Genomic DNA, 72,089 nt, shown 5'->3' on the forward strand with positions numbered 1-72,089 from the left:
ACTGTCACACACTATCACACACTTTCACACACTGTCACTGTCTCACACTGTCACACACTGTCACTGTCTCACACTCTCACACACTGTCACTGTCTCACACACTGTCAGTGTCTCACACTGTCACTGTTTCACACTGTCACACACTGACACTGTCTCACACTGTCTTACACGGTCTCACACTGTCACACATTGTCACACACTGTCACTGTCTCACACTGTCACACACACACACACACACACACACACACACACACACACACACACACACACACACACACACACACACACACACACACACACACACACACACACACACACACACACACACACACACACACACACACACACACACACACACACACACACACACACACTCACACACTGTCACTCTCACACTGTTACTCTCACACTGTCACCCTCCCACTGTCACTCACACACTGTCACTCACACATTGTCACTCACACACTGTCACTCACACACACACACTCACCTGCATGGCAGGGGGGTCTCCGCATGGCAGGGGGTGCTTCCGCAAGGCAGTGGGGTCACTGCACAGCAGTGGGGCCTCCGCAATGCAAGGGGGGCCTTCGCAAGGCAGATGGGATCGCCTTACTGCAGCGGGTCCACCACATCACAGGGGGGCCTCTGCAAGGCAGGGGGAGTCGCCACATGGCAGCAGGGGACTCTGCATGGCAGGGGGGCATATGCAAGGCAGGGGGGTCACCACATAGCAGCGGGGGATCCGCATGGCAGGGGGGCCTCTGCAAGGCAAGGGGGTTGCTGCATGGCAGCACGGCCTTCCGCACAGCAGGGGGGCCTCTGCAAGGCAGGGGGGTCACCGCATGGCAGTGAGGGCCTCCACATGGCAGCGGGGGCCTCCGCACAGCAGGGGTGTTCACCACACGGTTCTGGGGGAGGGGGGTTTGCCACACAGCAGGGAGGCAGGGAAGAGAGGCAGGGAAGGGAATGGAGGCAGGGAAGGGAATGGAGGCAGGTATGGGAATGGAGGCATGAGACTTACCTTCTTGCAACAGGATCCAAAGAAAGGGGCTGCGGTCCTACCTATAGTGAGGGAACACATGGAAAAAGCTCAAAAGGCACAGAGGAATACGTATAATAAGGGTGCTAGGGTCAGAATTTTTTATCCAGGCGATAGGGTGCTAGTTCTGGTTCCCACCGTAGAGAGTAAATTCCTTTCTAAGTGGCATGGGCCATATGAGGTCTTGGAAAGACTGGGAGAAGTAAATTACAAGGTGAGACAGCCAGGTAGGAGGAAACCTGAGCAAATTTACCATGCAAACCGACTTAAGCCCTGGAAAGATAGAGAGGTCTTATTAACCCTAGTACCCCCAGGTCCGTCAGAGAATCGAGAAACTGACCCAGAGGTTAGCATAGCTGAAACCCTGTCCATTCATCAGAAATGAGAGGTCCAGAACCTAGTGAGAAGAAACAAAGAAGTCTTCTCTACAAAGCCAGGTAGAACTAGGGTAATTGAACATGACCTAATCTCTGAACCGGGGGTCCGAGTTAACCTTAAACCGCACCGAATCCCAAAGGCCAAAAGAAAGGCTATAAATTTAGAGGTTAAAAAAAATGCTAAAACTACTGTAGGTGTAATTGAGGAATCCCAAAGTGGGTGGAACAGCCCTATAGTTTTAGTCCCAAAACCAGACGGTACAACAAGGTTTTGCAATGACTACTGTAAACTAAACGCTGTGTCAAAATGTGATACTTATCCTATGCCCATGGTTGATGAACTGGTAGAGAGAATGGGCAAAGGCCAATATCTCACGACCCTAGACCTAACAAAAGGATACTGGCAGGTTCCCCTCACAGAAAGGGCAAAAGAAAAGACAGCCTTCTCAACCCCAGACGGCCTCTTTCAGTATAGGGTGCTGCCTTTTGGCTTACATGGAGCTCCTGCCACATTCCAAAGAATGATGGATAAAATTTTATAGCCACATGCTCGGTATGCTGCCGCCTACCTGGATGATGTGTTAATCCATAGTGAAGATTGGCAATCCCACCTTCCAAAGGTCCAAGCTGTGCTTGACGCAGTTCGGTCTGCTGGACTAACTGCTAACTCCGCTAAATGTACTATTGGTCTGGAGGAGGCCAAGTATCTGGGGAATTCCATTGGCAGAGGTTTACTCAAACCCCAAACACTCAAAGTAGAGGCGATACAAAATTGGCCAAGGCCAGTTACAAAAAAACAAGTAAGGACCTTTTTGGGATTAATTGGCTACTATAGAAGGTTTATTCCCAATTTTGCAACTAAGGCAACTCCACTAACCGACCTCACAAAAGCAAGAGGGCCGCAAATGTAAAGTGGTCCCCCAAAACCGAACAGGCCTTTAGAAGCCTGAAAGAAGCCCTCTGTGCCCAACCAGTGTTGGTCACACCTGACTTCTCTAAAGAGTTTTTGTCCAAACCGATGCACCTGAGGTAGGGCTGGGGGCTGTAATCTCCCAGGAGTCTCAAGGTGAGGGGCACCCCATCCTTTATTTAAGTCGGGAAACAAAATCCCCAGGAGAAAAATTACTCCATAGTCGAGAAAGAGTGTCTCGCAATAAAGTGGGCTGTAAAGACGCTCAAATACTATCTGTTGGGGAGAAAATTATGGTTGGTCACAGATAATGCCCCCCTCACCTGAATGTGTCAAAACAGAGAGAAGAATGCTAGAGTGACCAGGTGGTTCCTAAGCCTACAACCCTTTAATTTTTATGTGGAGCACAGGTCAGGGCACAAACATGGCAATGCTGATTGGTTGTCAAGGATGCACTCCCTAATATCCATTGTCGCTCATCCCTCGAGGTCTGAGCTGAGGGGGGGATATGTGACAGAAACCAGGGGATAGTAATAAATTCCATATATAGGGCACCCAGGATACTGGACAGCTTCTATCTTGTTTAGGCTGGAAAGTGTAGCCTCAGAATGCACGTACTCCATCCCACAGTTTGGCAGTTGCTGGAACTGAGAGATGAGGGATCCAGACCAGAGTTTTTCTGCTGCCTGATTTCTGTCACCTGTCCTGCTAGATAGACACCAGGTATTTAAGGCTGATTTCCGAGTTCCTCTCCCCTCTCCCCAAGAGACTGGAGGCAGGAATGCTGCTGGAAGCAGAAAGGGGAAAAGCCTCTCCCCAAACAGGTTAAATCATTCTGTTCCTTTCTCAAATTGTAAAGTTCCTTATTTTTGTTTTTGGAAGCGGGCAAGCCGCCCCAACCCCAGTCAGGGTGAACCTGGTTAAGTTATTGCTCAGATGAGCAGGGTTTTGTTTTGCTTTTGTATTCAGTGTGGCAGTCTCAGTGCCTGGGACTGAATAAACCAGACAGTAACCTGTTTAAAGGAACAGCACGTTCATTTTTATTCACACTGATACACATACACACTCTTTCTTCACTTGCTTTCAGTAACCTTTTGACACCTCTAGCCATAAAACACATCCACACCGGGGGAAGGAACAGCACAGATAACATTCCAAGAGACACTGTTTTTAAGTATACCTTTTGCTTCATTCATTGTAACATCGCCGGAAGAAGAGATCAGTGTATCTCGAAAGCTCGCACAAATAAAAGCATTTCGTTAGCCACAGAACGGTATCATCTATTTATTTTTTGATTATTGAAGCTCGGCTAACACGGTACTGATACCTCTACATGAAAATATGGAAGATACCACATTGTACCGCACTCAAATGAAGCTAAAGGATTTACTGAAAAAGCAGGCACAACTAGACAGCGATATCATCTTCCTCAGCAAATGCAAGAAGGAGCATCTGATCCCAAAAGGACTCGTCCTCAAAAACCCACTTGCCACCACATACAACACAAAATTCTCCCAACAACTGTGCACCAGGAACTCAGAAAGATTAAGGAACCATCTGATCAGCATCTGTTACAGCAACAGGAGAAAGACAAAAGAGATGATAGACTGCACCCTGGAGACAGGAGAAATACACACAGACACATGGAGAGGACTCCAAACATTCCATGAAAAACTCCTGAAGGGTCTTATTAGCAATAAGGATAAGAAACTGCACAGACTGAGGCTAAGAATGAGATACTCGGCAGCAGCCAGCACAACAACTAATAATACAAACATTGACAGTCACCAAGAACTGGACTGCACTGTTAACCTCTCAGATTACACACCTAATCAAGCAGAGTCCTCAGAATTATCAAAGGGTCTCACATTCTGCCCTACCAAGCCTATGGACAAGATTTAGCTGTGCAGTGACCTGGAAGAATTCTTCAGAAGGCTGCGTCTTATGGAGTTCTTCCACAACAGACACAACCAAGATTATACCAACATGGCAGAAGGAGAGCCGCTGCACATGAGCAGGGAGAAAAACACTAGGGTTAGGGAGTGATCACAAAACCACACTAATTGAGGCAAATAATGAGTAAATAAATGGTAATCCAAAAAAGTGGGTGCAAACTGTGAACTGAAAAGTGAATCAGAAAAAGGGGGGGGGGCAGGAGAACACAAATTGGATGTGTCTCCCAAGAGAATCCACTATAATGCACTCCTACTAAATTTAAAATTTAACTTTTAATATATTATCATAAAACATATATTACCAAAAACGTTGTGTATTGTGCATTAAAAATAAATTAAATTGACAATAACTAGCGTCTGTGTCAGTGAATGTGTGTTGGAGTGATCTCAACCAACAATTGGTAGTAGAAACTGCAGGACACAGAACGCTGCTTAGTCAGGGTATAAACCCCTCTGGGGCACCTATGAGATCAGGTACACAAGTAATAGTAAATAAATAAATAGACATGCACACTCAGTGACTGAGATGTATCGTAAGACTACCGCAGTCCTGCTTAGACTTGTAGACCACAGAGCACTTGAAGATGTTAATTATACATGTGTTGCCATCCAATATATATAGAAGTGCTACTGATAGTATAGTGATGGAGGGTGAATGATTCACAGCATAGTGAAACAAATGTTCACAGCATATTGATCATTGAATCATTCTACAACACACTCCAAATGGTTAGATCATATAAGAGCAGGCGTGCTTGCACACTGAGTGTAGGTGAAGTACCCTATTCAGATCTACATAGATAAGTCCAGGAGACTACAAAACACTACATAAAAGCAGCTCCAAGTAGGAGACTGACAACATGGCGCGTCCAACGCGCATTTCCCTCCAGATTTGTCCCTGAGGAAGCTCCTTTGCTGGAGGGAAACGCGCGTTGGACGCGCCATGTTGTCAGTCTCCTACTTGGAGCTGCTTTTATGTAGTGTTTTGTAGTCTCCTGGACTTATCTATGTAGATCTGAATAGGGTACTTCACCTACACTCAGTGTGCAAGCACGCCTGCTCTTATATGATCTAACCATTTGGAGTGTGTTGTAGAATGATTCAATGATCAATATGCTGTGAACATTTGTTTCACTATGCTGTGAATCATTCACCCTCCATCACTATACTATCAGTAGCACTTCTATATATATTGGATGGCAACACATGTATAATTAACATCTTCAAGTGCTCTGTGGTCTACAAGTCTAAGCAGGACTGCGGTAGTCTTACGATACATCTCAGTCACTGAGTGTGCATGTCTATTTATTTATTTACTATTACTTGTGTACCTGATCTCATAGGTGCCCCAGAGGGGTTTATACCCTGACTAAGCAGCGTTCTGTGTCCTGCAGTTTCTACTACCAATTGTTGGTTGAGATCACTCCAACACACATTCACTGACACAGATGCTAGTTATTGTCAATTTAATTTATTTTTAATGCACAATACACAACGTTTTTGGTAATATATGTTTTATGATAATATATTAAAAGTTAAATTTTAAATTTAGTAGGAGTGCATTATAGTGGATTCTCTTGGGAGACACATCCAATTTGTGTTCTCCTGCCCCCCCCTTTTTCTGATTCACATGAGCAGGGAGAAGCAAAAATCAAACTGGATCCCACAAACTGGGCGCAACCCCACATTGGACCGGTACATTGAAAGCTTCAGACACAGCGCCAAAACCACCATCATGGACAAAGTAAGGAAACAAACATATAATCTGACACTGATGGAGAGGAGAGCCATAGAATCGCTAAAGGCCAACCACAACATAACAATCAAACCTGCGGACAAGGGAGGAGCAGTGGTCATAATGAACACCACAGACTACCTGTGGGAAGCACACAGGCAACTCTCTGATTCAAAGTATTACACCCAACTGCAGGAGGATCCAACTAAAAAATACATGCGAGAACTCAACAGGATCATTAAAACACTCCCGATCCGCACAAGAGAACAAATTCTGGACCTGATACCAGCTAACCCAAAACCTGGCACATTCTACATGCTCCCTAAAATTCACAAAGAGGGCAACCCTGGGCGCCCTATTATATCTGGATCTGGCACACTTACCGAGAATATTTCTGGCTGGGTAGAGGGCATTCTAAAACCACTTGTCAGGAACACACCCAGCTATATCCAGGATACCACCGACCTGCTAATCAAACTGAATGCAATTGGCCCCCTGGCCATAAGATGAACGATCTGAGGGTTGCCATACTCAAAGGTAATCTTTAAAGCCCGAAAGAGAGACGGTTGCATGAATACAAATTTATGCAACGGTTCGGGACACTTAGCAGTGGCCTAAACAGAGATCGAAATTTTATGAGTCATTACTGACAGTAGTGAACTCTCGTCCCATGAGCGCTAAAGGCCATGTCTGTACATACTGTGCTATATGTATGCACACACAGCTGTCTCTCACACATACTAATACTCCTTGTTTTTCCATCCCTATACACCAATAGGGACCACTAAGTATCCACACACACTTTTAGTTGTGCTACAAACTCTCACATTTCCACACCCACCCACACCATTTATATCCACTCCCACTCCACACACACCTTGTGTAAAGCACTGTATATACTGTGGACTCTCCATTCATTTTTATTCACACTGATACACATACACACTCTTTGTTCACTTGCTTTCAGTAACCTTTTGACACCTCTAGCCATAAAACACATCCACACCGGGGTTAGGAACAGCACAGATAACATTCCAAGAGACACTGTTTTTAAGTATACCTTTTGCTTCATTCATTGTAACATCGCCGGAAGAAGAGATCAGTGTATCTCGAAAGCTCTCACAAATAAAAGCATTTCGTTAGCCACAGAACGGTATCATCTATTTATTTTTTTATTTTATATATATATATATATTTTTATATATATATATATATATATATATATAATCCTTTAAATATATATTCCTTTAAATATATATAAAAAAATATATATATATCCTACATATATATATATTCCTTTAAATCTTTTTCCTTCGCCTCTATTTTATTCCATTGTTTTAATAATAATGTATTTGTATAATGCTTTGCCTAAATGGATTATACACATATTAATATTATTACTCTTTTTAATCCAGAATATAAGATTTCAGATTTAATATTATTACTGCACACTACCTAAAGAATTTATCAATTTGTTAGTCACTTGTTAAAAGTGTGACTTATATATATAGCCATTATTAATGTTTATAAAATATCGAGAAATGTGTTTAGAATATAGAATTATGTTTTCTGTAATCCTTCAGAGAAATTAGTACTTATTACATCTAAAAAAAATTCTCACAATGTGTTGATACATATTTCAGGCACTAATAAAATGTATTACATTAATTTAGGATGGAGGGGGGAGGGGAATGAAACAGATAATTAACTAAATGGAATAGATGAGGATACAAGCTGGTATGGAGGTAGAATGGGGGCAAGTGCAAGTTTGACAAGCAGTGAGATACCCATAGTAAATAGAGATAATACTAGAAAACTTCTAAAGACTAAAAAAAGTGGGAGCAGAAAGGAAGGAGAAGATAAGATAATAGTACAGGCTGAAAAAAAACTTAAATGCATGCTTGCTAATGCAAGAAGCCTGACAGATAAAACGGGGGAGCTTGAATTAATAGCTGCAAGGGAGCAGTATGATATCATAGGCATTACTGAAATATGGTGGGATGAAACTCATGAATGGACAGTTAATTTAGAGGGTTATTCCCTTTTTCGGAAGGATCGAACAAATATAAGGGGAGGTGAAGTATGTTTATATGTTAAACCGGATCTAAAACCTATTATAAGGGATGATGATTATGAAGGGAATGATGAAAATGTAGAGAGCTTGTGGATAGAAATTAGCAGTGGAGGTAAAAGTATAAAGAAAATGTTTGTGGGAATATGCTATAAACCACCAAATATCTGTGAGATTGAGGAAGCTAAAATACATTTGCAAATGGAGAAGGCATCAAAACTGGGTCATGTTTGCATAATGGGGGATTTTAATTATCCAGACAGACTGGGGCAATGAGATTATCGTTACAACAAAAGGAAACAGGTTTTTGGGGGTGCTTAAAGATAATTTTATGACCCAAATTATTGAGGAACCAACCAGGAGAGGGGCAGTTCTGGATTTGGTCATATCAAACAATGTAGAAGTAATACCAAATATTCAAGTCCTGGAACATTTGGGTAACAGTGATCATAACATGGTCTCATTTGAAATAAATTATCAAAAAACAGATTACTTGGGTTCAACAAAGACTTTAAAAATTATAAAGGCAGATTTTAATAAACTGAGGTCTAATCTAGTAGTAATACAATGGGATGATGTTTTTGCAGGGAAAAATGTAGAAGATAAATGGGCAGTCTTTAAAACATTGTTAGAAAAGCACACTTATCAGTGTATACCCTTGGGTAATAAGTGTAAAAGAAATAAGTCAAAACCAATGTGGCTAAATAAACAGGTAGGGGAGGAAATGGACAAGAAGAGGAAGGTGTTTAGATTCTTTAAGTCAGAAGGGACAGAGACATCGTATCAGAATTATAAGGAATGTAACAAAAATTGCAAAAGTGCAATTAAATTAGCAAAAATGCATAATAAAAAAGGATTGCAATAGAAAGTAAGGTCAACCCTAAAAAGTTCTTTAAGTACCTTAATAACAAAAAAATGAGAAAAGAAAATATAGGACCCTTTCAGTGTGAGATGGGTAGGCAGATTATTGGAGATAAGGAAAAAGCAGAGGTATTAAACAAATTCTTTGCCTCTGTGTTTACCAGGGAAGAATCAAGTTCAATAGTAGCGCCACAGGAGGAAGCCACAACCTGAATATTAATGACCAATTGGTTAACTAAGGAAGAAGTTCATAAGCGACTTGAAAATTTTAAAGTAAATAAGGCACCTGGCCCCGATGGCATACATCCAAGAGTTCTCAAGGAGTTAAGCTCAGTAATAGCAAAACTATTATATTTTATATTCAAGGACTCCATTTCCACAGGCTCAGTACCACAAGATTGGCGTAAAGCAGATGTGGTGCCTATATTTAAAAAGGGAGCTAGATCACATCCGGGGAATTACAGACCTGTAAGCATGACTTCAATAGTAGGGAAACTACTTGAAGCTTTAATACGGGATAATATTCAGGAATACCTAATGGAAAACAAAATTATTAGTAATAGTCAGCATGGATTTATGAAGGATAGATCTTGCCAAACTAACCTTATTTGTTTCTTTGAGGAGGTAAGTAGGAATTTAGACCAGGGTAATGCAGTTGATGTGGTCTACTTAGATTTTGCAAAGGCTTTTGATACGGTTTCACACAAGAGGTTGGTGTACAAAATAAAGAAAATTGCTCAGTAATAATATATGCACCTGGATTGAAAACTGGATAAAGGACAGACAACAGAGGGTTGTCATAAATGGAACTTTTTCAGGTTGGGCTAAAGTCGTAAGTGGAGTACCTCAAGGATCGGTACTGGGACCCCTGCTTTTTAACTTGTTTATTAATGACCTTGAGGTTGGGATCGAGAGCAAAGTCTCCATCTTTGCTGATGATACTAAATTGTGTAAGGTAATAGAATCAGAGCAGGATGTAATTTCTCTTCAGATGGACTTGGAGAGACTGGAAACGTGGGCAGGTAAATGGCAAATGAGGTTTAATACAGATAAATGTAAGGTTATGCATTTGGGATGCAAGAATAAAAAGGCGACTTACATATTAAATGGAGATATATTGGGGGAATCCTTGATGGAGAAGGATTTAGGAGTGCTTGTAGACTGCAGGCTTAGCAATAGTGCCCAATGTCATGCAGTAGCTGCAAAGGCAAACAAGATCTTATCTTGCATCAAACGGGCAATGGATGGAAGGGAAGTAAACATGGATGGAAGGGAAGTGCCCCTTTACAAAGTATTAGTAAGACCACACCTTGAATATGGAGTACAATTTTGGGCACCAATCCTAAGAAAATACATTATGGAACTAGAGAGAGTGCAGAGAAGAGCCACCAAATTAATAAAGGGGATGGACATTCTAACTTATGAGGAGAGGCTAGCTAAATTAGATTTATTTACATTAGAAAAGAGGCATCTAAGAGGGGATATGATTACTATATACAAATATATTCAGGGACAATACAAGGAGCTTTCAAAAGAACTATTCATCCCACGGGCAGTACAAAGGACTCGGGGCCATCCCTTAAGGTTGGAGGAAAGGAGATTTCACCAGCAACAAAGGAAAGGGTTCTTTACAGTAAGGGCAGTTAAAATGTGGAATTCATTCCCATGGAGACTGTGATGGCAGATACAATAGATTTGTTCAAAAAAAGGTTGGACATTTTTTTAGATGGGAAAGGTATACAGGGATATACCAAATAAGTATACATGGGAAGGGTGTTGATCCAGGGATTAATCCGATTGCCAATTCTTGGAGTCAGGAAGGAATTAATTGTTCCCCTTAATGGGGTTTTTTGTTTGCCTTCCTCTGGTTCAATAAGTAAGTATAGATATAGAATAAAGTATCTGTTGTCTAAATTTAGCATAGGTTGAACTTGATGGCCTTACGTCTTTTTTCAACCTCATCTACTATGTAACTATGTAACTATGTAATTTGTTTTGTATAGAATAATCTTATTCCTTCAATACTGTAAAAGAGAGGAATGCATTGAAGCACTAAATGGTTAAAGAAACTGGCTTTGCATAATGGGTAAAACGTTTTTTTTTTTTACCAATTACATATGCAGTAATTTTCCCCTGTGGCCTTTGACCCACTGAAATTCAATAGCTGAGTATTCCATCATTTTCTAATGCTGTCCTTCTTAAATTAATTCACATTCTTTTTGCTTAGCTGCAGGGTGAGTGTACCTCATTTAAGAAGCTGTCACCCAACTGTGTACATTATGCCTTAACTAATTTTGTTTTATAACTCCTTGGTGAAGGTTAGAGGAGTCAAGGAAAAGGAAACTGGTATTCTTTAATATTTTTCTATAAATAAAGATGATCATAGGATTGAAAACATAGGATAAATAAGATTTATTGTAATTGCTGACAGCAGCGATCTGGTTGATTTTCTTTAAGGCGTTGCTACTTAGGACATTGGCACTTTTTTTTCTCTGATGGATGTGAATGCAGGTGACAAATATCCTAGGCTAAGGTTGTTCTATACATCCGACAAAGATTCATAACCTCTATTTAAGAAATGTGTTACTGTAGCATTATACAACAGTAAGTGCATTGTGCATTTACCTATATGATAAACAGTATAAAGAAATGACTCAATAGTTGTATGCTTGATACCTACAAATGTATATACTGTAATAAAGCACATCCTATACTAGATGTATCATGTAAATTAAATACAGATAGTACTAGAAAACTTCTAAAGACAAAATCCAATTGGAGTAGAGAGGTAGGAGTAGATAAGATGACAATAGAACAGACTAGGACAAAAACTTAGATGCATGCTTGCTAATGCAAGAAGGTAAAGAGAAGAAAAAAGCACCAATAGTGTAATATGCAACAAAATGATGAAATTTGTCTTGTGAACTCCAATGGTTGTACTCACATTTGTGAGAAAAAATACAGGTGTTATAGACCCTGTGATGATGTCCACCATGTGCCTTGTGTGGGGGTTATCTGAAAGAAAGAACAAGAATATCATAGCACAAATATGTCTGTAAACTTTATGGTAAAAATAAGCCTGGGCCTCCCAAAATGAAACTCACATTCATGCAATGATAAAATACATGTAGCTAAAAGGTTATGGTCGCACAGCCAAGCGGCTCTCACCGCTTCCGCGTTGCTGCTACAAATGGCGGTGTGGCAAAGCTAGTTGCTTCTCCAGTTGTGGCCACTCAGGGGAACTTCCAGCACCTCAAACAGCTTTTCCTTACTGAAATACGGTTGCCTCGATGGGACACGATACCTCTCCGGGACTCAACGCGTTTCGCTTGAAAAATCAGCTTCGTCAGGAGTCATAGGGTTAACCTTGAAGCATATCTAGCATCTCGTGACATCAATTTATCCAGGCACTTTGCTCTTGTTTTTCTCTGTGTACCTCAGCCTGAGGTTTGGTGTGAGTCAATAGGAGGGGTTAGGGAGGAGTTTGAGGCAGCACTAGGACTAAAACTTAAATGCATGCTTCCTAATGCAAGAAGCCTTACATATAAAACGAGGGAGTTTGAATTAATAGCTATAAAGGAGAAATGTGATATCATAGGGATTATTAAAACATGTATGTATGTATATTGTATCTTTATTTATATAGCTCCATTAATGTACATAGCGTTAAAAGCAGTAATACACGTGGCATAATCATATAAATGACAAATAATACAAATACACATAATGGGAATAAGTGCTTTCAGACGTAAAAGTGACAATCAGAAAAAGGAGTCCCTGCCTCAAAGAGCTTACAATCTATTTGGTAAGTAGGAAGAACGAACAGATACAGTAGGAAGATGATCTGGTAAATGTGTCAGCAAGGGGCAAGGTTGATGTATGAGATGTAAAGTATCGCGGAGCTACTCATGTTTCGTTAAGGAAGTGTGTTTTAAGATGGGTCTTAAAGGTGGATAGAGAGGATGCTAGTCAGATATTGAGGGAAAGAGCATGCCAGAGGTGTGGGGCAGTCAGTAAGAAAAGTTTAAGGCAGAAAAAGGCTTTAGACACAAATGGGGTAGAGAAGACATCCTTGAGCAGAATGCAAGAGTTGGGATGGTGTATAGTGAGAAATTAGGGCTCAGATGTAAGGAGGGGCAGAAGAGTGTAAAGCCTTAAAAGTGAGGAGGTGAAATGAGTGTGATACAGGATTTGATAGGAAGCCAGGAGAGGAATTTTAGCAGGGGAGGCGCTGAGACAGATTTAGGAAAGAGTATAGTGATTTTGGCAGCAGCGTTTAAGATAGATTGTAGGAGAGACAGGTGAGAGGCAGGAAGGCCAGAAAGCAGGAGGTTACAGTAGTTGAAATGGGAGAGAATGAGGGCCTGTGTCAGAGTTTTAGGAGTCGAACAACAGAGGAAAGGGCATATCTTTGTAATATTGCAGAGGAAAAAATGACAGATTTTAACTACCCTTTCAATGTGAGAGAGGAGTTGAGTTTGACCCCTAGGCAGTGATAACAGACAGACCATTCACAGCTCCGCAAGACAACTGGTTGTATTATAAAACAAATAACATGTTCAAAAGCAGTATAATCCAGAATCAGATAGCATGATAACAGCAGCGTTAAAGTGCAGGTATGATATAGTGTTTGCAGTATGATGAAGTTATAGTAGCTCCGTGTGGAGGTAGTGGACTTTGGTATTGGGAGATAGAGCTTGCAGGCTCAATACTGACTGATGGCAGGCATAACCAAGAGAGAGGAAATAAGAATATAGAAATACCTTTCCACTCCTGCTCTATGTCACAGTCTGTTCCCATCTCTTCCTGGTCCCAGCGTGGTGCACACAGTGCTTGATCTCCAACGCCGTCCTCCTGAGCCGTCCACAACGAGATCTGCAAACCTCTGACCCTGCACTGCTGCCGCGGGTCCGTCCAATCGAAGAAGAAGGCCAAAAAGACTGAAGGGGATTGGCGTACAGCCAGGTATGCCAAAAAGCACTCACAACTAACCAGGTGGGAGCGAAAGTTAAAAATATTTATTGAAACTACATAAAAAAACATGATAAGGACACCAAACAAAAAAGGGGGGTTCTCCTCCCACGCGTTTCACGCTGTTGTAGCACTTTCTCAAGGAGTAGGATCAGGTTTGGGACGAAATATGAGGAGCACTGTTTTTGACATGTTAAGTTTAAGTAGTCGGAGGGCAATCCTGGAAGATATAGCGGAGAGACATTCTGAAACTTTTGTTTGTACAGCAGGTTTAAGGTCAAGGGTACCCCAAATATAGTTGGATGAAAATTAATTTAGATGATTATTCCCTTTTTCATAGGGATCAAGCTAAATTTAAAATGTGGTAGAGTATGTTTATATTTTAAACCGGATTTAAAAGATGTTTATGAAGGTAATGAAAATGTAGAGATGTTGTTAATAGATATTAGCAGTGGAGATAGTACAAAATAAATGCTTGTAGGGATATATTATAAGATGAAGTGTTGATCGTTGGGAAGCACAAACATGTGAAGATAGAAAAAATATTCTGATGGTGCAATATTGTTGAAATAAAAAATGAGGATGTTTTCTTAAACTCTATATGTAGAATACTCACAAATGTGAGGTTGGATAAGTTTACGTAATGGTATCTTTAGGTGTTGATCCGCCAACTGTGGTGAGGGTAGATGTTAACCTCAATGTAAGTATGCACTCGGGTACCTTAAGCAATAAACAAAAGAACCGGACATAATGCAGACTGTATGCAAAATTTATAAAAAGTAAGTAAAATGCAAAGCACTCACATGATAAAAGATAATAACAAGCATTTAGATCTCACAACTGGATCTCGGCTGCAGGATTAGTAGACTCTCTGCTTCCCCTGTGATCTGCCTGTCTGTATGGTGTGCGTCTCACGGATGCGTTTCAGCGATACCGGAAGTGACGTCAGCAGGATCCAGGGTTCCGGTCAGTTGTGGGATTCATTTGTCAGCGTCACTCTACGCGTTTCACCTTCCTTGGTTTCATCAGGAGTGTCAATGACAAGATGCTGGGGACTTATATACTCTAAACTTTCATCCCATAGGTTATTAACTAATTGGGTGATCATACACTACCGACACGCTTTATTACTCTGCGGCCAGATCCGCAAGCCGGGAGATTTCCCGGCTTGCTAGTGGCTGCCCCTCGGCGTGCCGCGCGTCATAGATGCACGGTCACGCGTCTTCGGGAGCGTGCGCCCCCTGCACGCGCGTCCAGGGGCTCCCCGAGGGAGCCCTGGTGTCCCGCGATCGCGGGACAGCGGCAGGGGGTTCCGGGGGACCCGGCGGACCCGGCAGCGGTAGGGAGAGCGCCCCGATCGGAGGGCGCTCTTCCGCTGCTTCGGCGCGCGCCCGTCACTCTCGGGCGCGCGCCAGGCTACTGCTGCGGCCAAGAACGGGCAAATGCTCGAATAAACTTGGCCGCAGCAGTAAGTAATACAATGAATGAGATTGCTAAGAATAGCCGATAGCATGGTATATTATCTCCACATCACACATATATGGAGCTCAAATGGGGACAATGAGACTATTTATTAAGAAACATGTTACAATCATTAAAGATTAAAAACATAATGAAAAAAAATATATAATGTTAAAACAATATTAAGTACACAAAATGTATACTTATAATACACATAGGGGCCTATGCAGAGAGCAGCGAATTTTAAAATTGGCGAATTTATTAAAAAGTAGCTTTTTTGGAGAGTTTTAATCTCCATATGCAGAAAAGTGCGAATTCTGCTATGTTTAACATGGATGCATGTGGCGAGTTTAAATTGGCGAGATGCGCGCTTCAGAAATGTGTTAAAACAAATTCGCGGCTTTTTTTTTCCCTTTGCAATGGCCGCGAGCGGCAGTTTTTTCTGGCGAGTTAAAACTGAGACAATCGCGCCATTTTATTGGCGCGAACAGCCGCTAGATGCCGTTCGCGCCTCTCTGCATACGGATATTTTTAAAACTGGCGAGATTGAGGTTCTCGCCAGCCGCGAGGCGAGTTTTATAACTAGAAAAGAAAAATTGGCGCGTTTTTCGGAACTCGCCATTTTCTACTGCTTCTTGCGCGATTTTCTCCAAAAAATGGCGAATTTCGAAATAGCGCTGCTCTCTGCATAGGCCCCATAGTATAGTGAGCTAGTACAAAACTAATTTATATGAATGAAGGCCTATAATGTCCGGAATAGGGTCACTGACAGCTAATCTATCAGAGTTCTTAGATAGTTATCTGCAAGAAATAGTCAAAGAACAGAAATCCTATCTAAAGGACACTAGTTATGTGATAATGTTACTAAGAGATATCCAGTGCAAGATAACTATTTATTAGTTACTACAGATGTGACGGCTCTATATACATGTAACAGGGGAGTTATCCCTGTTCAGGTAATGTGCCTCTAATCCAGCAGTGTGGTGGTTAACTGCTGGTAGTCAATTAACAAACACCACCTGCCTGATTAGATTGCATAGAAAAGCCTGTCTTTTGAGAAAGGAAGGGAGACTTCTTAGCTAACACCTGAGCTGAACTTGGAGACAGAGCAGGGATTGTCCTTGACTCTCACAACTTGTCTTGAGCCCTGCCAGAAGAAACAGCAGAGCTTCATTCAAGACAAAGGGGAAACTTCTAAACCTGAATGCTGACAAAACCTGAGGAAAGGTAGCAACGCAGGAACAGAGAAGATTTTCCCTCCAAACCACAAGGACCAGATAAGACTTTCATTTATGAGACTTTATATATCTGCTTATTTTCATGCTATATGTTTGGGGCTGGGAGACATGCTTATCTAAAGGGAGTGTGGACTGCATACAGTAGTATTTTACTACAAATACTCCCAAGTGAATGGAAGCTTTGTTTACCCCTTGTTTGGATGGTTTCCTTATGTTAAGGAAACAGGCGCAAAAAAAGCTTTATTTAATTTCACTATAACCAGACTCCCTTGCATACCTCTGTGAGCGTCCACCTACATATGGTGTCCAAAGTGAAGTTAAGGAACCCGGAGTTTGGCTGTGAATTTTTTTTTTATGCTTTTTGCCTACAAACAGTCTGAGCAACAAAGATCTCATGCAGCAGAGACAGAGTTAAAGGGACACACCCAGGCAGGAAACTTACACTGCGCTGAAACGTACAAAACCACAGATGGACTCTTTTCCCCAATCCCAAGAGGAGAGAGAGAGAGACTGCTGAAGCAGGTAAACCTTATTTGCCTATCACAATAAAGTGTAATATGGTCATTGAAATAGGGGGTTTGCCTTCCAGCCATAGTCAGGGTTCAAGAAGTGAGTTAGCCCTTAAAGGGATAGGCGTTTGTTGTTTTCATATGTTTAGCTGAAGCAGTGAATACAAATGGTGACCCATGAGCGGTACTGATTCTGCAAGTAAAGGCTGCCACACCGCATAGGACTACCAGTTGTGAATGGAGTATATGCAGAAAAATGTGAAAATTGATGCAAGACTGTGCTGAAGCAGGGGAATTTTCAGTAAACAAGTGCAGAGGGTAAAATTGCCTACTAGAAAAAAAGGAATTGCTGAACTGTGTAAAAGGTATCCCAAAGTGTGAAGAGTGAATGTCATAATACCCAAAGTTGAGACTGAACTCAAACAGAAAATCACATTATTTGGCTGAAGCAGAGAGATTGCACCTAGCAAGTAAATGATGTAAAGCAAACAGAAGTTTTTACCTAGCAACTACACATCCAGCATACCTAATGAGAGATTAAACCTAGCAAGTAAATGGTGTAAAGCAAATAGACGTTTTTACCTAGCAACTGCACATCCTGTATACCTGATGAGAGAAAATACGTGCACAGTACTGCTGATATTATAAAACTTACCCAAGAAAAAGAAAAAAGTCTACAGAGATGCCTGTGAGAGCCACGACCTCTACAAGCAAAATATGCCCACCTGTAAGACTACCACAATTGGTTCTAGCAAATACAGTGGCAACAGCTGCAATAGCGCCTCCTGAGGTCAGGAAGAAAACTACACCTGAGAGCCCCAAAATGGAGGACAAGATGCAGCGTTCCTGTAATGAACCCTACCCCACGGAAGAGTGGCCCTTCCAGTCCAATAAGGAGGAAGACATCTCTTACGGGGAACCCGAACCGAGTCACATCCACAAAACACCCCAAGAATGGTGGGGGTGCCTGAACTCGGCACGAACAGAAAAGACCGCTCTCTATGATGATGAATATGGTCGACAAGAGAAAGAGCGGGAGCAGCAGATCACCAAATATTTCTGTCAGCTAAAGCAACTGCAAGAAAAGCCTGGCGTATATAATGAAGCTACTAAAGTATCAAATAAAGAAGGAGACCCAAGTATTCCTGATGGGACGGAGTCATCCAAAACAAAAAGGCGGAAAAAGAAAAAAAAAAGCGGTTCTTCACTTACCGTGGAAGGAACAGACACGTCCGCAGATCCTGTGGAGGAAAAGGGGGACCGAGTTGCCCTGCAGCCTAGAGAAAATTGTGAATTTGTCCCGCGGTTAACCGAATATCCAGAGGGCCCAAGGCAGAAGTCGTGTACCCCAAAGAAGTGTCTGTCCGGTGCCAACAGTGAGGAACCCTCAACCAACCATCCCAGGGAAGTGGAGCCGGAACCAGTGAGTGACGATCCCTTGACCAGCCCTGAAGATGCCCTGAAAAATACCAGGCGTGACTGTGATATACTCCGTGAACAATTGAAACAAAAGAAAGATGGTTACGCGGAGCTACTGAAAAATTACGTGAAGCTACAGGAATATGTGCTCGCAATGTACTCTGCAGCCAGGACAGAATTGGACGATCTCAAGACTGAGCTAGATACTGCAAACGCTACTATTTCCGCCATGGATGGAAAGCAGCGCCAATCTGATAAAATGATGACTCAGCTGAAGTGGAAGTATGAGGAGGCACTGAAACAGATGACAGTCTTCCAGCAAGAGGTTCACACTCTTCGCATAGAGCTGAATGCCTCACAACAGGAGGTCAACAGTGTCCGGACAGAGGTGGACGTATCTCAGAAAGAGGTTCTGACACTCCGCAGAGCACTGGATGCCTCACATCATGAGACCAACAGCTGCCACACAGACATGGAAGTTTCCAGAAAGGAACTCTACAGTCTCACTGAGGAGCTGGACATTTCTAAAGAAACGATTGTCAATCATAATACAGATCTCCAAGTCTCTCAGAAGGAGCTTCAGACCCTCAACCTAGAGAAGGAAGTCTCACGCCAGGAGATTGTCATTCTCAAAGCAGATGTGCATAAATGGAAGGAGGCCCTGAATAGTACAGAGACTGAAAAAGGAGAAAATTTAAGATTAAAAAGAAAAAACTTAAAATTCAAAGAAGAACATTTTCATTTGACAGACGACATCAAGAAAAAGAATGAAAAGCTGCACGAGCTTAAAGAAATAAAGACTGTGGGAAGGTGAGAAGTTTGAAGCAGAGCACCAACTGCAGAACCAACTGCCAGGTCTGCGTACGCACCTCGAGAAGGCCGAGGAGAAGCAGCGAACTCTGCAGGAAGACAATCTGCAGGCTGTTAAAGAAATTCAAGTGCTGCAGGAACATCTGATGACCCAGTATGTCCCCGAAAAGCAGCATGAGAAACTGAAGGCTACCCTGAGTGTCACCAAAGCATCGCTAGAGGCCAAGCTTAGAACCCAGGTGACCCGGCTGTAGAGGGAGAAAGGGGGTGGCCCGGTATTAAAGGGGTTGCACCCCATATGGCCATCCCCTGACCTCACCAGAGAGACAAGGGTTTAACTGGACTGCGGTCCAGGGATCAGGTTTGCACCTTGTTATACCTTGAAAATGTATGTTCCCCTGTTCCCATGTTTCAATATAAGCATGTATTTTAATGTTTTAAAGTGCATTTATGTATCTCCAGTTCTGGAGGTCGCAGAAAGTTCATATTTGGCCAATATGTGGAGTCACTGTAGGCATTAAAAACTGGCAAAGGTCGACCCACTGAGCCCACCAGAATGGAACTTATTAATATGTGTAGATATTAAAATGTATATGTATTTTATTTTGGATCTGTTCTGAAAATGCAGACGCCATTTGCTAGGCTAATAGGTCATGAAGGGCAGACGGCTGAGTAGCCTAAGCATGGTGATCAAAAAGCTAACTGCCTTGATTGTTACCCAATGTCTAGGGATTAAGTATTAATCAATCAACAAATTCTGCCAGTCTAATTGTTACCTGAGGGCATGGATTAGTCTGTCTCCACATTAGAGAATGAATACAGATAATTGTTCACCAATAGGCTGTGTTCAATGTTAAGAATAGGGTTGCACAGGTATATAAACTGTGTCAACCCTACAGTTTTTAGTTGTGCTTCTGATACCATCTTGAATGTCACTGGATTGCTGGAGTTGTGCTTCTGATTCCATCTTGAATGTCACTGGACTGCTGGAGAATTGCTATTGGATACTTCTCCATTCCCCAACCCTAAGTAAGTGTTATCTTCTTGCCTGTTAATTGTACTATATTGCTGTGTTCACCTTATTTAAGGAATAAATTATATTTTATTATATCTAATCCTCGTTCAGTTCAACCCAGATATTTGGTGTTCATTATATCTTGTCATAAGCTACACTACCGACACGCTTTATTGCGCATCGGCCAGATCCGCAAGCCGGGAGATTTCCCGGCTTGCTAGTGGCCGCCCCTCGGCGTGCCGCGCGTCATAGACGCGCGGTCACGCGTCACCGGGAGCCTGCGCCCCCTGCACGTGTGTCCAGGGCTCCCCGAGGGAGCCCTGGTGTCCCGCGATGTGGGGGACGGCGGCAGGGGGTTCCGGGGGACCCGGCGGACCCGTCAGCGGTAGGGAGAGCGCCCCGATCGGAGGGCACTCTTCCGCTGCTTCGGCGCGCGCCCGTCACCCTCGGGCGCGCGCCAGGATACTGCTGCGGCCAAGAACAGGCAAATGCTCGAATAAACTTGGCCGCAGCAGTACCTTGACACCGGCACACAAGGGAGCACAAGAAGGTCCAGAAACTAAAACAAGTAACTGGGGCCCGAGCAAAGAAATTCATAGTGCTTCACAATGCAATAAAAATGTGGAAGCAAGCTCAGAGAAAGCAAAGCGTGCAGATAAATTCCCTGATAAGAGACTTGCAAGACACACTCAAAAAACAGGGCTCTCTCGCGGATGAGATTACAGTCCTACAAGGACAATTATTGACCCTGACTAAGCGTCAGTATCCCACAGCCAAAAAAACCCATGAAGACAAGGGTACAGTGAGAGCTGGGAATACCGCTCATCTGAAGGACAAGGTTGCAAAATTTGAATCACCTAAACAAGCACTAGCAAAACCTTCAGCCACCCAACAGGCAACAAAAGAAGGTACACGTGCTGAATCAAAACCAGAAGAATCCTTAGCTGATGAAGCTGAAAAGATGGGACATTCTCTGGAAGTGGGTGTGGAATTGCAACTTAACCCCAAATAGGCTGAACTAGCAACCCCATTGAGTGGAAAAAGTGCAGAGAGACAGCTTCAAGAGCGGAAAACTCAAAGGGCTGTTTTTAAATGCTCTGCAACTGCTGCCATACAGTATGTCTACAATAAGATGAGCACCCGACGCGAGGGAAATCTCATGACCGCGCACGTAGCAAAAAGACTATACTTAGAAAAAGTCCTCCTCGAGCGACTGAGGAGTGCTGATCTCAAGCACCTTCGGGAGGAGACACGAATAAACTGAAGAAAGGGCTCCAATCCCAGCAGGACTAAGGGTTCTCTTCCTCCATCCACTCTCATTCAAGTCACAGAGATATCTAGAATGAGAGTGGAAGGATGGGATTGGGCCATGGCAAGCCCGAGCTTCCCACAAACAGGGGAGGTATGTAACAGGGGAGTTATTCCTGTTCAGGTAATGTGCCTCTAATCCAGCAGTGTGGTGGTTAACTGCTGGTAGTCAATTAACAAACACCACCTGCCTGATTAGATTGCTTAAAAAAGCCTGTCTTTTGAGACAGGAATTGAGACTCCTTATCTCACACCTGAGCTGAACTTGGAGACAGAGCAGGGATTGTCCTTGACTCTCACAACTTGTCTTGAGCCCTGCCAGAAGAAACAGCAGAGCTGCTTTTAAGACACATGGGAAACTTCTAAACCTGAATGCTGACAAAACCTGAGGAAAGGTAGCAACGCAGGAACAGAGAAGATTTTCCCTCCTAACCACAAGGAACAGATAAGAATTTCATTTATGAGACTTTATATATCTGCTTATTTTCATGCTATATGTTTGGGGCTGGGAGACATGCTTATCTAAAGGGAGTGTGGACTGCATACAGTAGTATTTCACTAGAAATATTCCCAAGTGAATGGAAGCTTTGTTTACCCCTTGTTTGGATGGTTCCTGATGTTAAGGAAACAGGCGCAATAAAAAGCCTTATTTAATTTAACTATAACCAGACTCCCTTGCATACCTCTGTGAGCGTCCACCTACAATACATCAATAAAACATGTTGATGAATTTAAAGCCATCAAAACCTTTTTGGAGAAGCGTGGGAAGTTTCCAAAGATACAAATTGAATATCTTATTAAATGTATACAATTTATTCTTAACAAAAACTTTTTTTGGTTCAATGATGAATTTTACCTACAGCTGTGTGGGACCGCCATGGGGACCAAGTTCGCGACCAGCTACGCCAACCTACTCATCGCCATGTGGGAAGATCAATATATATGGTCATGGGTGGGACTGGATGCGAACTTGGTCACATGGCGGAGATACATAGATGATATCATCTTTGTTTGGAGAGGCACACGAGAAGAACTAAATATGTTTCTTATTCACCTAGATGCTAACTAATTTAATTTAAAATTTACGTCCACTATTAGTGAATCTACTATAAATTTCCTGGATCTCACCATCTACATAGAAGATAATCTTATTAAAACTAAAAATTTCTTTAAAGATGTAGATGCAAACAATTTTATTCTGCAGTCAAGTTGCCATCTAAACAAATGGATATCAAACATCCCAGATGGACAATACCGTAGATTGAAACGCAACTGTACTGACAATCACATATTTGAGGAGCAATCTGCTATATTGACCTGGAAATTTACAGAGAGACACTATAATGCTAATACTATAAAACAAGCATTAGTCAAAACTAATATAACATCTAGAGAATCTATGCTGATTCCTAATAAAAAAAGAATAGAAAAAACAACTATTAAGTTGCCCTTCATCACACAATATAATAAGGATGCTAATAAAATTAACAAAATTCACAATACACATTGGCCCATATTGAAAAATGACCCTATTTTGGGTATACATCTACCAGATAGATTGCAGATGGTCTATAAAAAAGCTCCAAATATTTAAAACAAATTGGCCCCTAGTGCCATGAGGAGACTACCTGTAGCCAACCACTCTACCTGGTTAGATCCACCTAAGGGTTTCTTTGATTGTAAAACGTGCACTGCCTGCCATTACAGCTCTAAAATAGGCAATAGTTTTAAGTCTACTATTACACAAAAATCCTATAAAATTAAACAGCATTTAAATTGTAGATCAAATTTCGTAGTTTACCTCTTAGAGTGTAACTGTGGTTTACAATATATAGGTAAGACAATATGCCCCCTCAGAACCCGTATATTAGAACACCTTGGCAATATCAAAAAGAAATTAACCACTCATAGTGTATCAAATCATTTTTTATTATTTCATAATGCGAATCCCAAAGGTCTCACATTCAAAGCAATAGAACAAGTTATGCCTCACTGGAGAGGGGGAAATAGAAATTCCGCTCTCATTAATAGAGAATCCTATTGGATGTTCGAACTCCAAACCACAACCCCTCAGGTCTAAATCTAGAATTTTACATTAAACCATTCCTGTAATGCATTTCTTGTATTGTGTGACCTAACTACAGTCTTTTGTTCTTTTCTTAGATCCATCTACAGTTCATTCATATAAATTAGTTTTGTACTAGCTCACTATACTATGTGTATTATAAGTATACATTTTGTGTACTTAATATTGTTTTAACATTATATATTTTTTTCATTATGTTTTTAATCTTTAATGATTGTAACATGTTTCTTAATAAATAGTCTCATTGTCCCCATTTGAGCTCCATATATGTGTGATGTGGAGATAATATACCATGCTATCGGCTATTCTTGGCAATCTCATTCATTGTATTACTTACAGTATGATCACCCAATTAGTTAATAACCTATGGGATGAAAGTTTAGAGTATATAAGTCCCCAGCATCTTGTCATTGACACTCCTGATGAAACCAAGGAAGGTGAAACGCGTACAGTGATGCTGACAAATGAATCCCACAACTGACCGGAACCCTGGATCCTGCTGACGTCACTTCCGGTATCGCTGAAACGCATCCGTGAGACGCACACCATACAGACAGGCAGATCACAGGGGAAGCAGAGAGTCTACTAATCCTGCAGCCGAGATCCAGTTGTGAGATCTAAATGCTTGTTATTATCTTTTATCATGTGAGTGCATTGCATTTTACTTACTTTTTATAAATTTTGCATACAGTCTGCACTATGTCCGGTTCTTTTGTTTATTGCTTAAGGTACCCGAGTGCATACTTACATTGAGGTTAACATCTACCCTCACCGCAGTTGGCAGACCAACACCTAAAGATACCATTACGTGCACTTATCCAACCTCACATTTGTGAGTATTCTACATATAGAGTTTAAGAAAACATCCTCATTTTTTATTTCAACAATATTGCACCATCAGAATATTTTTTCTATCTTCACATGTTTGCGCTTCCCAACGATCAACACTTCATCTACTTCACACGGGATTGAGAGAGCGATCCCACCACCGGGTCACAGCAGCATTCATCATATGTGTTTGTATATCAATTGTTGTTTTTTCACTACTGCACTGATACTCTGTTGCACAAGGATAATCTGAGCACCACTATTGATAATTTTGCTTTTCACAGGGATATATTATAAACCACCAAATATCTGTGAGATTGAGGATGCCAAACTACTCTTGAAAATGGAAAAGACCTCAAAACTATGTCATGTTTGGATAATGGCTGATTGTAATTATCCAGACAAAGTGGCCTATTCAGATGATCTCAGGTGAGTAGTTCTTTCTTCTTTCCTTTCTTTTCTTCTTATCTTCATCATTTTCTTTTTTCTTCTCCAACAGTTTCAGGTGATGTTGATCCCCCATCTTCTTGTAGTCAAATGAGACGTGACAGACCTTATATAAGGCCTGTGACATCACATTTAACTGACAAATGGAATATCCACCAATCCGATTGGATGTACAATGTGATGGCTGTAGTTTTTTTTAATGATGTGACGTCATCTAAAAGGGAGGGAAGCTAGCCAATCAGGTAGCATATGCTTCCCTCCATTTAAGATGACGTCACTTTAGCAAAATAAAATGTAAGTCATCACATGGTACATGCACCAATAAGATTGGTAGATGCACCATATAATGTGTTTTCTTTTTTGAAGTGATGTGACATCTCTAAAAAGGGAGGAATGTATGCTACCTGATTGACTGGTTTTGGTAGGTTTTGGTTCGCCTAGTTTATGTTTTACTAAGCAGTTAACTGGAACTGTATGGCTCTTCCCTTCAGGATAGAGTTCATATTAATTCTACAATTAGCATAAAGGTATTATACACCTCATTATCATTGAAAATATAGAACCAAAGTTCGTGACCAGTGCTGCTAGGTGGGAATCAGGTTTGGGGAAAAAATATCTTCCAAACTGTTCAGGATATTTGTCAAATGTCATTAATTCTCTGAATATGCAGACATGTGGGAGTGGGTATATGATATAGAAAGGAATACAGATGTAAAGCCAGTATATTCTTCTGACCGGATGAATAGTGTGTGTAGCATATGATTAGTTGTATCCTCTGAGATCAGAGACAACTTTGTAACTATGATATAATGCCACCGAACTAAGGGACAGGATAGATGGAGAGTGATGGGATAGAGCAGAGAGACAGAGAGGGGGCAGAGGGGTGTGGAAGGAGAAATGAAAGAACTGAAGTGCAAACCACCTCCTCCTCCTGCAGTCCAGATGATGTCCTTGCTTCCCTCACTCGTCCTTCCCAATGATAATCCTCTTCATGGTGAATATGTCTTAAAAATGTGAGGAACAACTGAGATCCAATATGAAGTCCCGCAGGACAAAAGTGATGTCTCTAATCCTCCAGTAACTAGTCAGTTACAGAAATGTCTCCAGTAACTAGATTAATGAAAATCACCTGTGAAAGGCAAAGGAAAGCACCATCCATGGAAAAAAGGGGTCCAAATGAAAAGTTGCTGGTTAAAAACAGGTTAATTGCAAGACGAGGAACAGCAGAGAAGTCAGAAAATATAGAACCACTCTAACACACCACTCTAACACGTTTCACAGAAAAAATGCGCTTTGTCAAAGAGTACTGCAACATTCTCTGCACTGGAATATATATGCAAGGTGAGCCGCCAGATGAGTCACTTTGCCACAAAACAGATGCAGCAGGCATTATTTTAAGAAAAACCTGGGTACAACCCGCGTTGCATCCCGTGGTGGACCCAAGATGGTCAGTTTCAGATTAATGGAGTAACATAGCAGGGGACCCTGCTGTGTGAATCCTACCAGGGTCTGCATTTATGTAATAGACGCGTAGTAAGATATAGGCTGAATCAGTCACACTAACTACATGCCTCTCACATGCGATCGCGGAGGTTTTATTAATATTCTAACATTACACTAATGTAGTAGGGGGTCTCCGGAGCTGAACCGCATTGATTTCAGGTCCGGGGACCCCATACTTCCCGTGATACAGGCCCCATTATTGGGTGCCGGTATCCCCATGTTAAAATCCTGTGGGTCACGTGACCGTGGGATCTAAATAAAGCAGAGGGGATACCGGCACCCCCATACCGGTGCAAGTATCTCGGGAAGAAGGGGGTCCCGAGACTAAAATCAACTTTGTTCAACTCAAGAGACACCCTGTTCCCTCACACTAGTATCAAACATCCCCCCCCAATAAAAAATCATTAGCTTAGCCATACAGCTGCGGCCGCCTTTATCCTAAAAATCAGGGGCAACACACCAATACCCTCCTCCTGTAACTCCGGATGCAGGAGCAATACGAAAAAAAAACACGGATCGATACATAACTTTTTCCTTATCGCACGCTTCCACCCATGAGCATCTGGTAAATATTTGTAAAAGTCATAATTTTCGATAAAATATTGATAAATTTGACCAACTGTGGCCATCTTATCATCTGCTGAACTAATGGCTGACCATATTAAATAAGCGTACGTTATGTTGGGCTTTTTGAACACGGACTGCAGTGGTGTACTCATCTCTCGACCTCTCTGGACAATGGAATTGAACACCAGACACTTTGCATTTAGTTTTTAATATGAAACGCCTAAATAGATACAATGTTGTACAACTTCTTCAGTACCAAGGTCAATTCACAAAGGACCACTGTGGTATTTTTAAACACCTGCAATTCCAGGTTTAAGGCAAGTTTAAGGCATTTCTGCATTGACTAATGACCCATAGGATTAACAGCAGTGGTCCCTGGCAGTCCCATTCAGTTTGAATGGGACTGCCAGGGACCCACGCTGTTAATCTGATGGGCCATTAATCAATGCAGAAATGCTGGTTCTAGTTTAAGGCAAGTTTAAGGCATGTATCCAGCACATACCTGGGTGTACTTGGGTGTTTTTGGCGATTGCCACTGGTTTGTGTTAGAATAGTCACAGTCTCTGCTGTAGTTCATTGAGAGAGGGGGGTTTGTGTAAATCAAGACTGTAGATACACTATACACACAGTTCACACAATTAACACATGATCCCCCCTCCCCCCGCCCGTCCTTTTTTAGTGCAGATCTCTCTGAAAAGGAAAGAAAAAATTAGTGCAGTTAAGTGCTTATAATGGCATTGTGTACAGTATAACTACTCCATATTGGACTATGCAGATAGTACTGTCAAACTACTGTATACTGGAACTCAATATACATTATAACTACTGTATAACTACTGTAAAATACTTTGTAACAGGAACAGGTTAAGTGCATACTGTATACTGTAAAAAAATCTGTGCCATATTTACCTGTATCATACTGTACTTGGTGTGCCTGTACTTACCATACTACAGTACAGTACTGTACCATACTACCTTCCTGATGCATGCCCATTATGCTGTATCACTATGGGCAACACAGTCGCAATATGGTCGATATATTTATTACATTGTTCGACATTGAGTACATTGTTCCAAAAACTCAGTACCTGTATGTCATTCGCCAACTCATCCTAATTGTATTAATAAATAAATGTTTTTACATACACCATACACCTGTGAATGTTTTGACTTACTGTACTCCAATAAAAATAATGTTGATTGTTTTAAATTGTTTAATTGTGTCTCCTTTTATAACAAAATACAGTGTTTCTGTACAGTAAGTAATGGTTAGTTAATTAATGTACAGTAGTAAACACAAGAATTTTGTGTTTCAACAAGGTTCCATGAGGCATACTGTACAGTGCCGTACTGTATACTTTAGGCATGCACATTACATCAAAACAGTATTAAAACAATACATAATGTACGGGTATAGAATACACATACTGTAATACATGTAGAATAAATGCATACTTTTTATTTTTGAGGTTTATTATACAGTACATTATGCAAAAAAGTATTGTATACTGTATGAGAAAAACAGCATACTGTACTGTTTCAGGTTTTCTATAAAGCTCACAGTTATTCTATCCTAATCCATAAAAATGGCACTGCCACTAGATTGTTGCCTCTGGTACGTGGATTTTTAAATCAGATTCAGCAATGTGCAAGCATCGTTACAAAAAGCAACATTATTCATCGACATCCCTCCATTTGCTGTTCTCCGCCTGATGACAAAGTTTCATTTCTGAGGAAAAATAAAAGTATTACTGTAATGGTTGGTTCAAATTAGTCATTCCCCTAAAGAAGTTCCCACAGTCAGTTCCCACAGTCACACGTAAAGAAAACACCCGCACAGCTTGAGTAATAAACCACGGTGAGGTGCTAACTAGGTGGGGACGTAAATGTATACAGGAGAAAAGGAACCTAGTAAATAAGCACTCTGTCACAACTGAATGTATAATTATATTGTTAAAATACTTTATTGGTGATCAATGAATAAAAAAGGGGGTTAAAATAAAATTAAATTATATAATCAAACAGCACGTGACTGTGTCATTTGTAACCCAACTATGGCTAGGTAAGTTGGTTATACATAAGGAGATCCCTGATTGATATTCAGGATCTGATGCTATACTTATAGCTGCCTATAGATATAGGAAAGGGGCCGTTATAGGACCACTATATAGAAAAAGTTTTGTCTCAATATAAATGTATCAGGGCGTGTACTTTGACGCACTGTGATAGTTGACTTTATGTGGTATATACATTAATACATCCAGGCATGATATGCGGTAAAAGAAACCAGTAGTGTAACTACCTGTGTTAAATAATAAGGTGTTAAGCTAGAGGGAAACCTCAGTCACGCTGTCGGGGCAGAGTATCAATCTGTAAGAATAATCCCAGAGTGAAACACTGACCAATAAAGTATTTTAACAATATAATTATACATTCAGTTGTGACAGAGTGCTTATTTACTAGGTTCCTTTTCTCCTGTATACAGTTCCCACAGTCACCTTGGTCAGTCACAACAATAATTTTCTCGGGGGTGGGGGGGCATCTCTTGTTCACATACATGCATGCGCCTTGATGTGATGACAGGCACACAGTATCCGTTTCAATAAGGTCCCAATGAGACATACAGTAGGCGCATGCACCTAGCTGTCCACCAATTGTTCAGTATCATTAAACAGATCAAGTGCGGGTGACGGCCGGCTTGAATGTGGCATGATCGCGGTCAAGCACGTGGCATTCTGACTTGAATGTGGCATGATCGCGGTCAAGCACGTGGCATTCTGAAAAAGTCACCGGAAAATAACCGAGAAGTGTTAAAATTAAAGCGCCCGTGGCTGTAAGTAGGGTTTAGCATCACGTTTTAAGTTATGGTGGGTGAAAAAGGCAAAAGAAAACCTCCACCGTATTGCATATAGCAAATAAAAAGATCACTTGTGAGCACTTTCACTGCCTTTCAACCATTATCACCTAGCATACAATGCTCCCACTGCAGCAAGGAATTCTGGGAAATGACATGCAAATGAGCACACATGTGTCACCTTTTGCCTGGAATATCCATTCACATGTGCTGATGGTGAAGGTTTTTTGTTTCCTTTTTCACACACCACAACTTAAAATGTAATGGTAAACCTACCCAGCCTTGAAATATTGCAAAGCAAGTATAAACCAACCTCAATCTAATGATACCCATCAAGGTTGAAACATGCATGTGAGTGGTTTGACTTGCTTTGCTATTCCCATGCTGTACTTAAAAGCTGTGTGAACGGCGATGCATTTGCTTAAATGGGCTCCATGTGAATTGTTATTCCAGGAAAAAGGGGACACATTGTGTGCTCATTTGCATGTCATTTCCCAGAATACTTTGCTGCAGTTGGAGTATTGTATGCTAGGTGATAATGGTTGAAAGGCAGGGTTGCAGACCTGTTTAAGACATGTGAATGTGCTCACAAGTTATATTCTTTATTGGCTATATGCTAACGGTGGAGTTTTTTTTTGCCTTTTTCACCCACCATAACTTAAAGTGTGTGTGTGTGCGCGCGCATCAGTGTGTCCATATGTCCGTGGGTCCCCTTAAAAGGTAAGGAGAAGAACTATGTAGGTGATCCAAAATTTGATGAGAAGCATAGAGAGCGATTTAAGATGGAGATGAGTGGATAATGTTTTAGGAGAAAGTTATTCTAGCAGCAGAATTTTAGATTGATTGCAGGGGAGAAATTTGTGAGGGAAAGGGTAAAAGATCGATGCAGCAGCCGCTCCAAGATACTGGGACTCACCAGGTAAAAGGTAAATGTGCTTTATTGAGTTACATTAAAAAGATAGGACAAACAAAAATAGAAGAACCTCCTCCCACGCGTCTCATGCATAGACTGCCCTTTCTCAAGGAGTGAGAAATTTGTGAGGCAGGGTAAAGAGCGGACCTTGGCAATATTATGGAGGAAGAAGAAACACATTTTGGCCATGCCATGAATGTTAATGGAAAAATTAAAGGGAAGAGACAAGTATCACTCCTAGGCAATGTGCTGTGGCGACAGGAAAAAATGATAGTACTTTTACTTTGATGGAAAAGGGGAGTATTAGGCCAGATTTAGGGGGAAATATGAGTAGCTCAGTTTTAGATATATTAAGTTTAAGGTGGTGAAGAGCCATCCATGAAGATATAGCCAGGAGGCAATCCGAGATTCTGGACTTTATTGCAGGAGTGAGGATAGGGTTGGATATATATATCTGTGTAGAGATTATACCTAAGACCAAAAGAGTTGACGAGGTTACCAAATGATAGTGTGTGCAGAAAGAAAAGGAGAGGTCCCAGAACAGAGCCTTGAGGTACTGCTGCGGCACAGTTTATTCGAGCATTTGCCCGTTCTGTGCCGCAGCAGTAGCCTGGCGCGCGCCCGAGTGTGACGGGCGCACGCCGAAGCAGCGGAAGAGCGCCCTCCGATCGGGGCGCTCTCCCTACCGCTGCCGGGTCCGCCGGGTCCCCCGGAACCCCCTGCCGCTGTCCCGCGATCGCGGGACACCAGGGCTCCCTCGGGGAGCCCCTGGACACGCGTGCAGGGGGCGCACGCTCCCGATGACGCGTGACCGCGCGTCTATGACGCGCGGCACGCCGAGGGGCGGCCACTAGCAAGCCGGGAGATTTCCCGGCTTGCGGTACCGACCACACTTCAATAAAGTGTGTCGGTAGTGTACACCAACAGACAGATTGACAGAGACAGAAAATGTGCGATGATAGAGGTACGGTGAGAACCAGGATAGGGCTATGTTGCGGATTCCAAGAGAGTTTAGTATATAAAGGAGAATAAAAACATACAGGAACATAACGCTTCAATCATACCTAGAACTATGCAACTAATTTTGACAGATTTATTATAAATCATTCTTCCTGGTAATGCACAGGTTATTAAGAATTTATATTAGTGTTAGGGACCCTTGAGATGTGGTCTGCTGTGCAGTGGCTCAGGGGCTTACAACACTTTGGCTAAAATGTTAAACTAACAGACCGTTTTATTTAATAGATATCTATACATATATATTTAGGCACTGTACCGTGTATAAGTTTCACTGGATGTGCACTGAGCTCTGTCTGTGTTTCATGTTCTGTCTCTGGTTTTAAATATATATTGCCATGCTCAGTAGCATTCCTCTGTGACACTTATATGCTTATATATATGTTGTGGTTATTTGGGGGGTTCAAAATTAGTGTGTAGGTGTCCTGTATGTATTACAATTCTTGTTCAGCTGGTCTTAGCTGATTGGAGGGTGGCAACCTCCTACCTAATTGAAGCTCACCCCCTCCCACATTTAAATGGTTAAAAGCTCACTCCATAGCATCTCTCACTCTCAGGGGAACTTGCTTGCTTGCAGTATGATTGTGACAAATCTAATACAGAGTGCTTTTCCTGTTAATCGTACAGGTTAATAAAAGCTTCAATCAGACTTAGAACTATGCAACTAATTTTGACAGATTTATTATAAATCATTCTTCCTGGTAATGCACAGGTTATTAAGAATTTATATTGTGTTAGGGACCCTTGAGATGTTGTCTGCCGTGTAGTAGCTCAGGGGCTTACAACACTTTGGCCAAAATGTTAAACTAAAATACCATTTTATTTAATAGATATCTATACATATATATTTAGGCACTGTACCGTGTATAAGTTTCACTGGATGTGCACTGAGCTCTGTCTGTGTTTCATGTTCTGTCTCTAGTTTTAAATATAAAGGAGAAGAGACAGTATCAAATGCAGCAGAGAGGTCGAGTAGGATTAGTAGGGAAAAGTGACTTTGGGATTTAGCTTCATGTAGATTATTGGCTTCTTTAGTAAGCACGATTTACCCATGCCTTGAGCTGGACCCCACTCCCATTCCCAATAAACACAGTATACAACTTCTTGGAAGAAATTAATGGACACAGATTTATTTATAACATCAGATAAATATAATCTTTATCTCCAACTAATCAACCAGCCAGATTGCTCCGCTCACATCTACCAGAGCTCGAGTGATACCTTCATCTCATGCTCATTTAGCCATTCAGTACCTTAGTCCAAGTGGCACAGAGCCTCAATACAGAAGGTCACCACAATTCTGGCCGCAAAGGACTAAAATAGTACCGCCTTCTAAATATTTACAGCGTCTAATAACTCCCTCCAGGAATCAATACTGACTGAGTCCCCCCCCCCCCCAGAGTAAACATTACTCCTACCAAAACATTACCAAACTGAGATGAATACAGAGCAGAATTCCAATCCTTATTACAAAATCTGCCATGCATCATGCCTAAAGACAGGGCGGGTGGGTGGGTGGGACTTTGCTCCATTAGATTCTAGAAGAAAGAGGAAGGTATTATCCCTCCCCCTATCTTAAGTTCTATATCTTAACCCTTAACTCCCCCTTCCCTGACCTGACATCACGGCTCTTTAGGGGCTGGGCCCCTCAGCCTTAAGTCATGCAACCCTTCACCTTGCTGGTCCAGGGCTTCCTTGACTTACCCATGCTTTGAGCTGGATTCCTCTCTCATTCCAAATAAACACACCATACAACTTCTTGGGAGTAATTAACGTCCACAGCTTTATTTATAACAACCAGATAAATGTACTGTAATATTTATCCCCAACTAAGAACCCATCCAGATTGCTCCACCTACATCTACCAGAGCTTGAGGGATACCCTCAGCTCATGCTCACCTAGCCATTCAGTACCTTTGTCTGAATGGCACAGAGACCCCATACAGAAGGTCACCACCATTCCCTCAGCAACAGCCTGGAACGGTACCGCTTTCCCCAAATTCCATACGATAGGTCACCACCATTCTGGTTGCAACAGACTGGAATGGTATAGCCTTCCTCAAATAAACCTTTACAAGGTCTAAGACCTCCCTCCAGGAGCCAATACTGATGGAGTCACACCCACCCCCATAGAAAATAATTGTCCCACCAGCAAGGTAATTTAATGAGCCTTAAACTAGCCTTGTGAACTGCAACCAAAACACCTCCTTTAAATGCGTGCCTTTCCATGCTACTATCAGTGTATTATTCCCTATATCGTAAGTGTGAATTTCATCCACACTAAATGGGCCCAACAACCCCCACCTCCAGGTACTCATGTCATTGCCGTCACCCTTAAATCCAGCATGAATGCAGCCATCATCTTGTTTACTTTTTTGCTTGATCTGTCTAATGCTACAGTACATCAATTCTAGCCCCATGCCAGCAAAACCTAGTAGACACCTACAACCAAACTTGCCATTAACTCACTACAGTATGTCCTGCTGCATGTTCCTCATTGTAGGAGACAAGAGTAAAGTTATAACCAGGGAGATGTAGTAAGGGAAAATAATTGGTGGCTTTAATTTAGCCGTGGCTTTAAACAGTACAGAAAGCATGGAAAACAAACAAATAAAACTGTGTATTTAATATGAAAAGGGGGAAGGGAAGGGGGGGGAAGAAACACACTCACAAGAGTAAAATGATAAAAAGGCAATTTGTGATTATATCACCACCATCTGGTTTCTTTGCTGCAGAATGTCCGTCTATGTGTCTATAGGCTTAAGCTTGCTGCATGGTCACAGCTTTGAGCACAGCCAGGGTTAAGGTGCATACCCAGAAAACCACCCACAGACAGCTGTTTCGACCTTGATGGGTCTCATCAGTGTGGGGTTGATTTTAACTGGGAATGCAAGAGAGGCTATGGGATAGGCTATACCATAATACTGAGTTAAGTTATGGTGAGTAAAAAAAGTGACAAAAACCCTCCACAGGAAAGCATATTTTTTTTACTCACCATAACTTAACTCAGTATTATGGTATATATATATATATATATATATATATATATATATATATATATACATATATATATATATATATATATATATATACATATATATATATATATATATATATATATATATATATATATATATATATATATACAGTGTTCGACAAATCACCCAAAAATCTACTCGCCCAACCAAAAAATCTACTCGCCACCTAGTCCCGCCCCCAACTCCGCCCCTAGTCCCGCCCCCAACTCCGCCCCTAGTGCCGCTTTAAAATAAAATATATAAATAAATACATTTAATAAATTCCTAGTCAGAACAACATTCGTTTTTGACATTAATGTATTTATTGTATTACATTATACTACAATTAGTCGTGTGTGTGTGTGTGTGTGTGTGTGTGTGTGTGTGTGTGTGTGTGTGTGTGTGTGTGTGTGTGTGTGTGTGTGTGTGTGTGTCAATGTTGGATCTAGAAATAAAAGCCAGATGTGAATGACTAGTTTCCTGAACCCCTTAACCAGTGTCTGGATTTCGGCGCTTCACAGAGAGAGACAGAGAGAGAGACACACACACACACACACACACACACACACACACACACACACACACACACACACACACACACACACACACACACACACACACACACACACAGAGAAAGAGAGACACACAGAGAAAGAGAGACACACAGAGAAAGAGAAAGAAAGAGAGAGACACACACTGAGAGAATGAGAGACAAAGAGAGAGTGCGACAGAGAGCGAAGAAGAGAGTGCGACAGAGAGAGCGAAGAAGAGAGTGCGACAGAGAGGGAGAGGGCGACACAGGGGGAGGGCGACACAGGGAGAGGGTGACACAGGGAGTGGGTGACACAGGGAGACGGAGAGGGTGGGTCACACAGGGAGAGGGTGACACGGAGAGGGAGAGGGAGGGTGACAAAGGGAGTGGGACAGGGTGACACAGGGAGAGGGAGAGGGTGACACAGGGAGAGGGTGAGAGGGAGAGGGTGACACAGGGAGAGGGTGAGAGGGAGAGGGTGACACAGGGAGAGGGTGTGAGAGAGAGGGTGACATAGGGAGAGGGAGGGTGACACAGGGAGAGGGAGGGTGACACAGGGAGAGGGAGGGTGACACAGGGAGAGGGAGGGTGACACAGGGAGAGGGAGGGTGACACAGGGAGAGGGTGACACAGGGAGAGGGAGAGGGTGGGTGACACAGCGAGAGGGAGGGTGACACAGGGAGAGGGAGGGTGAAAGGGAGAGGGAGGGTGACAGTGAGAGGGAGGGTGACAGGGAGAGGGAGAGTGACACAGGGAGCGGGACAGGGTGACACAGGGAGAGGGAGAGGGTGACACAGGGAGAGGGTGAGAGGGAGAGGGTGACACAGGGAGAGGGTGAGAGGGAGAGGGTGACACAGGGAGAGGGTGAGAGGGAGAGGGTAACACAGGGAGAGGGTGAGAGGGAGAGGGTGACACAGGGAGAGGAAGGGTGAACAAGGGAGAGGGAGGGTGACACAGGGAGAGGGAGGGTGACACAGGGAGAGGGAGGGTGACACAGGGAGAGGGAGGGTGACACAGGGAGAGGGAGGGTGACACAGGGAGAGGGAGGGTGACAGGGAGAGGGAGGGTGAAACAGGGAGCGGGACAGGGTGACAGGGAGAGGGAGGGTGACACAGGGAGCGGGACAGGGTGACACAGGGAGAGGGAGAGGGTGACACAGGGAGAGGGTGAGAGGAAGGGGTGACACAGGGAGAGGGTGAGAGGGAGAGGGTGACACAGGGAGAGGGTGAGAGGGAGAGGGTGACACAGGGAGAGGGAGGGTGACACAGGGAGAGGGAGGGTGACACAGGGAGAGGGAGGGTGACACAGGGAGTGGGAGGGTGACTCAGGGAGAGGTAGAGGGTGACACAGGGAGAGGGAGAGGGTGACACAGGGAGAGGGTGAGAGGGAGAGGGTGACACAGGGAGAGGGTGAGAGGGAGAGGATGACACAGGGAGGGGGTGAGAGGGAGAGGGTGACACAGGGAGAAGGTGAGAGAGAGAGGGTGACACAGGGAGAGGGAGGGTGACACAGGGAGAGGGAGGGTGACACAGGGAGAGGGAGGGTGACACAGGGAGAGGGAGGGTGACACAGGGAGAGGGAGAGGGTGAGGGAGAGGGTGACACAGGGAGAGGGTGAGAGGGAGAGGGTGATAGGGAGAAGGTGACACAGGGAGAGGGAGGGTGACACAGGGAGAGGGAGGGTGAAACAGGGAGAGGGAGGGTGACACAGGGAGAGGGTGACACAGGGAGAGGGAGGGTCACACAGGGAGAGGGTGACACAGGGAAAGGGAGAGTGTGGGTCACACAGGGAGGGGGTGACACGGAAAGGGAGAGGGAGGGTGACACAGGGAGAGGGAGGGTGACACAGGGAGAGGGAGGGTGACACAGGGAGAGGGAGGGTGACTCAGGGAGAGGTAGAGTGTGACACAGGGAGAGGGAGAGGGTGACACAGGGAGAGGGTGAGAGGGAGAGGGTGACACAGGGAGAGGGTGAGAGGGAGAGGATGACACAGGGAGGGGGTGAGAGGGAGAGGGTGACACAGGGAGAAGGTGAGAGAGAGAGGGTGACACAGGGAGAGGGAGGGTGACACAGGGAGAGGTTGGGTGACACAGGGAGAGGGAGGGTGACACAGGGAGAGGGAGGGTGACACAGGGAGAGGGAGGGTGACACAGGGAGAGGGAGAGGGTGAGGGAGAGGGTGACACAGGGAGAGGGTGAGAGGGAGAGGGTGATAGGGAGAAGGTGACACAGGGAGAGGGAGGGTGACACAGGGAGAGGGAGGGTGACACAGGGAGAGGGAGGGTGACACAGGGAGAGGGTGACACAGGGAGAGGGAGGGTCACACAGGGAGAGGGTGACACAGGGAGAGGGAGAGTGTGGGTCACACAGGGAGGGGGTGACATGGAGAGGGAGAGGGAGGGTGACACAGGGAGAGGGAGGGTGACACAGGGAGACGGAGGGTGACACCGGGAGAGGGAGGGTGACACAGGGAGAGGGAGGGTGACACAGGGAGAGGGTGACACAGGGAGACGGAGAGGGTGTGTCACACAGGGAGAGGGTGACACGGAGAGGGAGAGGGAGGTTGACACAGGGAGCAGTACAGGGTGACACAGGGAGAGGGAGAGGGTGACACAGGGAGAGGGTGAGAGGGAGAGGGTGACACAGGGAGAGGGTGAGAGGGAGAGGGTGATAGGGAGAAGGTGACACAGGGAGAGGGAGGGTGACACAGGGAGAGGGAGGGTGACACAGGGAGAGGGAGGGTGACACAGGGAGAGGGTGACACAGGGAGAGGGAGGGTCACACAGGGAGAGGGTGACACAGGGAGAGGGAGAGTGTGGGTCACACAGGGAGGGGGTGACATGGAGAGGGAGAGGGAGGGTGACACAGGGAGAGGGAGGGTGACACAGGGAGACGGAGGGTGACACCGGGAGAGGGAGGGTGACACAGGGAGAGGGAGGGTGACACAGGGAGAGGGTGACACAGGGAGACGGAGAGGGTGTGTCACACAGGGAGAGGGTGACACGGAGAGGGAGAGGGAGGTTGACACAGGGAGCAGTACAGGGTGACACAGGGAGAGGGAGAGGGTGACACAGGGAGAGGGTGAGAGGGAGAGGGTGACACAGGGAGAGGGTGAGAGGAAGAGGGTGACACAGGGAGAGAGGAAGAAGGTGACACAGGGAGAGGGAGGGTGACACAGGGAGAGGGAGGGGGACACAGGGAGAGGGAGGGTGACACAGGGAGAGGGAGGGTGACACAGGGAGAGGGAGGGTGACATAGGGAGAGGGTGGGTGACACAGGGAGAGGGTGGGTGACACAGGGAGAGGGAGGGTGACACAGGGAGAGGGAGGGTGACAGGGAGAGGGAGAGTGACACAGGGAGTGGGACAGGGTGACACAGGGAGAGGGAGAGTGTGACACAGGGAGAGGGTGAGAGGTAGAGTGTGACACAAGGAGAGGGTGAGAGGGAGAGGGTGACACAGGGAGAGGGTGAGAGGGAGAGGGTGACACAGGGGGAGGGTGAGAGGGTGACACAGGAAGAGTGTGAGAGGGAGAAGGTGAGAGGGAGAGGGTGACACAGGGAGAGGGTGACACAGGGAGAGGGAGGGTGACACAGGGAGAGGGAGGGTGACACAGGGAGAGGGAGGGTGACACAGGGAGAGGGAGGGTGACACAGGGAGAGCGAGGGTGACACAGGGAGAGGGAGAGGGTAGGTGACACAGGGAGCGGGTGGGTGACACAGGGAGAGGGAGGGTGACACAGGGAGAGGGAGGGTGACAGGGAGAGGGAGAGTGACACAGGGAGCGGGACAGGGTGACACAGGGAGAGGGAGAGTGTGACACAGGGAGAGGGTGAGAGGGAGAGTGTGACACAGGGAGAGGGTGAGAGGGAGAGGGTGACACGGGGAGAGGGTGAGAGGGAGAGGGTGACACAGGGAGAGGGTGAGAGGTTGACACAGGGAGAGCGTGAGAGGGAGAGGGTGAGAGGGAGAGGGTGACACAGGGAGAGGGTGAGAGAGAGAGTGTGACACAGGGAGAGGGAGGGTGACACAGGGAGAGGGAGGGTGACACAGGGAGAGGGACGGTGACACAGGGAGAGAGAGGGTGACACAGGGAGAGGGTGACACAGGGAGAGGGTGAGAGGGAGAGGGTGACACAGGGAGAGGGAGGGTGACACAGGGAGAGGGAGGGTGACACAGGGAGAGGGAGGGTGACACAGGGAGAGGGTGAGAGGGAGAGGGTGACACAGGGAGAGGGTGAGAGGGAGAGGGTGACACAGGGAGAGGGTGAGAGGGAGAGGGTGACACAGGGAGAGGGTGAGAGGGAGAGGGTGACACAGGGAGAGGGTGAGAGGGAGAGGGTGACACAGGGAGAGGGAGGGTGACACAGGGAGAGGGAGGGTGACACAGGGAGAGGGAGGGTGACACAGGGAGAGGGAGGGTGACACAGGGAGAGGGAGGGTGACATAGGGAGAGGGAGAGGGTTGGTGACACAGGGAGCGGGTGGGTGACACAGGGAGAGGGAGGGTGACACAGGGAGAGGGAGGGTGACAGGGAGAGGGAGGGTGACAGGGAGAGGGATAGTGACACAGGGAGCGGGACAGGGTAACACAGGGAGAGGGAGAGTGTGACACAGGGAGAGGGTGAGAGGGAGAGTGTGACACAGGGAGAGGGTGAGAGGGAGAGGGTGACACGGGGTGAGGGAGAGAGGGAGAGGGTGACACAGGGAGAGGGTGAGAGGGTGACACAGGGAGAGCGTGAGAGGGAGAGGGTGAGAGGGAGAGGGTGACACAGGGAGAGGGTGAGAGAGAGAGTGTGACACAGGGAGAGGGAGGGTGACACAGGGAGAGGGAGGGTGACACAGGGAGAGGGACGGTGACACAGGGAGAGAGAGGGTGACACAGGGAGAGGGTGACACAGGGAGAGGGAGGGTGACACAGGGAGAGGGTGACACAAGGAGAGGGTGACACAGGGAGAGGGTGACACAGGGAGAGGGAGAGGGTGGGTGACACAGGGAGAGGGAGGGTGACACAGAGAGAGAGGGTGACACAGTGAGAGGGAGGGTGACAGGGAGAGGGAGGGTGACAGGGAGAGGGAGAGGGAGGGTGACACAGGGAGCAGGACAGGGTGATAGGGAGAGGGAGAGGGAGATTGACACAGGGAGCGGGACAGAGGGAGAGGGTGAGAGGGAGAAGGTGACACAGGAAGAGGGTGAGAGGGAGATGTTGACACAGGGAGAGGGTGAGAGGGAGAGGGTGACACAGGGAGAGGGAGGGTGACACAGGGAGAGGGAGGGTGACACAGGGAGAGGGAGGGTGACACAGGGAGAGGGTGAGAGGGAGAGGGTGACACAGGGAGAGGGTGAGAGGGAGAGGGTGACACAGGGAGAGGGTGGGAGGGAGAGGGTGACACAGGGAGAGGGTGAAAGGGTGACACAGGGAGAGGGTGAGAGGGAGAGGGTGACACAGGGAGTGGGTGAGAGGGAGAGGGTGAGAGGGAGAGGGTGACACAGGTTGGGTGACACAGGGAGAGGGAGGGTGACACAGGGAGAGGGAGGGTGACACAGGGAGAGGGAGGGTGACACAGGGAGAGGGAAGGTGACACAGGGAGAGGGAGGGTGACACAGGGAGAGGGAGGGTGACACAGGGACAGGGAGGGTGACACAGGGACAGGGAGAGGGTGACACAGGGACAGGGAGAGGGTGACACAGGGACAGGGAGAGGGTGACACAGGGAGAGGGTGACAAAGGGACAGGGAGAGGGTGACACAGGGAGAGGGTGACACAGGGAGAGGGAGAGAGAGGGAGAGGGTTACACAGGGAGAGGGTGACACAGGGAGGGGGGTGGTGGATGGCCCGATGGGAGGGGGTGGTGGATGGCCCGATGGGAGGGGGTGGTGGATGGCCCAATGGGAGGGGGTGGTGGATGGCCCGATGGGAGGGGGGTGGTGGATGGCCCGATGGGAGGGGGTGGTGGATGGCCCGATGGGAGGGGGTGGTGGATGGCCCAATGGGAGGGGGTGGTGGATGGCCCGATGGGAGGGGGTGGTGGATGGCCCAATGTGATGGGGGGCAGATGGCCCGATGGGAGGGGGGGGTGACAGATGGCCTGCAGGGACCTGAGGCAGACAGGCGCGGAAGGGGCTGGCTGCCGGAAGGGGGAGGAGTGGAAGAGCTGACGAGGGAAAGTTTCTGAGAGGCGGGGGAGGAGCTCCCCCGCTGTGTCCCGGATGCTCGCTCCGCTCCCCCGCTGACTGTAGCGGCGCCGGGGTGTGAGCTGGGGGGGCGGGGTGTGAGCTTGGGGGGGGGGGAATGTGTGTGTGTGTGTGTGTGTGTGTGTGTGTGTGTGTGTGTGTGTGTGTGTGTGTGTGTGTGTGTGTGTGTGTGTGTGTGTGTGTGTGTGTGTGTGTGTGTGTGTGTGTGTGTGTGTGTGTGTGTGTGTGTGTGTGTCAATGTTGGTTCTAGAAATAAAAGCCAGATGTGAATGACTAGTTTCCTGAACCCCTTAACCAGTGTCTGGATGTCGGCGCTTCACAGAGAGAGACAGAGAGAGACACACACACACACACATACACACACACAGAAAGAGAGACACACAGAGAAAGAGAGACACACAGAGAAAGAGAGACACACAGAGAAAGAGAGAGAAAGAGAGAGAAACGAGAGAAAGAGAGAGACACACACTGATAGAATGAGAGACAAAGAGAGAGTGCGACAGAGAGCGAAGAAGAGAGTGCGACAGAGAGAGCGAAGAAGAGAGTGCGACAGAGAGGGAGAGGGCGACACAGGGGGAGGGCGACACAGGGAGAGGGTGACACAGGGAGTGGGTGACACAGGGAGACGGAGAGGGTGGGTCACACAGGGAGAGGGTGACACGGAGAGGGAGAGGGAGGGTGACACAGGGAGTGGGACAAGGTGACACAGGTAGAGGGAGAGGGTGACACAGGGAGAGGGTGAGAGGGAGAGGGTGACACAGGGAGAGGGTGAGAGGGAGAGGGTGACACAGGGAGAGGGTGTGAGAGAGAGGGTGACATAGGGAGAGGGAGGGTGACACAGGGAGAGGGAGGGTGACACAGGGAGAGGGAGGGTGACAAAGGGAGAGGGTGACACAGGGAGAGGGAGAGGGTCGGTGACACAGCGAGAGGGAGGGTGACACAGGGAGAGGGAGGGTGACAGTGAGAGGGAGGGTGACAGTGAGAGGGAGGGTGACAGGGAGAGGGAGAGTGACACAGGGAGCGGGACAGGGTGACACAGGGAGAGGGAGAGGGTGACACAGGGAGAGGGTGAGAGGGAGAGGGTGACACAGGGAGAGGGTGAGAGGGAGAGGGTGACACAGGGAGAGGGTCTGAGGGAGAGGGTAACACAGGGAGAGGGTGAGAGGGAGAGGGTGACACAGGGAGAGGAAGGGTGAACAAGGGAGAGGGAGGGTGACACAGGGAGAGGGAGGGTGACACAGGGAGAGGGAGGGTGACACAGGGAGAGGGAGGGTGACACAGGGAGAGGGAGGGTGACACAGGGAGAGGGAGGGTGACAGGGAGAGGGAGGGTGAAACAGGGAGCGGGACAGGGTGACAGGGAGAGGGAGGGTGACACAGGGAGCGGGACAGGGTGACACAGGGAGAGGGAGAGGGTGACACAGGGAGAGGGTGAGAGGATGGGGTGACACAGGGAGAGGGTGAGAGGGAGAGGGTGACACAGGGAGAAGGTGAGAGGGAGAGGGTGACACAGGGAGAGGGAGGGTGACACAGGGAGAGGGAGGGTGACACAGGGAGAGGGAGGGTGACACAGGGAGAGGGAGGGTGACTCAGGGAGAGGTAGAGGGTGACACAGGGAGAGGGAGAGGGTGACACAGGGAGAGGGTGAGAGGGAGAGGGTGACACAGGGAGAGGGTGAGAGGGAGAGGATGACACAGGGAGGGGGTGAGAGGGAGAGGGTGACACAGGGAGAAGGTGAGAGAGAGAGGGTGACACAGGGAGAGGGACAGGGTGACACAGGGAGAGGGAGAGGGTGACACAGGGAGAGGGTGATAGGGAGAGGGTGACACAGAGAGAGGGTGAGAGGGAGAGGGTGACACAGGGATAGGGTGAGAGGGAGAGGGTGACACAGGGAGAGGGAGGGTGACACAGGGAGAGGGAGGGTGACACAGGGAGAGGGAGGGTGACACAGGGAGAGGGAGGGTGACACAGGGAGAGGGAGAGGGTGAGGGAGAGGGTGACACAGGGAGAGGGTGAGAGGGAGAGGGTGATAGGGAGAAGGTGACACAGGGAGAGGGAGGGTGACACAGATGAGAGAGAGGGTGACACAGGGAGAGGGAGGGTGACACAGGGAGAGGGTGACACAGGGAAAGGGAGGGTCACACAGGGAGAGGGTGACACAGGGAGAGGGAGAGTGTGGGTCACACAGGGAGGGGGTGACACGGAGAGGGAGAGGGAGGGTGACACAGGGAGAGGGAGGGTGACACAGGGAGATGGAGGGTGACACCGGGAGAGGGAGGGTGACACAGGGAGAGGGAGGGTGACACAGGGAGAGGGTGACACAGGGAGACGGAGAGGGTGTGTCACACAGGGAGAGGGTGACACGGAGAGGGAGAGGGAGGTTGACACAGGGAGCAGTACAGGGTGACACAGGGAGAGTGAGAGGGTGACACAGGGAGAGGGTGAGAGGGAGAGGGTGACACAGGGAGAGGGTGAGAGGAAGAGGGTGACACAGGGAGAGAGTGAGAGGGAGAGGGTGACACAGGGAGAGGGAGGGTGACACAGGGAGAGGGAGGGTGACACAGGGAGAGGGAGGGTGACACAGGGAGAGGGAGGGTGACACAGGGAGAGGGAGTGTGACATAGGGAGAGGGTGGGAGACACAGGGAGAGGGTGGGTGACACAGGGAGAGGGAGGGTGACACAGGAAGAGGGAGGGTGACAGGGAGAGGGAGAGTGACACAGGGAGCGGGACAGGGTGACACAGGGAGAGGGAGAGTGTGACACAGGGAGAGGGTGAGAGGTAGAGTGTGACACAAGGAGAGGGTGAGAGGGAGACTGTGACACAGGGAGAGGGTGAGAGGGAGAGGGTGACACAGGGAGAGGGTGAGAGGGTGACACAGGAAGAGTGTGAGAGGGAGAGGGTGAGAGGGAGAGGGTGATACAGGGAGAGGGTGACACGGAGAGGGAGGGTGACACAGGGAGAGGGAGGGTGACACAGGGAGAGGGACGGTGACACAGGGAGAGGGAGGGTGACACAGGGAGAGGGTGACACAGGGAGAGGGAGGGTGACACAGGGAGAGGGTGACACAAGGAGAGGGTGACACAGGGAGAGGGTGACACAGGGAGAGGGAGAGGGTGGGTGACACAGGGAGAGGGAGGGTGACACAGAGAGAGAGGGTGACACAGGGAGAGGGAGGGTGACAGGGAGAGGGAGGGTGACAGGGAGAGGGAGAGGGAGGGTGACACAGGAAGCGGGACAGGGTGACAGGGAAAGGGAGAGGGAGATTGACACATGGAGCGGGACAGGGTGACACAGGGAGAGGGAGAGGGTGACACAAGGAGAGGGTGAGAGGGAGAGGGTGACACAGGAAGAGAGTGAGAGGGAGATGGTGACACAGGGAGAGGGTGAGAGGGAGAGGGTGACACGGGGAGAGGGAGGGTGACACAGGGAGAGGGAGGGTGACACAGGGAGAGGGAGGGTGACACAGGGAGAGGGTGAGAGGGAGAGGGTGACACAGGGAGAGGGTGAGAGGGAGAGTGTGACACAGGGAGAGGGTGAGAGGGAGAGGGTGACACAGGGAGAGGGTGAGAGGGAGAGGGTGACACAGGGAGAGGGTGAGAGGGAGAGGGTGACACAGGGAGAGGGAGGGTGACACAGGGAGAGGGAGGGTGACCCAGGGAGAGGGAGGGTGACACAGGGAGAGGGAGGGTGACACAGGGAGAGGGAGGATGACACAGGGAGAGGGAGAGGGTAGGTGACACAGGGAGCGGGTGGGTGACACAGGGAGAGGGAGGGTGACACAGGGAGAGGGAGGGTGACAGGGAGAGGGAGAGTGACACAGGGAGCGGGACAGGGTGACACAGGGAGAGGGAGAGTGTGACACAGGGAGAGGGTGAGAGGGAGAGTGTGACACAGGGAGAGGGTGAGAGGGAGAGGGTGACACGGGGAGAGGGTGAGAGGGAGAGGGTGACACAGGGAGAGGGTGAGAGGGTGACACAGGGAGAGCGTGAGAGGGAGAGCGTAAGAGGGAGAGGGTGACACAGGGAGAGGGTGAGAGAGAGAGTGTGACACAGGGAGAGGGAGGGTGACACAGGGAGAGGGAGGGTGACACAGGGAGAGGGACGGTGACACAGGGAGAGAGAGGGTGACACAGGGAGAGGGTGACACAGGGAGAGGGAGGGTGACACAGGGAGAGGGTGACACAAGGAGAGGGTGACACAGGGAGAGGGTGACACAGGGAGAGGGAGAGGGTGGGTGACACAGGGAGAGGGAGGGTGAAACGGAGAGAGAGGGTGACACAGCGAGAGGGAGGGTGACAGGGAGAGGGAGGGTGACAGGGAGAGGGAGAGGGAGGGTGACACAGGGAGCGGGACAGGGTGACAGGGAGAGGGAGAGGGAGATTGACACAGGGAGCGGGACAGAGGGAGAGGGTGAGAGGGAGAAGGTGACACAGGAAGAGGGTGAGAGGAAGATGGTGACACAGGGAGAGGGTGAGAGGGAGAGTGTGACACAGGGAGAGGGAGGGTGACACAGGGAGAGGGAGGGTGACACAGGGAGAGGGAGGGTGACACAGGGAGAGGGTGAGAGGGAGAGGGTGACACAGGGAGAGGGTGAGAGGGAGAGGGTGACACAGGGAGAGGGTGAGAGGGAGAGGGTGACACAGGGAGAGGGTGAGAGGGTGACACAGGAAGAGGGTGAGAGGGAGAGGGTGACACAGGGAGTGGGTGAGAGGGAGAGGGTGAGAGGGAGAGGGTGACACAGGGAGAGGGAGGGTGACACAGGGAGAAAGAGGGTGACACAGTGAGAGGGAGGGTGACACAGGGAGAGGGTGACACAGGGAGAGGGAGAGGGTGGGTGACACAGGGAGAGGGAGGGTGACACAGGGAGAGGGAGGTGACACAGGGAGAGGGAGCATGACAGGGAGAGGGAGGGTGACAGGGAGAGGGAGGGTGACACATGGAGCGGTACAGGGTGACACAGGGAGAGGGTGACACAGGGTGAGGGTGAGAGGGAGAGGGTGACACAGGGAGAGGGTGACACAGGGAGAGGGTGACACAGGGAGAGGGAGAGGGTGGGTGACACAGGGAGAGGGAGGGTGACACAGGGAGATGGAGGGTGACAGGGAGATGGAGAGGGAGGGTGACACAGGGAGCGGGACAGGGTGACACAGGGAGAGGGTGACACAGGGTGAGGGTGAGAGGGAGAGGGTAACACAGGGAGAGTGTGACACAGGGAGAGGGTGACACAGGGAGAGGGAGAGGGTGGGTGACAAAGGGAGAGGGAGGGTGACACAGGGAGAGGGAGGGTGACACAGGGAGAGGGTGACACAGGGAGAGGGTGACACAGGGAGAGGGTGACACAGGGAGAGGGTGACACAGGGAGAGGGTGACACAGGGAGAGGGTGGCACAGGGAGAGGGTGAGAGGGAGAGGGTGACACAGGGAGAGGGTGAGAGGGAGAGGGTGACACAGGGAGAGGGTGAGAGGGTGACACACGGAGAGGGTGAGAGGGAGAGGGTGAGATAGAGAGGGTGACACAGGGAGAGGGTGAGAGGGAGAGGGTGACACAGGGAGAGGGAGGGTGACACAGGGAGAGGGAGGGTGACACAGGGAGAGGGAGGGTGACACAGGGAGAGTGTGACACAGGGAGAGGGAGTGTGACACAGGGAGAGGGTGACACAGGGAGAGAGAGGGTGACACAGGGAGAGGGTGACACAGGGAGAGGGAGAGGGTGGGTGACACAGGGAGATGGAGGGTGACACGGAGAGAGAGGGTGACACTGGGAGAGGGAGGGTGACAAGGAGAGGGAGGGTGACAGGGAGAGGGAGGGTGACACAGGGAGCGGGACAGGGTGACAGGGAGAGGGAGAGGGAGATTGACACAGGGAGCAGGACAGGGGGACACAGGGAGAGGGAGAGGGTGACACAGGGAGAGGGTGAGAGGGAGAGGGTGACACAGGAAGAGGCTGAGAGGGAGATGGTGACACAGGGAGAGGGTGAGAGGGAGAGGGTGACACAGGGAGAGGGAGGGTGAAACAGGGAGAGGGAGGGTGACACAGGGAGAGGGAGGGTGACACAGGGAGAGGGTGAGAGGGAGAGGGTGACACAGGGAGAGGGTGAGAGGGAGAGGGTGACACAGGGAGAGGGTGAGAGGGAGAGGGTGACACAGGGAGAGGGTGAGAGGGTGACACAGGGAGAGGGTGAGAGGGAGAGGGTGACACAGGGAGAGGGTGAGAGGGAGAGGGTGAGAGGGTGAGACTGAGAGAGTGACACAGGGAGAGGGAGGGTGACACAGGGAGAGGGAGGGTGACACAGGGATAGGAAGGGTGACACAGGGAGAGGGTGACACAGGGAGAGGGAGAGGGTGGGTGACACAGTGAGAGGGAGGGTGACACAGGGAGAGGGAGGTGACACAGGGAGAGGGAGCGTGACAGGGAGAGGGAGGGTGACAGGGAGAGGGAGGGTGACACAGGGAGCGGGACAGGGTGACACAGGGAGAGGGTGACACAGGGTGAGGGTGACACAGGGTGAGGGTGACACAGGGAGAGGGTGACACAGGGAGAGGGAGAGGGTGGGTGACACAGGGAGAGGGAGGGTGACACAGGGAGAGGGAGGGTGACACAGGGAGAGGGAGGGTGACACAGGGAGAGGGAAGGTGACACAGGGAGAGGGAGGGTGACACAGGGAGAGGGAGGGTGACACAGGGACAGGGAGGGTGACACAGGGACAGGGAGAGGGTGACACAGGGACAGGGCGAGGGTGACACAGGGACAGGGAGAGGGTGACACAGGGAGAGGGAGAGAGAGGGAGAGGGTTACACAGGGAGAGGGTGACACAGGGAGAGGGAGAGGGTGAAACAGGAAGAGGCTGAGAGGGAGATGGTGACACAGGGAGAGGGTGAGAGGGAGAGGGTGACACAGGGAGAGGGAGGGTGATACAGGGAGAGGGAGGGTGACACAGGGAGAGGGAGGGTGACACAGGGAGAGGGTGAGAGGGAGAGGGTGACACAGGGAGAGGGTGAGAGGGAGAGGGTGACACAGGGAGAGGGTGAGAGGGAGAGGGTGACACAGGGAGAGGGTGAGAGGGTGACACAGGGAGAGGGTGACACAGGGAGAGGGTGAGAGGGAGAGGGTGAGAGGGTGAGACTGAGAGAGTGACACAGGGAGAGGGAGGGTGACACAGGGAGAGGGAGGGTGACACAGGGATAGGAAGGGTGACACAGGGAGAGGGTGACACAGGGAGAGGGAGAGGGTGGGTGACACAGTGAGAGGGAGGGTGACACAGGGAGAGGGAGGTGACACAGGGAGAGGGAGCGTGACAGGGAGAGGGAGGGTGACAGGGAGAGGGAGGGTGACACAGGGAGCGGGACAGGGTGACACAGGGAGAGGGTGACACAGGGTGAGGGTGACACAGGGTGAGGGTGACACAGGGAGAGGGTGACACAGGGAGAGGGAGAGGGTGGGTGACACAGGGAGAGGGAGGGTGACACAGGGAGAGGGAGGGTGACACAGGGAGAGGGAGGGTGACACAGGGAGAGGGAAGGTGACACAGGGAGAGGGAGGGTGACACAGGGAGAGGGAGGGTGACACAGGGACAGGGAGGGTGACACAGGGACAGGGAGAGGGTGACACAGGGACAGGGCGAGGGTGACACAGGGACAGGGAGAGGGTGACACAGGGAGAGGGAGAGAGAGGGAGAGGGTTACACAGGGAGAGGGTGACACAGGGAGAGGGAGAGGGTGAAACAGGGAGAAGGAGAGGGTGACAACGAGAGGGAGAGGGTAACACAGGGAGAGGGAGGGTGACACAGGTAGAGGGAGGGTGACACAGGGAGAGGGTGACACAGGGAGAGGGTGACACAGGGAGAGGGTGACACAGGGAGAGGGTGACACAGGGAGAGGGTGACACAGGGAGAGGGAGACACAGGGAGAGGGAGACACAGGGAGAGGGAGACACAGGGAGAGGGAGACACGGAGAGGGAGAGAGGGTGACACACTCAAAGACACCCATTCTCACTCAGACAAACGCACACACACACACAGACACACAGTCTGTCACACACACACACACACACACACACACACACACACACACACACACACACACACACACACACACACACACACACACACACACACACACACACACACACACACACACACACACACACACACACACACACACACACACACACACACACACACACAGTCTGTCACACACACACACACACACACACACACACACACACACACACACACACACACACACACACACACACACACACACACACACACACACACACACACACACACACACACACACACACACACACACACACACACACACACACTCTGTCACACACACACACACACACACACACACACACACAGTCTGTCACACACACACACACACACACACACACACACACACACACACACACACACACACACACACACACACACACACACACACACACACACACACACACACACACACACACACACACACACACACACACACACACACTTTGTCACTCACACACACAAACACTCACCCGCAAGGCAGGGTGTCTCACATGGCAGCAGTGGGGCCTCCGCACGGCAGGAGGGCCTCTGGAAGGCAGGGGGGTTCGCACATGGCAGCGAGGGCCTCCGCACGGTAGGAGGGCCTCTACAAGGGGCCACGCCCCCTCCAGAGGGGGACGCCGATGCCCTGATAGAATGGAGAGGCTCCGGTTAGGGGATTTCCCCTGCTTAGAGCAGGGAGAGGCTCTGGTTAGTGGGGTGGGGGGGGGGTCACAGAGGCTGGGAGAGATTGGTGTGAGGGGGGGGGTTGTGGTGGATGGCCCGATGGGAGGGGGTGGTGGATGGCCCGATGGGAGGGGGTGGTGGATGGCCCGATGGGAGGGGGTGGTGGATGGCCCGATGGGAGGGGGTGGTGGATGGCCCAATGGGAGGGGGTGGTGGATGGCCCGATGGGAGGGGGTGGTGGATGGCCCGATGTGATGGGGGGCAGATGGCCCGATGGGAGGGGGGGGTGACAGATGGCCTGCAGGGACCTGAGGCAGACAGGCGCGGAAGGGGCTGGCTGCCGGAAGGGGGAGGAGTGGAAGAGCTGACGAGGGAAAGTTTCTGAGAGGCGGGGGAGGAGCGAAGGCACTGCTCAGAGAGTCGGAGGCGGGGTAATCTCCCCCAACAACATGAAGCCGCCTCCGGCTTTTTTTTTTTTCGCCAAGCGCTGGAAAAAAAGCAGCGCGAGCGCGGGAAATTTAAAAAATACACGTGTGCTGCTTGGGCCAATATTTACTCGCCCGGGGGTTAAATACACCCGCCCGGGCATGTAAATGTATATAATTGTCGAACACTGTATATATATATATATATATATATATATATATATATATATATATATATATATATTTATATTCATTTATGTATTTATTCTTTTACATTTATTTATTTAGTGTGGGGCTGCTGTGTGTGATTATTTTTCATTGTGGGAAGTGGGGGTGGGTGAAGGGGGTATTAGCCCCAATGGTGGTTGTTTAGGGCTTGCGGGGGGTAGCGGGAGGGGTTAACCCATTCATGACCGTAGCAGTATTACTGCTACGGTCCTGAAGGGTTTAAGTGCACCCGCAACCCCCCGCAAGCCCTAAACTCACACCAAGGGCCACATACCCCCTTCACCCACACCCGCTACCCACAATAAAGCTGGCACGGTGGGTTAACCCCTTCATTGCCTTAGCGGTTACCCGCTAAGGTAATGAATTGGGCTGTAAATGCATTTTTCCTGCCTCGGATGCATGCCGGGGGCCTTCGTTGCTGATATTCCTGGGTGTCAGCTTTGGAGCCCCCCGGCATCAATCCGAGCCAGGAAGGGGATGATTTTTATGGTCCCTCTCGCCGCTCAGCTCCAGATTCTTGCCAACTTTTGTTGGCGGAGCTATTTGGAGAACATCTCTCCATTTTAATGGCGCGATCAGCGGCGAGATGGTGATTGGGGCTTCCTGCATACGGCCCTTTTTAAAACTGGCGAGATACACTGGCGACACACTTTATTCGAGCTTGGCTAGTCCCACGAATTCGGGTATACCCGGGTGTATTGAGGTTTGTGACTGTTTTCTGCCCGAGTGCATTGAGTTATTTTCCAAGCAGGGATTGAAGCATTTTATTCCCGCTGGCTGCAATACTGCACAGTATATATATATAAACTGCATTACAATTCATGAATTTATGCCATCTGGTAGACACGCGAAGCATTGCAGCCTATTAAATCCTAATCATTATCATTTAACAGATCAGCCGCCCATCAGCCAGGCATGAACCCAGGCTGGGAAGGCAAATGCAACGGGGCTTGTCAGAGGTTAGGAGCGGCGCATTCCAGGTATCTGCCAGGTACATACCGGGTATTTGCTCGAATAAAGTGTGTCGGTGCAGTATTGCTTCTCGCCACCCCCGTGGCGAGTTTTTAAAACAAAAAAAAACTGGCGCTTTTTACTCATCTCGCCAGTTTCTCGCCATTTACTAAATTGCTATAGGCATATTTGGCTAAACACTTGCGAGATTGGGCTTCTCGCAGCTATAGAGCCCAGATATCTATATCTTTATTGAGACTCGTTGGATGCAAGATGTCAATTTTATGAATCCAGAAGGTCTCTTGTACAGATACATCTTTAACCCTGTCCCCACTCCTTCAATTGCGAGGGACAAACTTAATGCCCTTAAAGGTAAGGAAGGAGGGATCTTTTTTTGTGGTGTACTGTGTAATGTCGAGACAAACTATGTTTTAGATATCCATTTTTTATAAAAAGAATATGTTCTTGGATGCGAACCTTGAAGCTACGTTTAGTGCGACTTACATATTGAGAGCCACAAGGGCATTCTATTAAGTAGACGATGTGATTAGAATTGCAGTAAATGAAATCTTTTATATCAAATACCTCATTGTAGAATTGGATTTGAAAGTTGTTTTATTTGGGTGAAGGAATTTGCAAACTGAACATTTTCCACAGGTAAAATTACCAACAGGTTTTGACCCTAACCATGTTTTCGGCTCCTGACATTTGTCAATATTGTAAATGTCACTAGGAGCCAAAGAACTCTTAAGGTTTTTGGCCTTTCTATATATAAACCTGGGAGATTGTCTGCTATGAGCACCCAGAATCGGATCACTGCACATGATGCCCCAGTGTTTCTTTACAATCCTTTCAATCTTGTTTGCCTTGAATTGAAATTCGGAGTAAACCCTACATCAATTTCAGTTTTTGGGACATCACATATCTTATTACTTTTAGATATCAACATCTGATTTCTATCCATTTTGCTTACACTTTCTAAATCATCTTCAAATTTTTTAGGGGAATAACCCCTTTCTATAAATCTCAAAAGTAACTTATCTGCTTGTAATTTAAAATCCTCTTCTTTACTACAGTTTTTCTTTAGTCTGATAAACAGACTTCTCGGAATGTTATTGATCCAGGTCCTTTTATGATTACTCGATGCCAACAACCTGCTGGAAACCTACTTCCTTGAAGTAGGTTTTACTTATTACTCTACCTTCCTCAGTAGCTCTTAGATTCAAGTCTAAGAAATGAATTTCTACTGAATCCTGACTAGATGTGAAGGATAAATGTTTTACATTATTGTTCACATATATCAAAAAGAGATTCACAGAGTCCACATCCCCATCCCATATGCACAAATGTCATCTATATATCGACGCCTTATTATAATGTTGTTTTTAAATGGATTATTATTCCAAATATGATTGAACTCCCATTCTCCCATGTACAGGTTTTTGAAACTGGAAATCGTGTGCCCATCGGAGTTCCGCAAACCTGTAGGAAGAATTCGGTGAGAAATAAGAAATTGTTGTGTTTTAATATGAAATGGATCAAATTTAGAATTAACTCTTTATTTAATTGATGTAATTCAGTATCTCCTTTTAGAAAAAAATCAACTGCAAGTCCCTCTTTGTGTGGAATATTCGTATAGAGTGATTGTACATCCCATGTCAACCATCTCTAGGAACTCTTCCACTCAAATCCTTGGAATAAGTTTAAAACAGATGATGAATCTCTAAAATGAGAAGGGAGTTTACCAACATACACCTGAAGAAAAGAATCGACATATTGGGAAAGATTGGCAGTTAATGATTATATACTTGACATTATAGGTCTTCCGGGAGGATTAGTGATAGATTTATGTGTTTTTGGAAGGTGATAGAAAATTGGGATTCTAGGGCAATTGGAATAGAGAAAAGCAAACTCATCCTTTGAAATTACTTGTTTAACTAAAGCTTGATCCAGGAGTGTCTTTAAGCGGGACGTTGTAAGGAATCCGCTCCGCAGTTTACTGGTTGCCTTACCTTGCAGACGTGTGCAGTCCTGGAGCACCTCTCCTGATGTTTGCTGCAGCCTGGATTCACTCACCAAAGCTATACACACTCCCTCTGGTATCTACTGCAGCTGTGCAGCCTATCACTGCAACCTAGACTTGCATTCATTCATTGGAGCAGTACCTTCACACCCCCCTCCGGGGATTGGCCCGCTGGCCTTTAAGTATTGTCTTCCCATAATGCTCCCTGCCGAGCATAGTCCTTCCTGGATGTCACTATCTGTTCTGCCACAAGCCCTCGCTTGTTCCTGTCTCTCATGCTGAAGCGGAGTATTCTCCTTGTTGTCTGCAGCTCCAGGTTTCCTAAGGCCGGCTGCTATATTCACGCAGCGGTCTGCTCCAGTCTCCTGTGTTGTAGCTGAGTACTCTTCTTGTTCACTTCAGCTCCTTGTTTCCTGTGACCGGCTGCTATATTCACGCAGCGGTCCACTCCTGTTCTCCTGTGCTGAAGCAGAGGTTTTCGTCCCTGCGTCCCTCAGCCTCCTGGATTCCTGCACTGAAGCGGATGTTTCGTCCCTGCGTTCTTCAGTCTCCTGGATTCCTGCACTGAAGCGGAGGTTTCCCTGTGTATCTTCAGCTTCCTGGTTCCTGGGGCCTACTCTTTCCCTAATCTAGAGAGGCCGTGTCCTGGTTCCTGCGCTGAGACAGAGGATTCCCTAACCCGCTCAGGACTCTTGCGCTGTAGCACTGGTGCACCCGTGCAGCAACGCGGTGTGCTATTCTGGTCTGCCTACCATCTCCTGTGACCAGTACCATGGGCCATGGTCATCGCTCGCGCAGAGGCCAACCCCGCACTCCTAAGCTGAAGCGGGGCTCTCCTGACTACCTGTTGCCGAACTCTTGCCTGAACAATGGTTATCCTGATATCTCCTGTCCTGACCCTGGCTTGTACAACGACGACGCTGTCTTCTCCTTTCCTGATCCTGCTACGTTTGACAACGAACTGCGCAATCCGGATCAGCCTGCGCGGTCTCAGGTCGGTGCTTTTACAACCCCACCTCAGCCTCGCGGTCCGACCCTGGTTTGTGGCGAGCAGAACCCTGACAGTATGCTCGGCCGCACAAACTCGGACCGCCCTGTGGTGAGGGTTGGTAAGTTTCTGTCTGAAAGCCTGTCCCAGCCTGTAAACCAGTCCCAGTGTGAATACCAATTTCTATGTGAGATAATACCCCTGATTGAAGATCTGATTGTGTTTGTAGGTTTAACCCCTTTGCAAAACAAATGCCGTAATGATCTCATGATGAAGGTTTACCGCCTCCGGGACTTAAAACAATCGCTGGCCGCTTGTATTTGCTTTCCTGGTTACCCTTTAACTTGGGAAAATGTGTACCCTTTAGAATTGGACGACGCCCAAAAGGAACTCTCTTCCCTGGCCTTGTCTTTAGACATTTATATAGCAAAAGAGGACCCTCTCCTCATGTTGGCTGATGCCCAAAAAACACTCCATATCCTTTCCATGACATTGGACATTTGCATAAAGGAACAGGATCCTCCCCTCGCCAGCTTCGCTGCCGCTTGGCTGTATCCCTGGTCTACCACGGATCCTTGCCCTGAGTGTATGCCCGGGTTCCCTGACACCAATGATATGTTTTCGTTAACCCCTGCCGATCAGTCCTGTGAGGTCCCCCTGGAGAATACATATGTTGCTCTACCCAGCACTAATGTTCTTGTATCAGAGAAAAAGTTCATTAGTTCTCCTATTTCTAGCTCAGAAGTCCTTTCTCTAGGTCTTGAGGGTTTTCCAGCTTTAACCCATGCCGAGCAGTCCTGTGAGGTTCCCCTGGAGAATACATATGTTTCACTAGCCAACACTAAGGTTCTACTATCAGAGAATAAGTCCCTTTGTTCCCCTATTTCTAACTCCGAATCTGTCACTCCAGCTCTTGAGGGTTTTCCAGCTTTAAACTCTGCTAGGCAGTCCTGTGCGCTTTCCCCGTCAGAGAAAGAATCCCTAAGTTCTGTTCCCAGGGTTATTTCTGTATTAACCTCTGTGGGGCAGCTCTCTGAGTTTCCTTTGGTAAATCCCTGTTCTCTGTCAGCCATGGTCACGCCCCTAGCTTCAGAGGAGAGATTCCCGGTTTATCCTAATACAGAGAGAAGATTACATATGTTTTACTCTCAGGCATTGTCTGCATTAACCCCTGTAAATTCTTGCTGCCTCCAAGTTAATGCCTTCGTTTTAGCCTCAGAGAATGAGTCCACAAGTCAGACAGCAGAGGTTGCATTGAGGGATTCCCATAACCGTACGGAGTCCCTAGATATTCTTTGCTATAAATCCCCTGCTTCAGCTCAAGTTTCCGCAGTTTCGTCTCCGGAGACTTCGGCTAAAGTTCTGGTTCCTGATAAATGTATTCAGGAGTCAGGTTTTTCCCTAAGCTTGCTTGCAGAGTTCCTTCTCCCGGGTGTTTCGCTGAACCAGCCTGTCGCCCACATAGCGGTGATCCCTGCTTCAGCGCATAGTTCCCACATTATGGAGTCTGCAGTAATTTCTGGTTTCCCAGACATTCCTTACCAAATACCTACTTCAGAGACCAGTACAGTTATGATTAATCCCTGTGTACTGTCTAAGTTCTCCTCCTCTTTAAGCTTAGGGTTAAAAGCATACAGTAGTCTGTATGTCCCTCCTGGGGTTCATATTATGTTCCCAGGAATGTTTGCTGACGCACGGTTTTCTCCCCAAAGTGACGCTTTTTCATATAGATTAGTAAAAAGCTTGCACACTGTATCCCTTTTCGCTGAATTGTGTCTTACTAGTTTTGAGACTCTGAGAGGTAATGATTCTCCTTCTGATTCTGAAGCTCTTCCTACAAGGAGTATCCTGATTGGGGGTCCCCCTGATTTCTCTGTCCAGGCTAATTCTCCAGGGATCAGCATATCTGTGGTCACTTCCTTAGTACTGTCTGAGGTCACCATGCATATATTACAAGTCCTGGGGTTTAAATCTGAGCTATTTAGCTGTCCTGCCTTTGCTGAAACCCAGTCCCTCAGTACTGTGTCTAAATATGCCCCAGCAAACATGGGGTTACTCTGGGAAGAAATGAAAACTCCTGTCTTAAAGGGTATTTTTTCTCACATGTCCAGCAAATCTAGAACCTCAGTAATTGTTTCTAAGTCACTTATCAAAACATCTGATTTTTTCTCTAATCAAACCCAGACACCCTCACTATCGGTTAGGAGTCCTGTGATCAGAGATTTTGCACTAGAAAACACACCAATTCATGTTTTTGTCAGGTTAGGTACCCCTGTGGTTAGGGCCATTGCAGTTTCGGAAAATACTCCTTGTACTCCTAAGGTGCCTGTCATTAAGAGTTTTCATACAGTAGTTCATACTTGCTGCTTGTTGATTCTCAGGGCCCTGTCACTGAGGTACAGACTTCAGCTTCTGATGTTAGCTTCCCTCCCACCACTACCCTGGCTCTGCCTTTTTCTCAAGCTACTGATTTGAAGATCCCAAGGACTATTCCTGATTCACTGACAATATTATCTCCCAATGAAGATTTCCCAGTATTGGAGAGCTCTACTGTTGTTTGCTTCTCTGCTCCTGCTAAACCATGGTTTTGTCCCTCGGAATTTTCGGTTGCCCCTGTTATTTCCTCTCAGTTGGAAATACTCTGTACGTATCCCAAGATTTCGGTCCCTATGCCTGGTTTACTGCTTGCCTTGTCACCTTCCATACCAATACCGGGAGATGCTTCCAACCAACCTATACCCTTACTAACCATTACCTGGGAGCCTTCTAGAGGAAAAATTCCTCGCAAATTCCAACATGCAGTGGTCAGCCAAGACTTTTTCTGTTACAAAGTTCCTCCTGGTGTATTCGATCAACTATCAGGGCCGCTGATCCTAGAGTCCGGTTCATTTATTAAAGACTGGGCTTCCTGTAGGGGTTCTCCTGCCGTTTCTGCTCTGGAACCCTCTGGTTCTTCACAGCCCTGGATTTCCAAGTCATTTTGCGAGGCGAGCCATGTAACAAAGATGTTTCTTCCATCAATCTCATATCCTAGTACTGTACTCACCAAAGAACTGCTCGTTTACGGATGCCCTTTCCACCTAAAGAATTTTAGGAACAACTCAATGTCCCCAAGATCCATGGATGGTCCTGTCTGGCCGCAGTTCTCACCGGGGGGTGGGGGTACACTAAGGACTAACCACGAGTCTCTGGACCACGACTCTAACCCCAATCCTAGACGGTTCAGCAACAATTCCCGGTCCCCCAACTCTAGGTGTGCTCATGTTCGCCCGGAGGTCTCGCGTGAAGGGGGGGGTACTGTAAGGAATCCGCTCCGCAGTTTACTGGTTGCCTTACCTTGCAGACGTGTGCAGTCCTGGAGCACCTCTCCTGATGTTTGCTGCAGCCTGGATTCACTCACCAAAGCTATACACACTCCCTCTGGTATCTACTGCAGCTGTGCAGCCTATCACTGCAACCTAGACTTGCATTCATTCATTGGAGCAGTACCTTCACACCCCCCTCCGGGGATTGGCCCGCTGGCCTTTAAGTATTGTCTTCCCATAATGCTCCCTGCCGAGCATAGTCCTTCCTGGATGTCACTATCTGTTCTGCCACAAGCCCTCGCTTGTTCCTGTCTCTCATGCTGAAGCGGAGTATTCTCCTTGTTGTCTGCAGCTCCAGGTTTCCTAAGGCCGGCTGCTATATTCACGCAGCGGTCTGCTCCAGTCTCCTGTGTTGTAGCTGAGTACTCTTCTTGTTCACTTCAGCTCCTTGTTTCCTGTGACCGGCTGCTATATTCACGCAGCGGTCCACTCCTGTTCTCCTGTGCTGAAGCAGAGGTTTTCGTCCCTGCGTCCCTCAGCCTCCTGGATTCCTGCACTGAAGCGGATGTTTCGTCCCTGCGTTCTTCAGTCTCCTGGATTCCTGCACTGAAGCGGAGGTTTCCCTGTGTATCTTCAGCTTCCTGGTTCCTGGGGCCTACTCTTTCCCTAATCTAGAGAGGCCGTGTCCTGGTTCCTGCGCTGAGACAGAGGATTCCCTAACCCGCTCAGGACTCTTGCGCTGTAGCACTGGTGCACCCGTGCAGCAACGCGGTGTGCTATTCTGGTCTGCCTACCATCTCCTGTGACCAGTACCATGGGCCATGGTCATCGCTCGCGCAGAGGCCAACCCCGCACTCCTAAGCTGAAGCGGGGCTCTCCTGACTACCTGTTGCCGAACTCTTGCCTGAACAATGGTTATCCTGATATCTCCTGTCCTGACCCTGGCTTGTACAACGACGACGCTGTCTTCTCCTTTCCTGATCCTGCTACGTTTGACAACGAACTGCGCAATCCGGATCAGCCTGCGCGGTCTCAGGTCGGTGCTTTTACAACCCCACCTCAGCCTCGCGGTCCGACCCTGGTTTGTGGCGAGCAGAACCCTGACAGTATGCTCGGCCGCACAAACTCGGACCGCCCTGTGGTGAGGGTTGGTAAGTTTCTGTCTGAAAGCCTGTCCCAGCCTGTAAACCAGTCCCAGTGTGAATACCAATTTCTATGTGAGATAATACCCCTGATTGAAGATCTGATTGTGTTTGTAGGTTTAACCCCTTTGCAAAACAAATGCCGTAATGATCTCATGATGAAGGTTTACCGCCTCCGGGACTTAAAACAATCGCTGGCCGCTTGTATTTGCTTTCCTGGTTACCCTTTAACTTGGGAAAATGTGTACCCTTTAGAATTGGACGACGCCCAAAAGGAACTCTCTTCCCTGGCCTTGTCTTTAGACATTTATATAGCAAAAGAGGACCCTCTCCTCATGTTGGCTGATGCCCAAAAAACACTCCATATCCTTTCCATGACATTGGACATTTGCATAAAGGAACAGGATCCTCCCCTCGCCAGCTTCGCTGCCGCTTGGCTGTATCCCTGGTCTACCACGGATCCTTGCCCTGAGTGTATGCCCGGGTTCCCTGACACCAATGATATGTTTTCGTTAACCCCTGCCGATCAGTCCTGTGAGGTCCCCCTGGAGAATACATATGTTGCTCTACCCAGCACTAATGTTCTTGTATCAGAGAAAAAGTTCATTAGTTCTCCTATTTCTAGCTCAGAAGTCCTTTCTCTAGGTCTTGAGGGTTTTCCAGCTTTAACCCATGCCGAGCAGTCCTGTGAGGTTCCCCTGGAGAATACATATGTTTCACTAGCCAACACTAAGGTTCTACTATCAGAGAATAAGTCCCTTTGTTCCCCTATTTCTAACTCCGAATCTGTCACTCCAGCTCTTGAGGGTTTTCCAGCTTTAAACTCTGCTAGGCAGTCCTGTGCGCTTTCCCCGTCAGAGAAAGAATCCCTAAGTTCTGTTCCCAGGGTTATTTCTGTATTAACCTCTGTGGGGCAGCTCTCTGAGTTTCCTTTGGTAAATCCCTGTTCTCTGTCAGCCATGGTCACGCCCCTAGCTTCAGAGGAGAGATTCCCGGTCTATCCTAATACAGAGAGAAGATTACATATGTTTTACTCTCAGGCATTGTCTGCATTAACCCCTGTAAATTCTTGCTGCCTCCAAGTTAATGCCTTCGTTTTAGCCTCAGAGAATGAGTCCACAAGTCAGACAGCAGAGGTTGCATTGAGGGATTCCCATAACCGTACGGAGTCCCTAGATATTCTTTGCTATAAATCCCCTGCTTCAGCTCAAGTTTCCGCAGTTTCGTCTCCGGAGACTTCGGCTAAAGTTCTGGTTCCTGATAAATGTATTCAGGAGTCAGGTTTTTCCCTAAGCTTGCTTGCAGAGTTCCTTCTCCCGGGTGTTTCGCTGAACCAGCCTGTCGCCCACATAGCGGTGATCCCTGCTTCAGCGCATAGTTCCCACATTATGGAGTCTGCAGTAATTTCTGGTTTCCCAGACATTCCTTACCAAATACCTACTTCAGAGACCAGTACAGTTATGATTAATCCCTGTGTACTGTCTAAGTTCTCCTCCTCTTTAAGCTTAGGGTTAAAAGCATACAGTAGTCTGTATGTCCCTCCTGGGGTTCATATTATGTTCCCAGGAATGTTTGCTGACGCACGGTTTTCTCCCCAAAGTGACGCTTTTTCATATAGATTAGTAAAAAGCTTGCACACTGTATCCCTTTTCGCTGAATTGTGTCTTACTAGTTTTGAGACTCTGAGAGGTAATGATTCTCCTTCTGATTCTGAAGCTCTTCCTACAAGGAGTATCCTGATTGGGGGTCCCCCTGATTTCTCTGTCCAGGCTAATTCTCCAGGGATCAGCATATCTGTGGTCACTTCCTTAGTACTGTCTGAGGTCACCATGCATATATTACAAGTCCTGGGGTTTAAATCTGAGCTATTTAGCTGTCCTGCCTTTGCTGAAACCCAGTCCCTCAGTACTGTGTCTAAATATGCCCCAGCAAACATGGGGTTACTCTGGGAAGAAATGAAAACTCCTGTCTTAAAGGGTATTTTTTCTCACATGTCCAGCAAATCTAGAACCTCAGTAATTGTTTCTAAGTCACTTATCAAAACATCTGATTTTTTCTCTAATCAAACCCAGACACCCTCACTATCGGTTAGGAGTCCTGTGATCAGAGATTTTGCACTAGAAAACACACCAATTCATGTTTTTGTCAGGTTAGGTACCCCTGTGGTTAGGGCCATTGCAGTTTCGGAAAATACTCCTTGTACTCCTAAGGTGCCTGTCATTAAGAGTTTTCATACAGTAGTTCATACTTGCTGCTTGTTGATTCTCAGGGCCCTGTCACTGAGGTACAGACTTCAGCTTCTGATGTTAGCTTCCCTCCCACCACTACCCTGGCTCTGCCTTTTTCTCAAGCTACTGATTTGAAGATCCCAAGGACTATTCCTGATTCACTGACAATATTATCTCCCAATGAAGATTTCCCAGTATTGGAGAGCTCTACTGTTGTTTGCTTCTCTGCTCCTGCTAAACCATGGTTTTGTCCCTCGGAATTTTCGGTTGCCCCTGTTATTTCCTCTCAGTTGGAAATACTCTGTACGTATCCCAAGATTTCGGTCCCTATGCCTGGTTTACTGCTTGCCTTGTCACCTTCCATACCAATACCGGGAGATGCTTCCAACCAACCTATACCCTTACTAACCATTACCTGGGAGCCTTCTAGAGGAAAAATTCCTCGCAAATTCCAACATGCAGTGGTCAGCCAAGACTTTTTCTGTTACAAAGTTCCTCCTGGTGTATTCGATCAACTATCAGGGCCGCTGATCCTAGAGTCCGGTTCATTTATTAAAGACTGGGCTTCCTGTAGGGGTTCTCCTGCCGTTTCTGCTCTGGAACCCTCTGGTTCTTCACAGCCCTGGATTTCCAAGTCATTTTGCGAGGCGAGCCATGTAACAAAGATGTTTCTTCCATCAATCTCATATCCTAGTACTGTACTCACCAAAGAACTGCTCGTTTACGGATGCCCTTTCCACCTAAAGAATTTTAGGAACAACTCAATGTCCCCAAGATCCATGGATGGTCCTGTCTGGCCGCAGTTCTCACCGGGGGGTGGGGGTACACTAAGGACTAACCACGAGTCTCTGGACCACGACTCTAACCCCAATCCTAGACGGTTCAGCAACAATTCCCGGTCCCCCAACTCTAGGTGTGCTCATGTTCGCCCGGAGGTCTCGCGTGAAGGGGGGGGTACTGTAAGGAATCCGCTCCGCAGTTTACTGGTTGCCTTACCTTGCAGACGTGTGCAGTCCTGGAGCACCTCTCCTGATGTTTGCTGCAGCCTGGATTCACTCACCAAAGCTATACACACTCCCTCTGGTATCTACTGCAGCTGTGCAGCCTATCACTGCAACCTAGACTTGCATTCATTCATTGGAGCAGTACCTTCACACCCCCCTCCGGGGATTGGCCCGCTGGCCTTTAAGTATTGTCTTCCCATAATGCTCCCTGCCGAGCATAGTCCTTCCTGGATGTCACTATCTGTTCTGCCACAAGCCCTCGCTTGTTCCTGTCTCTCATGCTGAAGCGGAGTATTCTCCTTGTTGTCTGCAGCTCCAGGTTTCCTAAGGCCGGCTGCTATATTCACGCAGCGGTCTGCTCCAGTCTCCTGTGTTGTAGCTGAGTACTCTTCTTGTTCACTTCAGCTCCTTGTTTCCTGTGACCGGCTGCTATATTCACGCAGCGGTCCACTCCTGTTCTCCTGTGCTGAAGCAGAGGTTTTCGTCCCTGCGTCCCTCAGCCTCCTGGATTCCTGCACTGAAGCGGATGTTTCGTCCCTGCGTTCTTCAGTCTCCTGGATTCCTGCACTGAAGCGGAGGTTTCCCTGTGTATCTTCAGCTTCCTGGTTCCTGGGGCCTACTCTTTCCCTAATCTAGAGAGGCCGTGTCCTGGTTCCTGCGCTGAGACAGAGGATTCCCTAGCCCGCTCAGGACTCTTGCGCTGTAGCACTGGTGCACCCGTGCAGCAACGCGGTGTGCTATTCTGGTCTGCCTACCATCTCCTGTGACCAGTACCATGGGCCATGGTCATCGCTCGCGCAGAGGCCAACCCCGCGCTCCTAAGCTGAAGCGGGGCTCTCCTGACTACCTGTTGCCGAACTCTTGCCTGAACAATGGTTATCCTGATATCTCCTGTCCTGACCCTGGCTTGTACAACGACGACGCTGTCTTCTCCTTTCCTGATCCTGCTACGTTTGACAATGAACTGCGCAATCCGGATCAGCCTGCGCGATCTCAGGTCGGTGCTTTTACAACCCCACCTCAGCCTCGCGGTCCGACCCTGGTTTGTGGCGAGCAGAACCCTGACAGACGTATAGTCAGTTGTTGGATCTTTCTTTAGTGTTACGTAAGATGACATACTGCACCGACACACTTTATTCGAGCAAATACCCGGTATGTACCTGGCAGATACCTGGAATGCGCCACTCCTCACCTCTGACAAGCCTCGTTGCATTTGCCTTCCCAGCCTGGGTTCATGCCTGGCTGATGGGCGGCTGATCTGTTAAATGATAATGATTAGGATTTAATAGGCTGCAATGCTTCGCGTGTCTACCAGATGGCATAAATTCATGAATTGTAATGCAGTATATATATATATACTGTGCAGTATTGCAGCCAGCGTGAATAAAATGCTTCAATCCCTGCTTGGAAAATAACTCAATGCACTCGGGCAGAAAACAGTCACAAATCTCAATACACCCGGGTATACCCTAATTCGTGGGACTAGCCAAGCTCGAATAAAGTGTGTCGCCAGTGTATCACCAAGGAGTTGGTGTGCCTCCATCTCGTATTCTTTACGATCTTGGAAGACAACACCTCTACCTTTGTACGCCTGTCTGATAATCAGATTTTTATTTTCCCTAAGGATATTTAGAGCTAGGCTTTCTTTTTTATTTAGATTATATTTGATATCTCCTGGTTTAAAGTCATTTATCAGAGAGTTGAAATCTTTATTGACCATATTAAAAAAGGTTTCTATATGATGTCCTTTAGAATGTGCGGGGTAAAATTTAGATTTACCCTTGAATTGTGTGTGTCTACAGGGTGGAATGTTTACCTCACTAATTTCTGTAAACTCAAGGTTATTAATCTCTTCTAAATTATTCTTACTTACATCCAAGATAGAATTATATGAGTCTTTTTCAATTTTCTTAAAATCTCTCTTCAAAGTGACATTACACACGAATTTCTGTAGATCTTTATACAATTGGAAGGAACTCGGCCCACATGACCGTGAAAAAGTTAAGCCTTTATCTAGTACTTTTTTTTTTTGGTCATCAGTTAAAATCACTGATGACAAATTAAATATCCCTTTGTATATTGGGATTAACAGTCCTGGGAGTAGTCTCTTCGCTTTGATTCTGATCCCTCCTCTCTTTCCTCTTCTGGTAGGGACCTTTTCTTTTTGTCTTGGGGGTTCCTTGTGATCTTATCTCTGGATACCCCATCTTTTTGTGTGGATCTAGATGTCTGTATACTATTGATTCTAAAAAAGAGGGAGAGGATTGGGCTGGTGAACGATATTCTGATCTTTTTCTGTCAGATGGGAAATATCTAGTATTCTCCTATCTTTCTTGTTTATTCTGTGAGAACCTATAGTTCTCAATATAAGTTTTTCCTTTATAGTAAGGTATGGAATTTTGTAACCCCATACTCCATCACTTACTGAGTCCCGTGCCTAGCCATCCTGCTAGCATAGTCTGCAAAATATTCTCCGGGGCTTAAATCCCGCGTCCGGAACTTGATCCTATACTCTTCTGGAGACAGGGCATAATGGGTCAGCAGCTTACGCTTCACATCACCGTAGTAATCTGCATCCACGCTGGGGAGCTCCGCACAGTCCGTTTGGCTTTGCCTGATAACAGTGGTCGCAATCTGACCACCCAGACCCTCTTTGGTATTCGGAACCGGACGCACTGATTCTCAAAGTCATTAAGAATGCATCCAGGTCATCTGTGCCATCTACGAATTTGCTGAAGCTGTAGTGGTCTGGCCGGGAAATCTCTTGCTCCACATTTACAAGGTGGGAGTGAGGGGCTCTTCCAAGCACTGCTGACAAGAGCTGCACATGCTCTGCCATGCAAACCCCATCTCCCCAGGTGGTGAGGAGATGGTAAGTCCAGCAGTCGCAGTGACTACACCTTCCGCACTCCCGGGCACTATGCCACCCTCATCCAGGTGGTCACTGGCATCCTCCCCCTGTCCTTGCACCCCGGAGCTGGAGGGATCTCCTGCACTCCGGGCTGAGTCCTGTCTGCTGCCACAGCAGCTGGTGGGGCCATCCTGCTCTCATGCTCTTCTAAGTCCTCCTCCAGCTGACTCTAGGACGGACAGTCTGTCGTTAATCCGTACCCCACACATCTCTCCACTATCTGTGCCCGGCTCCAGGTACGGAACTTTCCTGAGCGTTGACTCATCGTGCCACGGGGTATGGGTCCAGAGACAAGTGAATTATCTCGGGCTCTTTAGGAGTCTGTGTAAGTTGCCACTTGTCTGGGGAGCTCGCAAGCCATGAGGACACCCTCTATCCTATAGAATGCCGCAGGAGACTATAGTAGGTTCAATCAGTATCCCACATGCTGCCACCAGTAAATAAAGCCTGTCACGATGGACGGAACTTATCAACAATTTTTATATTTTGGGGATTCTCGATTGAGCAAACAAATTAAGCAAAATAAATTGTCATTTATTTCCTTGATAGACAAACACACGACAACTTCAGAATACACATAATAAAACACATACTTAAATGGGGGAACGGGATAAATGTTCCAGTGAACGAAAAACACAGAAGTCTTTTAAATTGCAGTCCTTTTGCAAGGGGAGCAAGTTGCCAGCCCGTTATTTCCTTGAAATGTAAAAAGTTTGTTCTGGTTCTTTGGGGTTCGTTCTGGAATCCCTAGGGCTAACGAAATCCTGAAGCAGGGCTAGTTTCCTTGTTGCGATGTTTTTAACCCCTTGCATTCTGGAATCGCAGATGCTGTACTTAGATCTTATCCGCTTGAAGAAATCAGGTAACAACCACAGGAATGAGGGTTAAAGGCCTTTTTAAGGACAGGGGTCCTTGGAGTTTTTCATTAGCCTCATCCTATTGGCAAGGAATTATCTTCCTCCTATCAGAGCCTGCCATGTAACGTGGGAAAATCCTAAAGCCAGCCCAGGTAGCTCTGAGCATGCTCAGTGAGCAGCTTGGTAGCACTGCTGAGTAAAAAGGGCCACCTCATTTCTGGGGATGCAACATCTGGAGTTTTTTTAATATGTGTGTGCTTGTGGGGTTACACTGGGCCTGCACACCAAAAACAGGCTCACTCTGTTCCTGAGTTAGCAGTCTTAATGGAACGGCTCCTGTTATTCAGGACTGCAGGTAGAGACTAACCTGCAAAAAGGGGACAACAATGCATAGAAGGGAAAATACTACATGTGTGGTGCACATAAATTTAACCCCTTCAGTGCCAACACGAATTAGGATTAATCAGCCAAGCATACTGCCTTTATTAATGAAAAAATAAGTTGCATTGTGCTCTAGACAAAAAACTCAGCAAACATAGGTAGTATCTATGAACATATAGCGGATTACCCCTCCAGAGAAAGCAAAAATAAGGCTGGAATATAAGGTTGCACCCATGTACCTTTGTTGGAAAAGATACCCGGGCGCTATCTCTATGTGGCTTGATACAAATATAAAGATGTCAAAAGAAGGGGGGTATGATACTGCCTGATAATGGTATTCGTTTGATGTCCTTCTGTGACTCTAAACCCCAGCAGGATCTATCCAGGACCCTTGTTGGCAATGAATACAAAAAAGAATGGGGGAGCACAGTTATAGGAAACGGGCAGTGTAATGTGACTAGTAATCAATATAGATAGAGCAGTTTACACAGCTGTAAAGGTGATAGTTCATGGGGCGGATACCAAACTCAATACTGCTGCGACACACATTATTCGAGCAAATACCCAGTATGTACCTGGCAGATACCTGGAATGCGCCACTCCTCACGTCTGACAAGCCCCGTTGCATTTGCCTTCCCAGCCTGGGTTCATGCCTGGCTGACGGGCAGCTGATCTGTTAAATGATAATGATTAGGATTTAATAGGCTGCAATGCTTCGCGTGTCTACCAGATGGCATAAATTCATGAATTGTAATGCAGTATATATATATATATACTGTGCAGTATTGCAGCCAGCGGGAATAAAATGCTTCAATCCCTGCCTGGAAAATAACGCAATGCACTCGGGCAGAAAACAGTCACAAACCTCAATACACCCGAGTATACCCGAATTCGTGGGACTAGCCGAGCTCGAATAAAGTGTGTCGCCAGTGTAGGTATACATACAATGGTGTGTATGTGTGGGTGGAAAGGTAAAAGAATATATAACTTACACGGCCTTGTGTAAGTTCAGTCACATCAAGGTTTCTTTGGGTTTCCCGTCGCCTTGGAATGATGTGTTCTTCTACGATTTGTACTCTTCTTCTTGGTGTATATTCAGCTTTCCTCGTTCATTCGATGTACCCCTCCAGGGGGATTTCCTGTCATGTAAACAAAAAAGAGGGTAAGGTTAAGTCACATATATATAGAGGCGACAATATGGGGAAGGATGGTATAGTGGTAGACCATTAAAATATAATGGTACGATCAAGCACTCACACGGGCTAATGTGAGCCTTCTCTTATCTTGGTATCTTATTGTTGCCCGTTAGGGATAACTTTCAATTGGTTGTAGGTGGTGATGAAGGGGGGAACAATAAGATATAACAATAAGATATAACTTATTGTATTGTGTTATATCTTATTGTTCCCCCCTTCATCACCACCTACAACCAATTGAAAGTTATCCCTAACGGGCAACAATAGGACCCCCACCCCCGGGGTAGGACAAGCACAGATAACATTCCAAGAGACACTGTTTTTAAGTTATCCTTGCTTCATTCATTGTAACATCGCCGGAAGAAGAGATCAGTGTATCTCGAAAGCTCTCACAAATAAAAGCATTTCGTTAGCCACAGAACGGTATCATCTATTTATTTTTTGATTATTGAAGCTCGGCTAACACGGTACTGATACCTCTACATATATATATATATATATATATATATATATAATCTGTATATATATATATATATATATATATATATATATATATATATATATATATATATATATATATATATACTGTATATATAATTGCACGATGAAGCCACTGTACAAATTCATGGGTGAAGGGTGGGTATCGGGCCAGTATGGCTTAACACCTTAATTACCTTTGCGGTTATTATCTGATAAGGTGTTTAAGGGGTTAATTAATATCTGAATGTAATTGCAATGTATTGGCTTTTTATTGGCTATGTATTTTGTGGGCAAGACAAGGATGTTGTAGTACTTTATTTATTTTAATATGCTAGTTAATGTTTTTAATAATGGTCAATTAATCTATTATCCATATCTGGATAATAGTTTTTTTGCACATTATTGTACTGTAGGTGTTGGGGGGGGGGGTGTATGTATTGAATGTATAGGCCAGGTTTATTTTTTTTACATTCAGGGTTTGTTACGTGGTTCTGTGCGGGACCTCTGGAGACCACCTGTGGTTTCCTCGGGTATCCCACGGGTATCAGGCTGGTGGTTCCACGGGTGACACATGCGGGGATGAAGCAGTGGCCTCACATCTGTGGGGGCACCGCCGACCCGTAGTCTGCGGGGATGAAGCTGTGTGGTCCAACTTCTGTGGGGGCACCGCCGACCCATAGTTGCGGGGATGATGATGTGTAGTCCCACTTCTGTGGGGGCACCGCGGACCCATAGTGAGCACTTGTGAGTTCACCAGACCCCCGTGGGAACCACCCGAGGCCCCGCAGACACCTGTGGGTCTGACCCGGGGCTCCCAGACATCCTTGGGCCTACCGTGGGGACCCAATTGTGGCCCACGGTGACCCAAGGAGACCACCTGGAGGCCATGGTGCTGGCGGGACCCACCAGCAGGCCTCCAGAACCTGTTTAAAAAGGGCTGCTGGTACCCTGTAGGTCTGTCCAGGTGCCCCGCCAGCCCACCGGGGACTCGCGTGGGGCTGCGTTATGAACCCTGTATGTAAAAGAATAAATCATGTATTTATGGGGGGGCACAGGGGGTGGGTAATGTATTTAATAAATAGAATGATGTTTATTGTGGGTCACTATGTTGTTTTTATTGTGGGTACTGGGGGTGGGGGGTGGGTGTTTCCCCAATGGTATGTGGGTAGGCCTCCCTTGTGGGTACTGGGTGAAGGTGGTTAGGCCTCATGGGGGGGGGTTAGTGTGGGAGGGTATGTAGGCATCCCGAGTGGTGGGTGAGGGTGGGTTAACCCCTTAATGACTGTAGCGGTTAATAACCGCTATGGTGATTAAGGGGTTAGGGGACATTACTTTGGATGTTTTAATTGTTGTGTCTGTTTTGCAGAAGCGGAGGGGCCATGGCCAGGATGGGGGGGGGGGTAACGGTATGTGGGTAGTGGGTGAGGGTGGTTAGACCTCACAGTATGCACATCGGGTCCCCCCCCCCTCCCCACATTTACATAAACTGCACTCACAGCAACACGGGCAGGGAGATTTAACAGACACAATAGGGGGAGGGGGCTTTATACAGATTACACTCAAGGCAGGGAGATTTAACAGAAACATTAGGGGGAGGGGGCTTTACACAGATTACACTCAAGGCAGGGAGATACAGGGGATGTACTGTACTGTATGTTGTTTATTGCAATGCTTCAATGTGTGATCAGTATAATGTTTTTTACAATTAGATAGATGTAATCCTTGGTATTGTAAGGGTTAGCCTTGGTTTTAAATTTTGTTTTTTTGGTTGGTACTTATATATTGATTTTTGTTTACTTGATTGGTTAAAATAGTTGACTTGTTTGGAGTACAGTATTTGTATTTAGCTTGCAATGATATTGTTCACATTCATTTGCAGAATGTATATGGTGCATAGATTTTATGCATCATAAATACAATGTAAATGCAATGTGATGATTGGAATGTGAGTTTTTTCATTGGCATTTGATGATTTAGATTGTAAGATTAGTTAGGTTTATTAAAGGAAATTCATTGTAATGTAGTGTGTCTGTATGGAGAAGTGTTATTTGTAGGACAGTATGGTTTTGATAACCCTTCTACATTTATTTGTATATTGGTTCATCATGTGTGTGTATATACTGGAACCTTGAAAGCCATCCGTGGGCGCGCGCGCTCTGTAAGGTGTGCGGAAAACAGTACAGCAGGAGGCAAGGAGGAAGCGCGCAGCGAGGGACGCATATTCTGACTGCTTGCAGCGGAATGCTGTGCAGCAGGAGGTAAGGAGGGAATACGTCGCAGGGGCTGTGTTCCATGATTCCTTACACCATGTTTGTGAGTAGCTCTGGCTATCCATTTCTGAAGCCTATCCCTCCACTCTCTCTCAAGACTAGTCTACTGCTCTAAAAGAGAATGGTTGGAGGGAGAGAAACCTCAGTCACACTGGGACTGGAGCCTTTTCTCCAGGTTCCCTTTGCTCCTCCCAGTAATTTGGGGGATTGCCTTTGGGCTACCACCTGGCACTCCTGATGCCTGTTACCCATGGCCTCTCCTTTTTGCAGTTCGACCAGCCTAGTGCCTTTTCCCTAAGCCAAGACGAGTGGGCAACTACAGTTGCATTTTAGGGGCATGATCACTGACACAGTTATGTTTTAATCTAGACAAAAACCGAGGGGCCTATTCTATTAGCCTATATAAGCCACTTATCGAGCATTTATCGGCCAAAATGTGTACTGCTATTCAGTAAGCCTCGATTAGTGGGTGATAAAGGTATGAATCGTCAAATTGGGCAAGCGGAGATAAACCACTTATCGTCCGGTTCTGAAACTCGTGCAAATCTAGTAGCCGTAATTAGCTTATCGAGGCGAATCGCGGCTCTAAAATGACGAGTCTCTCCCAAAATCCTCACACCAGGAAAAGTTGAGGTGAGAAGATGCTGAGAGGTGGAAAGATAGGATTTTTTTTTCTGCATCGGATTCATGACGGCAGTCTCCAGAACTGATATCCCCTTGCTCATCTACACTAGTATTACATTTTATATTAAAAAAATTTGATCGCATGCGAGATATGTGCAGGGAAAGGCAGCTCTCTCTGTGCAGCTCTCTCTGCAGCTGAAAGAAATCGCCAGATAAGGCCTTTTCTGAGAGGCGATAATCACGGCAACTCGCCCGTTTTAGGGATTTTGCTATCACAAGTAATCAAGGCTTTCTGAATACTGTGATAGCAATGCTCCAAAAACTGTTGAATTGAATGGCCCAGCAATTTTCTTTATGAACGCTTATAGCATAGGTTCCAGAATCTTTATCGCATCTATTTTTATCGTGAGGAAACTGGTTTGAGCCATGTGGGTACAGTAACAATTGAACAAAGAAACTGTCCTGCGCTCCGTTGTACAGTCACAGCACCCATTGGTGTCAGTATAAGCCACTGGGGAGCGGAGTGAGAGGGGCAAATGCAGACCACTAAGCTGGATCGGGGTTGTGAAAGAAATACCTTACCTCTAGATGCTCTCCGATCTGGGTCCTGCTATCTTCTTACCTCCACTGGTCAGTAATAGTACAGTACAGTAACAAGACTGAATTTGAATTGTTTGGCTCAGTCCGAGGTTTGTTCTATTGCCCTGGGTTTATTGACGG

The 72,089-nt window shown here is 47.3% G+C and overlaps 1 long non-coding RNA gene across 1 annotated transcript; it reads left to right on the forward strand.

The window, feature by feature from the left end:
• Window positions 1-13,767: 13,767 nt before the first annotated feature.
• LOC142494561 (uncharacterized) lies at window positions 13,768-28,253 on the forward strand. The gene is made up of 3 exons (XR_012801533.1): window positions 13,768-13,913; window positions 24,878-25,022; window positions 25,978-28,253. It is a non-coding gene; the product is annotated as an uncharacterized LOC142494561 (long non-coding RNA).
• Window positions 28,254-72,089: the final 43,836 nt, after the last annotated feature.

This window comes from Ascaphus truei, chromosome 5 (assembly GCF_040206685.1).
Source record: "Ascaphus truei isolate aAscTru1 chromosome 5, aAscTru1.hap1, whole genome shotgun sequence".
NCBI lineage: Eukaryota > Metazoa > Chordata > Amphibia > Anura > Ascaphidae > Ascaphus > Ascaphus truei.